Here is a 72,089-nt window from a genome sequence, read left to right on the forward strand (position 1 = left end):
CTTGTTTGGTTGCTTGTTTCTGTTACATTCTGAATGATGAAAGGATGGAGAAAACGGAGGAAATGGTTTGATGTTAGGTTAAGCTTGAACTTGAGTAAGTTAGGCAGATTTAGAATACCTACCCCTGTTTATGGCTTCTGTTTAGTACTTAAGTTGGATAATTGAATAACGGAGTTCTAGGATTGCCTATGGCATTCTCAGGACCGTATTTCTTATACGCGTGGCACTTTTACCATGCTGAGAACCTCCGGTTCTCATTCCATATTGTATTGTTATTTTTCAGATGCAGGTCGAGAGGCTCCTCGCTAGGCGTCTGGATTCTGGAAAGCGAAGTAGTCCTTGGGTATATTTTGGTTTCTATTTGTATATATGTATGTATATGTGTAGCTTACTCTCCAAGTAACTTATGTATGCTGCTCCTCTTAGAGGTTGAGGGAGAGATAGGAGTTTACTTTGGTATTTTGGTATATTTTGGGGACACTTATGTATGTTTATATGTATATATGTATCCTTCGGCCAGCCTTAGCTTCGCAGGCTGAGTCAGAGGCTAGTTATGCTGTTCCTTGGCTTTTCTTTATCCCTTCGTTTATTGTTTTATCATGTTCCTATTAGGTTTCTTAGCACGCAAGTAATCCTATTCCTTGAGCGTTGCGCTTTTTATTTTGCGATTTTTGTTTACCCGCTCTGTTTCAAGGCTCCTAGTATATTATTTCTTTCAGTATTATATGTATATCCTTACTATTAAAGGTCTGTAATACCACACTACCTCTGTTCTATGACTTAAGCATAAAACACTGTGTAGTAGGGTGTTACAGATAGTGTCTTAAAGAATTATTTATTATCCCAAATAAAAATTTTAGTAAAGAGGCTATTTGTCCCGATCTAATATTTGAGTACGTAACACGTTCATTAAATTGTCATTTTCTAATTGTAAAAAATAAACTATTGTCCTTTTGTAAAATAGACCAAGATATTATTCTGAGATAATATTCAATTTAGTCTCTCAACTTGTAAGCGAACCTCAATTTAGTCCCTGAAATTTAAATTACCTCTATTTAGTCCTTAAACTTTGTGAATGTAACTCACGTTAGTCCCTAGACTAATTTTCAACGCACAAATGGTAAGGATGTCATCCATTCGTGCTGTGTTTGGATTAGCAGCGTCTCTTGATCTGGAGATTGAGCAAATGGATGTGAAGACAGCTTTTCTTCATAGTGATTTAGACAAGGAGATCTACATGGAGAAACCAGAGGGCTTTGTTGTTAAAGGAAAGGAAGATTTTGTGTGCAAGCTTAAGAAGAGTCTTTATGGGTTGAAGTAAGCTCCAAGACAGTGGTACAAGAAGTTTGAATCTGTTATGGGGGAGCATGGTTATCGTAAGACAACTTCAGATTATTGTGTATTTGTGCAAAAATTTTCTGATGGTGATTTTATCATTCTTTTGCTTTATGTGGATGATATTTTGATTGTGGGCAAGAATGCTTTGAAGATTAATAAGTTGAAGAAACAGTTGAGCAAGTTCTTTACTATGAAGGACTTGGGTCCTGCCAAATAGATTTTGGACATGACTATTACTCGTTATAGAGATTCCAAGAAGCTTTATTTGTAACAGGAGAAGTACATAAAGAAGGTGCTTCAAAGGTTTGGCATGAACGATGCCAAATGTGTTGCTAGTTCTTTTGCTCCTCATTTTAAGTTGAGCACCAACCAGTGTCCAACCACTGATGAAGAGAAACAAGCAATGGATGAAATTCCTTATGCCTTAGCTGTTAGAAGCTTGATGCATGCTATGGTGTGTACTAGACCAGACATTGCTCATGCGGTTGGTACTGTGAGTCGTTTTCTCTCTAATCTAGGTAAAGAACATTGGAATGCTGTTAAATAGATTATGAGATATCTCAAAAGTACAACTAACTTGAGTTTGAGTTTTGGTGGTGAGAAACCTTTGCTAGTTGGCTTTACTGATGCAGACATGGCAGGAGATATTGATTCTCGAAAGTCTACTTCAGGTTATTTGGTCAAGTTTGCAGGGAGAGCTATTTCATGGCAGTCAAGGCTATAGAAGTGTGTTGCACTTTCTACCATAGAGGCAGAGTTTATTGCAGCAATTGAAGCATGTAAAGAGTTGTTGTGAATGAAGAAGTTTCTTGTAGCACTTGGTTTCAAGCAAGACCATTATGTGTTATTGTGTGATAGTCAAAGTGCTATTCATCTTGCCAAGAATTCTACTTTTCATGCAAGACCTAAACATATTAATGTTAGGTATCACTGAATACGGGATGTATTAGATTCCAAGTTGTTGAAACTTGAGAAAGTTCACACTGATGATAATGGTGCTAATATGATGATAAAAGTATTGTCAAGAGATAAGCTTGAAACATGTTGTTTGATCGCCGGAATGGCGAGGGCCTCCACCTAGTCGAGAAGGGGGAGATTTGTTGGGTTTTTCTCTCCTTTGTGAGGTCCAAACCTAACTTTTTGTGGGTGTATTCTTGCACCCTAGTGTCTCTACCCTAATAAGATTTTGGGGTCATTGAGAGTATGAGAGAGTAGCCACCAAAGAGAGAGAGAAGAGGAAAAACAGAATTTCCATTTTTATACAAAGCAGTAAATTTCAAATGACAGTTTCTCATTCGTTCATTGTTGGATCGATTTGAAATTTGAACTATGTATTCCTCTCATCTTGTTCGTCATTCTGGACGGTGGAGATGTTGATTGAAAGTTTGAAGTGGGAGAAATTGGTTTTGCAAAAGAGAAAATAGGTTTTCTGTTTTTACATAGAGTAGCAATCTTTGAACAGCAGTTTCTCATTCTTTCACCGTTGGATCGACGTGAAATTTGGACTGCAGATTTTTTTCTCATCTTGTTCTTCATTCTGAACGGTGAAGATTTTAATTGGAGGTCTGCAGAAGGAGAAATAGGCTTCGAACAGTAGCTCTATTTTTTGGATATTTTTATCTTCTTGCTTCTCATTTGTAAGCTTTGGTGCTTTGATGTTTTGGCTGATTATATGCACGTTTTTGTGCTTTTTTTGAGACTCTCTTGTACTTCATTTGATTATAATGGAGCTATTTCATTGGTCTGGACGACTCGTGGTTTTTACCTCTTATATTGAGGGGTTTTCCACGTTAAAATATCGATGTGTTCTTGTTATTACTTTACTTGCTATATTTGCTTGTTCATAGTTGCTGCCATATTGTGTTGTGAGTGCTTCCATATTGTTCTTGTGTTGGATATTTGTGTTGTTTCTACTGCTAGGCTCTTTCAAACGGCACGCTGACGTGGACAGCCAAATGTCACGTTAGAGTCTGTAAAATGAGGTCGTTTTTATTTTGGCACTCCAATAGTCTAAAAAAATCATTGTAAGTTGTATTTATTGAAACGTTTTCTCCCAAAACAAGTGTTCTAGCGTTGTTTTTGGACTATTTAAACGCCAAAACCAAAATGGCATCGTTGTACAAGTTATAGTATAACATTTAGTTGTCTATGTCAGCGTTTTATTAACGTTTTTGTGCCGAAAAGTATTTCAGGGACTAATATAAGTCACGTTTACAAAATTTGGGGACCAAAAAAAGACAATTAAAAATTTTCTAACTTTTAGTACAATTATACCGTTAGAATACTAAAAAAACATTATAATATATTTAAAACCAATCACAAATGAGGTGTTTTTCGTTGTTTTAAATTTAGAAAATTCAAAATTTAAATTTCTGACAAAAATTAACAACCTTGATCTTAAAAAGAGTATTTCAATTTATTTAAAATTAATTAAAACATTATTTTAATCTTTTAAAATGAAATTCAAAATTTTTCTTTTTAAATCCAAAATGAGAATTTTAGATTTAAAAATTAATATTAAAAAAATTCTAGAAGATTATTAAAATTTATTATTTTTTACTATTAATCAGTTATTAATATTTAAAAATATAGAATAAAATATATTATGAAATTATTAGACTAAAAGAATTGAATTAATAACTAAGTAATGACCAAAAATAATAAATTATAATGATCATGTAGCCTTTTTCTTAATATTAAACACGGTATTTTAATCTTGTAAAATTTATTAAATCAGCGTTTCAGTCATTTTAAATCAAATTTAAATTCTTGCTTTCTAATCCATTTAAACAACGTTAGTTTAAAAGGGAATTTTAATCTTTTAAAATAAATCATGAAAATTATATTTTATTCTCAAAAATTAAATACATCTTTCTAATTTCTGATAGAATATAATTAAACAATAAAAAGACATTTTAGTTTTTTTTTTTAAATTAAATTAAATTTTTTTATTTCTAATAAAAATTAAACAACATTAATTATGGAGGAATTTTTTGCTTTTTTTAAAATAAATAATCATAAACGATTGTTTTTGTTTTTTAAAAATTAAATAAATTTTGTAAACCTTTTTCTAATCGAATTCTAAATCTAATTTCTAACACAATTAAAAATTTTAATCCTAAAATGTGTATTTTAGTCTTTTTAAAATAAATGAAAAGAGTATATTAATATCTTTAAAATTAAATTCAAATTTCATTTATAATACAAGTAAAAAAAAATTAATCCTAAAAGTTATCCTAGTCCTTTAATAATCAATGTTTAAAGAGTTATTTTTTTAGTTTTTTTAAATTAGTTCTTACAGAAGTATTTTACCCATTTTAGTTATTTTAAATCAAATTTTTTATTCGTAATATAATTAGATAGAATTAAACTTAAATCAGTACATATTAATTTTTTATTGTATGAGAGAAAATATTTTAAGATTTTTAATGATAAAGTTTCTTATTCTTTTGTATTGGAATGATGGTTCTAAAAATCGGATCGGATTGACCGGTCAAACCAGTTCAATTGGGATCTAGCAAAGAAAATAATCCGATTTGTTATCTATAACCGTCTCTCTGTATAAGATTAGTGGCACTGCTTTCATGGAACTTGCTTGCAACCAACTCCTATATATGTATTGTGCAATAGGCATTCTCTTTGGTACATTGTTTTATTTGTGATATATATATATATATATATATATGCTTTGGATCGGATTTTTAGGCAGGATGTTCATGGATCATATCTGATCCGCATATCCGTGGTGTTTATCCGAATCCGATTCAAAAATTGCGGATAGGGATCCGATCTGCAAGACTTTTGGATCGGATCGGATCGGATCTGCACGCTAACCGGATCGGATTGCGGATTTTGTGTTGGTATCCGCATATCCGTGTATCCACAAAAATAAAGAAATAAATAAGTAAATATTCTTTTTATATTTTGTTTCAACTAATAATTATCATATATGTTGTATTATTTTAATTTATTATTTAAGAAAAATATGTTTAATATTATTTTAAGAGTAAACATATTTAAAAGAATAGAAAAATGAATTTTATTGATATTATTTTAATAAAAATAAACTTTTAAAAATAGTTTTGCGGATATATCCGATATCCGATCCGACCTGATCCGCAAATGTGCGGATCGGATCCAACCTTAAAAACTGCGGATATTGGATCCGATCCAATCCGTCCGATAATTTTAGTGCGGATCGGATCAAAATTTTTTGGCCATATCCGAACCGATCCCATCCGCGTTCACCCCTAGATTCGTATACATTCAAAAGGGAATAAAGTAAACTGCTTGTCAATCTGTTTGTCTGTTAGTGATAATGCTAATTTTCCTACTAATTGGACCAAAATTTGTGAATCGATTAATGGAAAGGAAATCATTATTCAAATTTTGTGTTGCTACTCATTGATTTTGTGTTGTTGCTGTGTTTTTAATTTATGAAAGTTTTGTTGAAATTTGGTTGCTGCTGCTAAACATGGAAATCAAATAATTATTGAAAATTTTGTGTTTTTGCTCATTGATTTTGTGCTGTTGCTGTTTTTTCAATTTCTAAAATTTTTGTTGAAATTTTCTTACTGTTGCAAAAAATAGAAATAAAATCATTATTGAAATTTTTATTTTTGTTTATCTTTATTGATTTCAGGTTTAGTGTGGTTACTTTATGCTCTGTTTAGTCTCTTGTTAATGATGTTTTTGATTGGGTTTATCCTTTGAGAGCTGCTGTTAGTGTGGTCTTTCAACAAGTTTTTGCGGATTTTGATAATTGATAAATTTTTATGTTGGCATTTAAAATTTGGTATTTCTTTTTACTATTTAACTTGAGTTTGTATTTTGATAAGATCATATGGATTTGGCTAAGGACATTTTATATAGTGTTTTAAATTTGAAAAATATTTTAATATTTTTTTTGAATGAATGAGCTCAACACAACAAGTGGAGCAAAGAGAACAAACAAGAAGAAAAACCACCAGACTAAGGCATAAACCATACATCACAATTATATGATACCCACTGTCATCTTCGGCATTGCCATCAACAACGGAAGGGATCCACACATAACCACTCCTTAAAGTTCTTGAAGACTAGGTGAATTATTTCATCAACCCCTTTTCCATTATTCTGAAAAATCCTTCTATTCCTTTCAAGCCATATATTCCAGATAATAGCACAGAAAGATACCATCTACCTTTTGCGTTCCTGCTTCCTAGTTGATAACTCAGTCCAACTCTGAAAATATTCCTTTAGCGACCCTGGACATGACCATTGCCTTCCAACAAAAGATAGCCATGCACACTAAACCTGCCAAGAAAATTCACAAGCAAGAAACAAGTGGTGACCAAATTCAACACCTTTATTACACAACACACAGGCCACATCCTCTTGGTTAACTACTCCCAAACGATTCAACCTCTCCTTTGTATTGACCCTTCCAGTCAAGACAAACCAGATAAACAATTCAACTCTTGGTGGCACTAGACTCTTCCAAATTGTCCTAGTAAAGCTGAAGCTCGCTATATCCTCCGGGAGCAATTCCACCTGCAATTCCTGCACAAAGGAGTTAGTAGAAAATACACCATGTTTATCAAATTTCCACACCACTCTATACTCTCTGTCATATACAAGATTAACCAGCCTTAATGTTTCATGCAGTTGGTGCACTAGGTCCAACTCCTATTGGAATAGCTCTCGCCTCCATTGGAAATTCCACCTCCACTCTAACCCGTCCCAGAACCCACAATCCCCTATGACGGATCCTCTTTGGTTTGAAACTGAAAAGAGTCTCGGGAAAACATCTTTCAAGGGCCCACCATGCAGCCAGACATCCTCCTAGAACCGAGTTCTTCTCCCATCACCAATCTCCATGGACAACCCATTAATCATATTCTGTCTTACTCGTTGATCCTTGAACTGTATTTAGCAAATATCCTTCCATGGCCTCCCGAGTGGGTAATACTTGGGATGATAACATCACACTAGGATTTAGATTGTTGCAAGAGCACACCACCTTCTTCCATAAGGGACAGTCCTCCTTCGAAAATTGCCACCACCACTTAAATAGGAGGGCTGTGTTACGCACCATGGCATCTCGGACACCTAACCCACCTAGCTTCTTGGGAGCCTGTACCACCTCCCACCTGATCATGGCCATACCAAGCTTACCATCTTCCTTACTCCATAGAAACCTTCTCTGTAGGGAAATTAATTTCTCTGCAACAGCCTTTGGCATTTTATACAAACTCAAATAATAGACAGGCAGGCTGTTCAAAACAGATTTAATAAGCACAACTTACCGGCCTTATTGAGTACCTAAGTTTTCCAGATGCTCAGCTTCTCCTCCACTTTTTCTATGATGGGCTTCCAAGTCTTCACCAACCTCGGATTCGCTCCTAATTGGATCCCCAATTATTTTACCGGAAGAGATGCTTCCTTACAGCCTAGTACACTGCACATACGCTGTACCCACTGAGCATCACAGTTAATAGGAATCAAGCTAGACTTATCATAATTAATACTCAGCCCCGACATAAGCTCAAAGCAGCGAAGGATCCTCTTGTAATTCTTTATGGTCTCTTCCTCCAGGGGGTAGAACAGAACAGTATCATCCACAAACTGAAAATGTGACAACTCGACATGGTCTCTACCCACCAGTAACGGCAGTAATCTCCCATTTCTCACCACCTCTCCAAACATCCTATGTAGAACGTCAACCACAAGTTCAAAGAGAAATGGAGACAGCGGATCCCCCTGTCGCAATCCTTTTTCCATCTTAAAAGGCTTAGATGGCGATCCGTTTATCAGCACTGACATGGAACTCGTACCTACACACTCCATAACCCAACTCCTCCATCTATGTCCAAGGCCCATCTTCTGCAACACAAGGTCTACGAAACTCCACTTGACTCTATCATATGCTTTCTGGAAATCTAACTTTATTATTACCGTCTCCTTCTTCCTCTCTTTTATCCATTGAACAGTTTCGCAAGCGATAAGAGCCCATCATGAATCTTTCGTCCCTTGACAAAGGCGCTCTGTGTCTCACCTACCAGTCGTGGCATGATTGCTCGCATCCTCCTAACCAGTATTTTTGAAATGACTTTATACACACAACCTACCATGATGATCGGTCTCAGGTCTTTGATTTCTTTTGCACTAGTGAACTTAGGGGCCAATGCCACCCAAGTGAGATTCGCATTCGCTGGCATCTTGGACGTAAGGAAGAAATCCATCACCGCTGCCGTAAAATCAGATCCAATTTCAGCCCAGCACCTCTTTATAAAGTTCATGTTATACCCATCACTTCCTGGTGCCTTGCAAGATTCACAATCTCAGACTGCTTCTTTAATCTCTTGAGGATTCGGCTGTACTTCCAGAGCCAAAGCATCATCTTCATCAATCATTTCTACCAATCCGTCCCTGAACCCCACCAAAGGAGACTCTTCCTGATGATACAAATTCTTGTAGAAGTCCCTAACCGCAATCTTAATCCGAGCTTGGTTCCTTATCAATCTTCCATTAATGAGCAACTCATCAATCCTGTTGTTTCTCCTTCTCGCAGAAGCTAAATTATGGAAGTATCTCGTATTTTTATCAATGTCCTTCGTATGTCTAGATCGCGACATTTGCTTCCAATGTAGCTCCTTTCTTACATACCATTTCTCACAGCAAGTCACCAGCGCCTTTCTTCTAGCCTCCATTGTTCCATCATAGACACCATCACCCACCATTTCATCAATCTTCTTGATCTCTTTCTCAAACTTCATGATTGTCTTGTCCATATTCCCAAAGTTATTTTTATGCCATCTTCCCAAAGGAACTGTCAAAGCCTTCAATTTATCTGTGAATGGTGCTTCTCCTAAGCCTCTCCATTCCTCCTTGACCAATCTCAAAAAATCTTCATGGGTAAACCACGAATCAAGACTTCTGAACGGCCTCGGCCCATCGCTTCGCCTCCTTTCTTCCACTATGATAGGACAATGGTCAGACAAACCCCTAGGACCACCTCGCATCCGAGTCTCTGAAAAATTTTCAAGCCATTCCAGACTAACCAGAACCCTATCAATACGGCTGCATGATCGACCTTTGAACCATGTAAACTTGCGATTAGTAATCAGCAAGTCTACCACACCCATGTCATGTACCCAATTCTTGAAGTCCTCAGCTGTCAAAGGTAATGTATCTGCGCCCCGTCTTTCTTCTACCTGTACAATCTCATTAAAGTCCCCCATGAAGCAACAGGGAACCTGACATAAGCCAACTATGTAGCTCAACTCCTCCCAAACAACAAGTTTCTCATCTCTTGTATGCGCACCATACACCAGAATAAAAGCACAATTAAAATTATACTTCAATATCTCCCCTTCAACACACAACCATCTCTCCCCTTTGGGCTATTTCTTATTTAAAAAAATTCATCATCCCAAATTAATAACAACCCACCAGAAACACCATTGGATTTAACAAAATCCCAACTCGCACCACTATTCCCCAAATATTTTTTACATTAAAATTAGTCACTAACTGTCTCTTAGTCTCTACCAGGCCTAACATGTTTAGCCTAAAAATTCTTCTCAGGTTCTTTATCATCATGAGCTTTTCATCCTCCCTCATATTAAAATATTTTAATATATATATTAAATTATAATTATATTTTAAGATGTTTATTTATAATTTATTTATTATTTTATTCTAAAATAGTTCTTCTAGTTGAATTACCGATTAGACCGATTAGACTAATAAACCAATAAATTAGTAACTAAAATGATTTAATGACTGATTTGATTTTCAAAACCTTGATTTGAAATATAGAATCGGTAACCTAAAAAATAAGTATTAAAGGCCATTAAACATTAAAGAAAATGAATTGATTAAATTAAAATCATTAAAAAGGATTAAATTAACTAAGCTAAGATTTATTTCAAAACAAAGGATCACATATGTTTTGAGAAAGACAACTCAATCCGGGTAGACATTGTCTCTTCAAAGTTAGCATTTCATCGCCACGCATCTTCAAGCGCAATTGCCGGCTCCGCCACCGCCCAACTAAGAGACCAAGTCAATCCTTCCATCGTCACTCTTGCAACGTGTAGCCCGATTTGGTAATCACTGCCGCCAAACTGAACTCGACATGCATGGCCTGGCACTACCATGTTGCTAGCTGGACTTTTATCAACTAACTATGAACCCGTGCTAAGCACGGGAATTAAAAATTACATTATGTCTTTCTAATATCATGTGCATTATAATCCAAATAAATTATACATACATAATATAATATTTGTCATTAATCGAATTAATTAAAAATAAACAAATTTTTAGTGAAAATTAGAAAAATGAAATCATTTGTTGCATGTTAATTATTAATATTAAGAGACTTCTAAATATCATATTATATCACAAAAAATAGTTACTCATTTCACTGTACATAAAATTAAAACACATGTTCATCAGCAATCACAAAAATACATGGTTGAATATACGCAAATATTTCGAACTTGTAATTTGTAAGAAAAGCAAAATTCTTCCATCCAAAACTAAATTTAAACTCATTTTTTCCTATCAGAACTATTAAAAATTTGGAAGTAGAATCTTATATTAAAAGAAAGATTTAAAAAGTTTGCATGGAAACGAAAATAATAAAATAATGATTTTAAAACAATATAATTAAATTTTTAAAAAGTTATAAATAATAAATTTTATTAATAATTTGAAATTAGATAGTAAATATGAAAATGATAACGTCGTACCATAAAAAGTTTTTCTATTAATTTTATATTATTTACATAATAATTTGGAATGTTATATAGAGACGGGACAAAATAAATATTAAGTATGTTATATTTGCCTAATAGACAATAAAATTACTGATAAATAAATATTTTCTAATATATTTTATTCTTCATATATATTACATCATTCTAGTATTTTAATAAACTAAAGACTTGGTGTATTAATTTAGAAAATCTAAAAAATATATGATATTTTATAGATCTCCAATCAACGGATAATTTTTGGACAGAGTTGTGTTAAAATAACTTCATACATTATTAAATATCTCTCTATATATAATATTTAAAGTATATCTATTGGAGATTGAATCATTGTTCTGTATTAATACTCTCAGCCCATTTATTAATTTCACCCTTGATAATATAATGCAACATATAATTGTCCATGTGTAAACATCGATTTTGGCAGAAAAAGTCTAACTATGTTAAGTGTTTGACCCTGCGATTTGTTAATTGTCATAACAAAAGACACAATCAAAGGAAATTATCTCCGTTAAAACTTAAATGGAAGTGTCTCATTATTTGAAATAATGTTCATCCTAAGAATGAAAACAACTTGGCCAGCTGTGTCACCTGTCAATATAATGCATTCAATAACATAATTACCTAACCGTCTTACTTGCAATCTAGTTCCATTGCAAAAACCCTTAGATTGATCAATGTTTCGTAATAGCATAACAGGTACACCTACTTTGAGTTTCAACTGGTGGGTAGGCAATTCAGAACAATTAATTGAGTTCAAAACATCAGTGGTGATGGTATTCAATTCAGATTCCATGTTTCCTTCTTCAATGCATAATGAGTCGGAACTAATATAAACCTTTTGTTCTCTAGCAAGATAACCCATCATTGTATTGTTTACATCATGCACAACCTCAAGTGTTGGAGCGAGAATTGTGCGCTCCTTGAAATATATAGAATTGTTGATATTAAGCAATAAGTCCGGATAAACAAAGCTTACCAGTTTTTCAAAATCACTGGTGTTATCATCAATGAGTATTTCTTCAGGAATAATGACCTCAGATTCACCGTCAGTTGAATCACTAGCCAACCCGTCTCCAATTTTGATTAGCCATTTTGCAAAAAACTTTAATTTCTCATTTTCAGGTAAGCTATCTCCTTCTGTAAGTCTCATATTTTTTGTTAGCCGAATAACTTCGCAAGATGGCCAGAGATATGATGAATTTATTGAAGCTTGTACAATGTCCTGGCGTGAGCTGATGGGTGCGAAAATTGACTAGTTAAGAATTCAAAATATGGAATACGTTGCAAGTACAGTTCTCAACCAGCTAAGATCCGCCTTCTCAATTTAAAAAGGATTGTCACAAAAATTAGAATTAAAAATACTGGGAGTATGAGTCCCAGGTCGTCTCCCAACGAGTTGCAGGAAAGAGTGCTAATTTATTAATCAGAAATTTTCCCGAAGGTTTGAGTTGGATAATGAGTGATTAAAATAACCGTAAATTAAAGCAATAAAACTAAGAATTATTATTAATATAAAAAGTCTTGATTGGGGAATTGATTAATTGGAAGTTCTATCCTTGTTGGAATCTTCTCAAGTGGAGTGTAAAGAGGTTGTTGTTTTCACTTAGTTAACCTTTAATAAATAAAGGGAGGTCAAGTGATTGAACTAACTCTTATCCGCAAATCCTAGTCCTCTCCTTTGGGAAAGTCTAGTGTTAATAGATACAGAATTAGCCAACGATATCCAATTTAACTAAGCACTTGAGTATTCCGACTCAAGTGTCTCCTCTTAATCAACCCCCATGTCAAGTAGAAAATCTACTCCATTGACATGGATTTAATATTCATAAAAATATAAGAAGACATAATCAAATAAAATAAAATAAAAATTTAAAATTAATTAAAAGTAAAAGCAATTCTATGTATTAATAAATCCAAAATGCAACATACTTATTTGAATAGGGTGTGGATGCCTATGGGTGTGTCGAAGCGTGTTGAGTCTCTTCACGTTCCCTCGCTTTAATCTGTGTTCTGGGCCGAAAACTGAGTTAAAATGTGGCCTGAAATTGTCCCCAGCGTATTCTGTCATTTTTGCAGATCGCGCAGGTGACACGTACGCGTCGTCCATGCGTTCGCGTCATTCAGCGATTTTTCTTGTCACGCGTTCGCGTCGTCCATGCGTTCGCGTCGTTCGTGCAGACTTCAATCCACGCGTATGCGTCAGGCATGCGCTCACGTTGCTGCGATTTTCTTCATTCCGCGCGTTCGCATGGGGCACGCGCTCGCGTCAGTGTTCGCCGGTCATCTCCTTAGTTTCTTGTGTTCCTTCCATTTTTGCAAGCTTCCTCTCCATTCTCTAAGCCATTCCTGCCCTATAAGGCCTGAAACACTTAACACACGGGTCACGACATCGAATGGGATAAAGGAAAATTAAAATGTACTAATTTAAGCTTTTTAGGAAGCAAGTTTTCAACCATAAACAATACTAGGAAGGAATTATAAAATCATGCTAATCATATGAATAAGTGGGTAAAGACTTGAAAAAAACCACTCAATTAAAGACAATATAAATCATAAAATAATGGTTTATCAACCTCCCCACACTTAAACATTAGCATGTCCTCATGCTTAGCTTAAGGAGATAAAGTAAATGAGTAGGGAAATGTAAGACTCATGCAATACAATGCAACCTATATATATAAATGCAACTATATGATTCTTGTCTACTTGGTTAAAAGTAAATAAGTTCTTCAAGACAAATATAAATTAAATTCCTACTAATTCAAATTATATAGTAAAAACAGGTAACATTGTAAGAAGATAGCTTATGAAAGCAGGGAACATAGAATTAAGCATTGAACCCTCACTGATGGTGTATGTGCACTCTAGTCTCTCTAGTGTATAGGGTAATCACTCTATCCTTCTCTAACCATGCTTTCTAAACCTTGTTCTTCACCTAACCAATCAACAATATTTAATGTACTAATGCAAAACATCATGAGGTCTTTTTAAGGTTGTAATGTGGCTAAGGTAAGGGTAAGGGTATACATATGGCTAAGTGAGCTATAAATTGAATCTTTGACTAACCTAGGCTCTCATCTAACATACATACACTCTATATAACTCTAGAATCATGCCTAACTACCCAGAATTTTCACTTTTGCATTACATACTCATGTATTTACTTTTTCTCTTAACTTGTATCACATATGCATTGATTTTTTTCATTAACTTAACATTGGGGTAATTTTGTCCCCTTATTTAATTACTTAATTATTATTATTATTTTTGGATTTTTTTTCAGCATAAAAATAAACATAACATTATCAATGCACATAGATTTTTAATTTCTCTAGTTTCACATGAGTAGGTACCCAAATTTCCATTATTTTATCATGACACATTCCCTTATTAACCAATGTTCCCACAATTTCCTATACTCAATTGATACACACTTTCTATCTTAAGCTAACCAAAGATTTAGTTTGGGGTATTACTTGTTTTTCCGCTTAAGGCTAGTAATGTGGTAAAATATAGAATAATTGGGATTAAAAGGCTCAAAGTGGCTAACAAAGGTAAATGGAAGGGTAGGCTATTTGGGGTAAGTGAGTTAAAACAATTGATGGCCTCAATCATATGTATGCATAGAACACATTAAATGTTGGATATATAGGATGAAACAAAATAAAGATTATAATCATAGAGAAGCAAACACACAAGAATAATATTTATGGTTAAATAATATAATCATGTCATTAGGCTCAAGTCTCACAGGTTGTGTGTTCTTAGCTTTTTAAACTATGTTCCAATTTACAATCTTTAAACAAGTTTTAACACAAAAATTTGATTTAAATTAATGGAAATTCATCAAAATTAGGGTCTTAAAAAGAAACTTATTGTTTTTCAATCAAGTAGAACATGCATGCAATTAACTTATTTCTATGTAATCTATCCTATTCTACAAGTGAAAAATTAACTAAATATCCTATTTTATTGGTGTTTTAAGGAAAAGAAATTACCTCCGGAAGTCAGGTACTGACCGACCTCCCCACACTTAAAGTTTTACACCGTCCTCGATGCCATCTGTCAGGAACAAAGGGGGGCTGGTAGCAGCATCTCTACCATCGGGACCGTCATGGCTCCCTGTGCTGGTAAATGAAGTGGAGTCCGGGGTGTCTGGGTCTTCTTTAGGTGGGTGGTTATCAACAAGTAGCTCCTTAAGGTATGTAAATCTGCACTTTTTACGGTGCTCTTTTTGCTTTCCTTTCCAGTCAAGCCGGTCTAGCCTCTCAAGTATCTGATGGAGCAGTTGGTTTGTTGAAGGTGCTTGTGATATGGAAGAAGAAGGGATATCTTCTGCTGGTTCTATGCTCCGGTTGATAGTGGCTGCTGGAGGTCTGATATACTTCCCGTTAGGGACGTATTGATCATCTCGTGGAATCATGGCCTTGGTGTCCCCAGCTCTGTAGGAGACTCCGACTGCTGAGACTAGATCTAAAACCAAGGCAGGGAAAGGTAAGTTGCCCGCAATTTGTACGTGTCCCATAGTATGCCGAATGTGTCTTGGTAAATTGAGGTGCTGGTCTGTACGGATACACCAGAGTAAAACAGCCATGTCTGCAGTGAAGGAGGACTCGTGAGTGCTCGGAAAGACGTAATGGGACATGATCTGTGCCCATACCCGAGCCTCCAAGGTGAGTGCTGAAGCCAATATGCCCTTAGGTCGGGACCGATGGTATTCGTAGATCCATATGCTGCCAGGTTGTGTGATAACTCTGAGAACGGTGTCTCAGTCAAATTGGTATGTCTGGCGCTTGAGTGATGCTTCTTGAAAAATGTCCAATCCTTCTGGAGCAGGGGGAAGAACTAAAGCTCGCTGAATGGCTTCTTCTGTTATAGGGACTTGCTTCTGACGGACATAGACAGACTGCATGATTGGCATGTGAAAATTGGAGTAGAATTCGACTACCCATGATAGATTAACCTGCCGTGGCTGTCTCTGTAGGAATTTCCATTGTCTTCGCTCAATGCGGGGCTCAACAATTTCAGCAATGTTGGTCGGGAAGATAAGAAGGTACTCATTGTTATAATTCCTCTCTGCCAGGATGGGGAATATTTGCTCACAGTAGCGGTTAGGGAACCGCGCAGTGTCCTTCGCTGGAAAGGCTTTCTCTTTTTCATCGACCTTGATGATCCTCTTGATGCATTTTGTTGAGGGTTTCATCGCTGTTGAAGGTGGCTCTGCCACTGATGTTCTTTTTGTTCCTCTCCTTGCTGGTGGTTTAGGAGTAGCTTTCTCCTTACATTTCTTGGTGGCCATCATGAAAAAGGAAAAAGAAAGTAATATGTAAAGCTAAGGGTTCGAGCAAGGGAGCGAATATTATGGGTGATAATCAATGCACAGTAAAGAAGGATGTCGTTAACACATGGTCTAGACTACATGTGAAAAGTTCATCAAAGGTAATATAGCAAGTGCATGTGATGGCAATTAACTACAAGATGTTTATTGGCATGCCGGCAAAGGCATGAGTAGTATAGATCAAGCATTCAATGTCCAAGTTAGATTACCAACCCTTTCAAACTAACAACCTGTTTGTATTGACAATTATATTTAATTAATAAAATATAAAAGGTGTTTTGTGAAAAATAGGCATTAAAGGAGTAGAATAGAAAAATTTAGTGTGCAATGCCATACGGACTTTTTCACAAACACATAGCATGCATGATAAAGATGTTATGGAAAGTATTAAATTGAACATGCAAGCAACCCTTTAAAAAGTAATATTAATTGTCAAACAATTTCCATAATAATTCACAATCAAAATATAAAAGAAAATAATCACCTAATTAGATTTCTAACACCAATTAAAGGAATAAAAAAAATAAAAGAAAAAGAAAAATAGATAATGAAAGTGAAAATTAAAAGAAGAAGAAAACATAAATAAAAGTAATAATAATAATTGAAAAGTAAAAAGAAAAGAAGAAAATAAAATAACCTTGATGATGATGTGAAAAGTAGAAAATAAAAAGTAAGAAAGAATAGAGAAGGAAGAAAGAGGAAGAAAGAAATAAGAAGGGAGAAGAAAAATTAGGATTTGGAGAAGAAAAGATAAGATATCTTGGCTGATCTGGATAAACTGTGCGCTGCATGTGACACGGACGTGTGAGTCACGCGGTCGCGTAGTGTGCGATTTTTTCAAGTGACGCAGACGCGTGGGTCACGCGATCGCGTGACTTGATTTGTGCTAGTGGCGCGAGTGCAGCCTCGCATTCGCGCAACTCTCTGTCTAAAACTTATTTTGCCAAAATTTAGGGTGACGCATTCACGTGGGTGACGCGATCGTGTGAATGGATATATTTGCAAAACGACGCGGCCGCATGGGTCACGCGGTCGCGTGGTAGAGCTAGTGCTTCCAGCATCATCCCAGCCCAGCTCCATCATTACTTATTGCCATATACCTCTTTTACGTCAGTTTTTAGGGGCACGCGTTCGCGTGGGTGACGCGGATGCGTGGGAGGCTGGTTTTTCAAAATGACGTGGATGCGTCAGTGACGCGTTTGCGTGGACATGTTTGTGCCTAAGGCACGCCTCCAGCCACGCTTTCGCGTGACTTTCTGTTCAATTCTCTTTTCTTCCAAATGCAACTATGACACGGACGTGCCAGCGACGCTTACGCGTCGCGTGCGTTTTTTTTTATGCAGAATGCAAATGCAATCGTAAACTATATGCAGCTATATGTAGAGATTATGAGAAGAGTCATCATCATAAATGAAAATGGAATAAGGTAAAATAAAACTAAGACTGAAATTGAACGATCATACCATGGTGGGTTGTCTCCCACCTAGCACTTTGCTTTTATGTCCTTAAGTTGGATGCTCGTTAGGTTCATTATGCTTCTGTTGGTGGGTCTTCCAAGAGAAAAACCTCTAGTTCTTTGTTATTCTTCATCTTCTCACCATGATAAAGCTTTAGTCGATGTCCATTGACCTTTAAGAATTTGGAGCTAGAAGGATGATGTAGGTGGAAAACTCCGTATGGCTTTGCCTTTTCTACTCTATATGGACCTTCCCATCTTGATCTCAGTTTGCCTGGCATAAGCCTCAGTCTGGATTTATAAAGTAGAACTAACTCTCCTGGTCTGAATTCTCTCCTTTTTATGTGCTTGTCATGGACAGCCTTCATCTTTTCTTTGTATCTCCTGGAGTTGTCATATACTTCTAGGCGAAGGTTCTCCAGTTCTGCTAGTTGCAGCTTTCTTTCAGCACCAGCTTTTTCAAGATTCATGTTGCACTCCCTCACAGCCCAGAAAGCCTTGTGTTCCACCTCTACTGGAAGGTGGCAAGCCTTTCCGTATACTAAGCGGAAGGGGCTCATCCTAATGGGTGTCTTGTATGCTGTTCTATATGCTCAGAGTGCATCTTGTAGCCTAGCACTCCAGTTCTTCCTATTAGGTTTTACAATCTTCTCCAGAATACGCTTTATCTCTCTGTTAGAGACTTCTGCTTGCCCATTGGTATGGGGATGGTAAGCTGTTGCTACTTTGTGAATTATCCCATGCCTCTTAAGTAATCCTGTTAGTCTCCTGTTACAAAAATGAGTGCCTTGATCGCTCACGATTGCTTGTGGTGATCCAAAACGACAAATAATATGGCTTCTAACAAAGGAAACAATAGTGTTAGCATCATCATTATGGGTAGGAATTGCTTCCACCCATTTAGAAACATAATCTACAGCTAACAATATATAAAAGTAACCATTAGAATTTGAAAATGGACCCATGAAGTCAATGCCCCAAACATAAAAAATTTCATAGAAAAGCATAATCTGTTGTGGCATCTCATCCCTCTTGGATATATTACCAAACCTTTGGCAAGGGGAACAAGATTTACAAAATTTAGCAGCGTCTTTAAAAAGAGTAGGCCACCAGAATCCACCGTCTAGAATTTTTCTAGCTGTTCTTTGAGGGCCAAAATGTCCTCTACTCTCAGATGAGTGGCAGGCCTCTAAAATGGACTGGAATTCTGATTGAGGCACACACCGTCTAATTACCTGGTCAGCACCATACCTCTACAAATATGGATCATCCCATATAAAATATTTAGACTCACTTTTCAGCTTGTCTCTTTGATGCTTAGTGAAATTTGGAGGAAAAGTGTGGCTAACTAGATAATTAGCTACATGTGCATACCAAGGAATTACTTCAGATACTCCATGTAAGCTGTCAAATGGGAAAGTATCATTTATAGGAGTTGAATCATCCTTAATGTGCTCAAGACGACTCAAGTGGTCTGCCACTAGATTCTGGTTACTACTCCTATCCTTAATTTCTAAATTAAATTCTTACAGCAGCAGTATCCAACGTATTAGCCTTGGTTTGGACTCCTTTTTAGCTAATAAATATTTTAGAGCTGCATGGTCTGAGTATACTACTACCTTAGTACCAAGTAAATAGGCTCAGAATTTATCCAGAGCAAAAACAATAGCAAGAAGCTCTTTTTCAGTAGTAGTGTAATTAGATTGAGCAGCATCTAAAGTCTTAGATGCATAAGCAATTACAAAAGGATCCTTACCTTCGCACTGAGCCAGCGCCGCTCCTACTGCATAGTTGGAAGCATCACACATAATTTCAAATGGCTGGTTCCAGTCTGGTCCTCTCACAATTGGGGCTTGAGTCAGGGCGATCTTTAGCGTATCAAACGCTTGCATGCAATCCTTACTGAACTCGAACTCAATATCTTTCTGCAGCAATCTGGATAAAGGCAACGCTACCTTACTAAAGTCCTTAATGAATCTCCTATAAAAACCTGCATGGCCAAGGAACGAACGGACTTCCCTCACGGAGGAGGGGTAAGGTAAACTAGAAATGACGTCCACCTTTGTTGGATCTATAGAAATACCAGTATTAGACACAACATGTCCTAGTACAATTCCTTGTTTTACCATAAAGTGACATTTCTCAAAATTTAACACAAGGTTTGTACTAACACACCTGTCTAATACTCTAGATAAACTATCCAAGCAAAGGCTAAATGAATCACCATATATGCTAAAATCATCCATAAAAATTTCCATACAGTTCTCAATAAGATCTAAAAAGATACTCATAATACATCTTTGGAAAGTAGCAGGTGCATTACACAAGCCAAAAGGTATTCTTTTATAAGCATACGTTCCAAAGGGACATGTAAAAGTGGTCTTCTCCTGATCTTCAGGAGCTATATGAATTTGAAAATATCCTGTATAACCATCTAAAAAACAATAATGAGATTTACCTGACAGGCGATCAAGAATCTGATCAATAAATGGCAACGGGTAATGATCCTTGCAAGTGGCTTGGTTGAGACGCCTATAGTTAATGCAAACTCTCCATGAATTCTGCACTCTAGTTGTTAGGAGCTCTCCGTGCTCATTCTTAATTGTTGTGACTCCAGACTTCTTGGGCACTACTTGTACTGGACTGACCCATTCATTGTCTGAGATGGGGTAAATGATATCTGCTTCAAGTAGCCTGGTCACTTTCTTCTTGACAACTTCTAAGATGGTGGGATTCAATCTTCTTTGAGGCTGACGGATAGGCTTTGCTCCCTCTTCTAAGAATATTCTATGCTCATAAACTTGTGGACTGATGCCTACTATATCCGCCAAACTCCATCCAATTGCTTTCTTATGTTTTCTCAGCACACTGAGCAGTTGCTCTTCTTGTTGAGAGGTAAGTTCTCTTGCAATGATAACTGGAAATTTCTGATTATCCTCAAGGTAAGCATACTTGAGGTGTGGAGGATGGGGCTTTAATTCTAATTTCTGCTCATAGCTAGGCTCTGGATCATTCGGAGCTAGTGATAATGGTAAAGTATCCTCATTGTGTTCAGAAGGTGTCCCCACACTTGGACCTTGCTCCATGTGCTTTTCTTCTATTTCTTCTTGTTGAACTTCAGCTACAGTTTCATCAATAATGTCGCACTGGAAGATAGAATGATCTTCAGCTACAGTTCCAGGATATAGAAGTCAATAGAAAATGTGAGCCCCTTAATGCTCACTAATACATCTTCAGTAATTCTAACTACTGTAATAATGCTTTTATCTGCTCAAAGTATCATATATAGACAATGGCATTATACTAACACACGCTTCTAAATCACATATGCAGTCAGAAAATATTACACCTCCTATGGTACAGTTAACCATACATGGACCTGGATCACTACATTTTCAGGTATACCCCCCATTAAAGCAGATATAGAACTACCTAAAGTAATAGTTTCTAATTCATTAATTTTATCTTTATGTATGCACAAATCTTTTAGAAACTTTGCGTATTTAGGTACCTGCTGAATGACATCAAAAAGGGGAACATTTACCTCAACCTTTTTGAATATTTCTACCATTTTGGGATCAAGTTCCATCTGCTTCCTGGATTTCTTTGCAAGATGTGGAAATGGGATAGGAATGGCGTTACTTGCAGCCTTTGCATCCTTTGGTGCTTCATTCTGTGGTTGAACTGCTTCTTCTTCAACTATGTCTTGTACGTCCTCTTCCTCTTCAGCATCTTCCACTTCCACTACATTCTCAGTTGAGGCGTGTTCTGGTGGGCTTGTCTCCTCATGGTTCCTCTTTTGTAGTGTGGTTCTAGACCTCAAAGTGATGGCATTGATGCCTGATGCGGGCAGAAATTAGCGAATTAAAAATTGTTGATTTATATGCGTTGCAAGTATAGTTCTTAACTCGCCAAAAATCTGCCTATCAATTTAAAAAGGTGTCACAGAAAATTGAAATTAAAATACTGGGAGTATGAGTCCCAAGTCGTCTCCCAACGAGTTGCAGAAAAGTGTGCTATTTTATTAATCAGATGTTTTCAAAAAGGTTTGAATTGAGTAAACAGGAAATTAAATTGGTGAATTTGAATAATGTAAATAAAAGCCTTGACTGGGAGTTGATTAGTTGGACTCCCTATTATTGTTGGAATACTCTCAAGATTAATTGACAATTAAAGGTTGTCCTGTCTAGTTATCCTTTACTAGGTAAGGGAAAGTCAAACAAGTTGGAATGCTACGTCTGTTCACAAGTTGCAATCCACTTAATTAAAAGAGATTAGTGTTAGTGACTAGAAGGCAATCCAACCATAAACCCAATTACAATTTTTCTTTTAGGCTTTCCAACCCAAGGGTTCCTTTCAATCAACTCCCCATCAAGTTAGGAAACTACTCGCTCATTGTGAATATAAAATTCATAGCATATGAAAGGGAATTAAAGAAAGACATTGTAATTAAAAATTGGAATAGTCAATTAAAAATAAAAGTGATCCTTGTATTAAATAATCCTAAAAATATTCCAATAGTAAAATTAAACAAAGCAAGGAACATGGAAGAGTAAAATCAAGTAAAGAAAACGAACTAGGATGACGAAATCTTGATGAGGTGATAACTCTTCTCAGTGTTCCAATGCTAAAAAGTAAGAGAAAATTAAATCCTAAGAACTATGAATGTGTAGAGAGAAAACCTAGAGGAGGAGTAAACTAGATCTAAAACTAAAACTGTGTAGAATGAATGTTCTCCCTGGTTTCTGTATGTTCTCTGGCTCTAGTCTGCTGTTCTGGGCCGAAAACTGGGTCAAAATAGGGTCCAAAATCGCCCCCAGTGAATTCTGCAGATTATGCAGATCGCGCATGTCACGCGATCGCGTCATCCATGCGGACGCGTCATTTGCGTTTTCCCCTGCCACGCGTTCGCGTCATCCACGCCTCCGCGTCGCTTGTGCTTTTCCATTCCGCGCGGTCGCGTGGGCCATGCGGTCGCATCACTGCGATTTCTCCTCTTCCACACGGTCGCGTGAGCCATGCGACCGCGTCACTTCTCGCTGGTTATCTCCTCAATTTCTTGTGTTTCTTCCATTTTTGCTATCTTCCTTTCCAATCTCCAACTCATTCATGCCCTATAAAGCCTGAAATGCTTAACACACAGATCACGGCATCGAATGGAATAAAGGAGAATTAAAATGCATAATTAAAAGTCTCTAGGAAGCAGTTTTCAATCATGCAATAATTTCAGGAAGGAAATACAAATGCATGCTATTTTAATGAATAAGTGGGTAAGGATCATGATAAAACTATACAATTAAACATAATATAAACCATAAAATAGTGGTTTATCAATGCCACCTTTGGGATTAGGTAGGGGTTGAGAAGGAATTCCACTGGAGTTTAAAGGTTGATTAATGAGATTGGGTAGTGAATCTATCCTGGAGGCAAGAGCTTGTAAAGTGGCATTCAGACCATTTAAAGTAGAGTTTAGCTGTGTCTGTATATCTTGTTGTCCTTGTGCAAGAGACGAAGCATCTCGTCATTTGATGAGGAATTAGGATAGGTGATCTGGGGAACTTGTTGTTGGTTATGCTGGGATCCTTGAGATTGTCTCAGGTGAGGTGCTCTGTACAGTTGATTCTGATTTTGCTGTCTGTTGTTGTTATTCTACCTTTGGTTTCCATTATAATATCTGCCTCCTCTGTTATAGTTGTCCCTCCAACCTTGGTTGGAGTTGTCTTGCCATCCTTAGTTATAGTTTCCACCTTGGTTGTAGTTGTGATGAACGAGATTTTTGACGGTTTAGAATTCACAAATGAAAGCTCGTTGCAATATAGTTTCTAAACCAACACTAATCCTTTCATATAAAAATTTGGTTGTCACAAGTAACAAACCCCTAAAATTATAAACCAAAGTATTCAAACCTCGGGTCATTCTCCCTAGGAATTGCAAACAAATGTTCTTGTTATTGGTTATGGATTGTTTTGGGATTTTTGAGATATTAGACATAAAATGTAAATGGCAAAAAAAAATAAACTAACAACTAGAAAAGCTCTTGACAAGGAATGAGAATTAGAAGTCCTATCCTAGTTATCCTCCTCAATTGTGACCATAAATTGTCCATTGCTACCACTTAGTTAACCTCTACCATGGAGGAAAGTCAAGTGGATGAATCAACTTGATTCCACAAGTCCTAGCCAACTCCCAAGGAAAAGACTAGCTTTAGTGGTATCCAAATCAATTAGCAACTTCTAATTATCAATCAACAAAGGAATTAGATAACTCAAGCGTCACTAATTACTCTACCTAGGCCAAGAGGAACAAAATCTATACTAAAATCCAACCAAGCATTTCATCAAACACTTGGAAGGCATAAAAGAAAAGCATAGTAAATCTACAACAAGAGCAAAATCTAACAACAACTAATTGCAAAGAATCAACAACAACAATTAAAGAAAATAAGATCTACATGAATTACCTCAAATTGAATTAAAAGAAAATAGGAGAAGAAAGAGTGAATCAACAACAAAGTAAGTAATTACAAGAATGAAATACAAAATTAGAGAGAGGAAGATTAGAGGAACAAGAAATTGTAAGGGAAAAGTAAATCAAAACATGAATTAAATCTAGATCTAAGAACTAAACCTAATCCTAATTCTAATCCTAGAGAGAAGTGAGAGCTTCTCTCTCTAAAACTAACTAAAACTAATTCTAAAACTTAAACTATGACTAGTGATCAAAAGTGTGTTAATTTCCCTTCAATCATTGGCTAAAATAGCATAAAAAATGAGTTGGATTGGGCCCACAAGGCTTTTAAAATCGCTGGCCACGAGTTGCATTAAGTGAATCATGTGCAACCATCGGCATGTACACGTACCGTGCATGTGCGTGCCCCTATCCACAATGCAACTATGGCAAATCTTATATCATTTTGAAGCCCCGGATGTTAGCTTTCCAACACAACTAAAACAGCATCATTTAGACTTCTATAGCTCAAGTTATGATCAATTAAGTGCGAAGAGGTCGGCTTGACAGCTTTTGCGATTCCTTCATTTCCTCATGAGTTCTCCATTTTGCATGCTTTCCTCTTCACTCCTTTGATTCATTCCTAGCCTTTTCAACCTGAAATCACTTAACAAACAAATCAAGACATCTAGTGGAATCAAAGGTGAATTAAATTTAGCTAATTAAAGATCTAGAAAGCATGTTTTCACACTTAAGCACAACTTAGGAGATAATCATGAAACCATGCTATTTCATTGAATAAATGTGGGTAAAAGGTTATAAAATCTCCTAAATCAAGCACAAGATAAACCCTACAAATGGGGTTTATCAAGTTGCCACCTTGTTGATTATATCCTTGAATTGGGCGGTCATAGAAGTTATGAGTGGCTGCCACAGTGTTGTCTTCCTGTTGGAGCTGCGGACATTCATCAGTATAATGACTATAATCAGCACAGATCCTGCATACTCTTTATGGAACCAACTGTTGGCTTTGTTGTGGTGGGGGAGGCTGAGCTTTATGTGCTTGTTGTTGATTTAACTGCATCTGTTTCAGTAGGTTGGTCATTTCACATATACTCTGGGTAAGAGCAGTAGTTTCAACGCTAGAGGAGATCTCTGTAATAGCTTTTGAATGGCTGCGCCTCGGCTTGTGATTCCTAGTGGACTCAGCTAAGTCACTGATCAGTTGCCATGCTTCATTTGCGGTCCTGTACTTTTTCATAGACCTATTACTAGCACCATCCAGTGTAGTCTTATCCTGGGGGTTCATGCCTTGAGTGAAGTAGCTGATTAATACTAGTCTATCAATCATGTGATGGGGGCATGCGTCTAGAAGGTTCTTAAAACGCTCTCAGTACTCATAGAGAGTCTCCGATTCACCTTGAATAATGCAGAAGATTTCTTTTCTCAGTCTATCTGTGACTTCAGATGGAAAGTATTTTTTCAAAAATTCTCTCCTAAGCGTATCCCAGTTGGTAACAGTCACTTCAGGTTGGGAGTAGTACCACTCCCTTGCTTTTCCTTCAAGAGAAAATGGGAAGGCAGTTAACAGAATATAAGTTTCATCTGCACCATTACGCCTAACAGTAGAATAGGCTATCTGGAAATTCCTAAGGTGCTTAATAGGCTCTTGAGTAGGTAAGCCATGAAACTTGGGCATCAAGTTGATTAGTACAATCTTTAGTTCAAAATCTGCAGCTAGAGTTGGGTGATGCATTTGGTAAGGTTGCAGTGTAAAATCTGGGGCTCCAGCTTCCTGGAGAGCAATCCTCCTAGGTGTTGCCATGTTACCTGCACGTGAATCAACTGAATCAATAGTAAAGGAGCTTGTCTCGCTCTCAGATGGCGGTTCAGATTTACCCTCAGATGAGACTGGTGAATCGATAATAATCACTTCACCACCCTCAGAGGCTAACCAACGTCGAGCTCGCCTAATACGTGAAAGAGTTCTTTCAATTTCAGGATAAAAAGCGGCTAAGCTCAGGCAATGAACGCGTCATTCAATGAGAAAGACATATAGCTCATGGTAACAAAAATAAAAATAAAATATGCAATTAAATGAAAATATGTACACTAATTAATAATCTAGTACACTATTGCAACTCCCCGGCAACGGCGCCAAAAATTGATGGGTGCGGAAATTGACCAGTTAAGAATTCAAAATACAGAATATGTTGCAAGTACAGTTCTCAACAAGCTAGGATCTGCCTTCTCAATTTAAAAAGGATTGTCACAAAATTAGAATTAAAAATACTGGGAGTATGAGTCCCAGGTCGTCTCCCAACGAGTTGCAGGAAAGAGTGCTAATTTATTAATCAGAAATTTTCCCGAAGGTTTGAGTTGGATAATGAGTGATTAAAATAATCGTAAATTAAAGCAATAAAACTAAGAATTATTATTAATATAAAAAGTGTTGACTGGGGAATTGATTAATTGGAAGTTCTATCCTTGTTGGAATTTTCTCAAGTGTAGTGTAAAGAGGTTGTTGTTTTCACTTAGTTAACCCTTAATAAATAAAGGGAGGTCAAGTGATTGAACTAACTCTTATTCGCAATTCTTAGTCCTCTTCTTTGAGAAAGTCTAGCGTTAGTAGATATAGAATTAGCCAACGATGTCCAATTTAACTAAGCACTTGAGTATTCCGACTCAAGTGTCTTCTCTTAATCAACCCCCATGTCAAGTAGAAAATCTACTCCATTGACATGGATTTAATATTCATAAAAATATAAGAAGACATAATAAAATAAAATAAAATAAAAAAAATTGAAATTTAAAATTAATTAAAAGTAAAAGCAATTCTATGTATTAATAAATCCAAAATGCAACATACTTATTTGAATAGGGTCAATGATCAACTGAAAAGAACAAAGGAATAAGGAAACAAACTAAAGTAATTGTAACACCCTAACTACCAAAGCTCACACTTCCGGCTGCGCGACTCTGATAGCTCGGACATTACGACGACAATTATACTATTTAATACTAAAATATGAGCCTGTTTAAATTTTTAAACCGCAATACCGCTCCCAAAGATACTTTCGTTCGATAACGTACATCCATAAATACCATTCAACTTACAACAACTCATAAAGAGTACATCCATATATATACATAAATATATATAAATAATATTACAAACAATAATCAATACAATTCCTATCCCTCTTACAGATTATATCAAGATAAAGGCGAGGGTGCAGTAAATCATAACTAAAACAATACAGAGCATCACAACAACAATTAAATAAGCTCTTCGTAACTTCTGCGCCCATATCCTGAAAGGGAAAAAATGTGGGGGGGTGAGAACATCATCCTCGAAAGGGTTCTCAGTAGAGGGTTTTTGGGAATTACTGTAATAGGATACATGAAGATAACCGCACCAGTGATTCATAACCGTCTTATGCCTCTTTTCAAAAACAACGGTTTACAATGAAAGTAAAGTCGGAAATCTTTTCGGAAAGAAGAACCGTTCAATTCTCAAAAACTCAAAAGCCTTTCAAAACGGTTTATCTATGCAGAACCAAAATAGCCTTTCATAATTTTATTCCAAACCAGGAACACAAAACTGAAATCAACCATCAGTTCATCTCTTTCCAACCATGGCCCTAGGCCCAAGCAATCCAACCAACAACCAATCACCGCAATCAAACAGAGTCCCAGATGCAAGCACAGATAGGAAGTTCAAGCACAAACAAACAGTTATTACAAGTAGAACAGTTAGCAATTAATCACATAGGCAAACCAAGTATAATATGCACACCCAACCAATGTCACACAAATGCATATGATGCATGCCTGTCCCTAGTGGCTGATGATATCATCTGTCGGTTATAGAGCCAACCCGACAAGTCCTGGTAGCTAACCATTGGACTGTCCCTCTGTCGTGCATTCCTAACTCGAGTTATACTCATCATAAACTTGATCATAATCATGATCCATATCCATCACCCTCACTGGTGAATATTTATCCATCACCATCACTGGTGAATATTTATGGGGGCGAGCTCATCCGGGCCTTTCACAGTGCCCGGCCACACTTACGACATTGGGTTAACAGAGCTTCGAGTCTCAACCTGGAGCACATGGTGGCTAGCCATTGCTACTACCCAGGGAAACCCTCATCTCCAATAGTGGAAGTGAAAAAATCACAATTATCAATAATTCAGCATATACATGCATTCATTCTCATCCATGGATCAACATCCATCTCAGCCATCCGGCTTACGGTTCAGTCCAGAACCAGCCAATATTGATAATCACACACAGCCATTCCGGCTCACGGTTCAATCCAGAACCAGTCAATATTCATAATCATGCATAGCCATTCCGGCTCATAATAAAACAACACTTCCACCATTCAAAATCATCATATTTATGAAATCGGCATTTAAGCCATAAATCATTTTCTCAATTCATTTCACTTTGAAATCAAGTTTCAACTCTTTTCAGCCTTGGCTTTAAAGATCTCATTTCTCAAATCATCTCAGGCTCATAAGCCACTTTTACTCAAGGTAAATTCCCTTTTTAAAACATTGCCACTCTCGGCATCCTCTTTTCAAAACTTCCATAATCATGGCAAGTTAAAAGCCTCTTTGAGATATTCAAAATCACCCATCCAACAATGGGATTTTATAACAAAAGTTTCTCGGCAGAGTCCCAAGTCTTTAGGGGAGAATAGCATAACTCATTTCGCCGAATTCATTTAAAATCATTAAAACCTTGGCTTTCCGATTTGAGTAATAAAATAGGATCTAAGCCGAACCGAGTCACGTAATCATTTACTTCTTTCAAAGCCATTTCCATTACTTAGGCAAAACCAGCTTCAACCCCCATGATAAATTCTAAAGCGTTTCAACTGTTCAAAATTGTTTTAGTCTTGCAAAAGTTCAGAGTTCAAAGTGTACTTAAAACCTTTCTCAAAACATTTCAAAATAAAACTTGTCAATAGACATTCAGGTTCTTTCAAAGTCATTGAAACTTCTTTAATTGAAACCCCCAAGTCAAATTCAAAGGCATAAACCCTTTTCACATTCAAATAGCTTTAAAACACAAGTTTCATCTAAATAACTTTCTCCTGAAAGAGATAGAATGCCTTTCTTAAGAAGCAAGACTAAATCACAATTTTCTCTTTAATAATTCATTTCAAAAGTATGAATCATCCTTTTCTTGATAATTCAAATAAAATAGTAGAAGTCTTTAACTCATCATTTTTCCAGACAACATTCAATAAAGACTCGGATTTTATAGAAATTTCGGCAGCACCTCCCCTAAAACTTGGACTTTTGCCACCCGGTTCGGGTCCCAACTAAACCGTTTCTCATTCCTTTTCAACAGTTCCAAACCAGAAATCAATTCAAAAGCAAGCTAAATCCAACAGTCGCCTTAGTGGCATATCTCAAGGAAACCATTTCAGAAATCAACTCAATATCAACCGATTTAACTCATTTCTAAAGCTTTAAAGAATCGGTTCAGCAATAAATCATTTATTAAAACCAAATCAGTTAAAGCAACCCAGGCTGAATTTCAAGAGTATTCTATCTTTCACATCATCAAAATAATTGACTCAATTCAAACCAATCCTCGACGGATTAAACTTATTTCAAATCTTTAAAGAATCAACTTCAAGCATTACATTTCATAAGCCACACAACAATTCAGCTAAACCAACATCCATAGTCATTCGAGTCAATCAAATAATACATAAGGCAGATACAATCACCAAATACACAATATCTCACATCAGTACCCATATGTAATAATTCCAATAATAAACTCTAGTTTTCGGAAAGCGCCCCTACCTCAAAACGCAAAATTTCATAATCCAAACGTCTCACAGAGTCCTTTTCGCCTCAACCCGAAGTCAAAGGCAGCTTCAAAGCACAGCCCCACACATTTCCGCAGCAGCACAAACAGCTCTAATTTACGACAAGCAACCTCAGTTACTAAATCTTAAGAACATTAATATCGTAAAGGCTTTAACACACGTACGTGACACTAACGCAGGATTTCAAAACATAATTACTCACGGAAACAACAAAATGAAGCAGCTGCGATTCCGGACCGACCCGGCAACAGCTCCGGTAGCGGCCAAAAGCTCCGGTGGGTCAACTATAATAACCACGCAGCATCAAAATCTTCTCGAAACCCAAAATGACAGAAACCACACATTTAACACCCTTACCGAAAAGTCGAAACTTGCAGAAATCACTGAACATAGCAGCTCCATCAACGGCAGCTCGTACCGCAGCAACCCAGGCAGCGGCATCAGCTGAACAGCAGCTCCGATGATGCTATTCCAGTGAGTTTCCTTACTTTGGCAGTGACACGGCGACTCAGAATCAGCATAGCCGCTCGCAATCATCAACGGCGACTCCATTAGCAACCACCATGGTACCCTAGCCTCAGCAGCGGCTTCCAATGGCAACGGCGGCGTGCTCAACCCGGATCCCAAATGGAGCAACGGTAAGAACGGCAGCCATGGGTGACAGCGACGCGGCTCCACCACCAGTGACCAAGAAGCATGGCAGAGGCGTTTACCTCACTCAACGGCGTTCTCTCCCTGAACTGGCCTTCCTCCACCCATGAGCTCCTCTCTTGACGGACCAGAGAAGCAGAAACGGAGCTCCATCGTGACTCTCTCTGCCTTGGACGGCGACGGACAGCAGTGAGACCTGGCGGCGGCGGCGCTATGGCTCAGCAACGGTGGCGTAAACGGCAACGCGAACAGCTCGCCTCTCACCTCGCGCCACACCACCTCTGCCTCCCTCAAACCCAGCGTCGTTCTCCCCTGCTCCTTCGAGCTCGACGGCAAGGGACCCACGGCGGCACAGCGGGTCGTGCTCCTCCAGCATCGCGCCTTCTCCCTCCTCCTCTTAGTGACAGAGGCGCGACTCATGGTTCCATGGACGGGCGACGATGGCGGCGCGGATTGGGCAGCGACCTCCTTCCCCCTTTCTTTCCATTTTCGTTCTTTCTCTTCCCCTGGTTCAGGGAACTGTGAGTGTGTTTAGGATAGGGCTGCGCATCAAATTGGATAGAGGGGGAAGATTTGCTGCTGCTGGCTGAGTGTGGGTAAAAGGGAACCGGGTCGGGTAACGGGTCACTGGGTTAGGGTTTCATTTTCAAAAGTTAGGGTTAGGGACATTTTTATAATTTCAAATGAAATTGGGGAGAGTATAGTAATTTGAAACTCAAATTAAATCCAACACTAATTGCATATAGAAAAATACTATTTGCTCATCAATCTTACAAATTATTTTCCATAAAATGCCCAAATCAAAATAATTAGAAATAATATAATTAAACCCTTTATTTTCCAAAATAACAATATTAATATTTAAAATATTACTTATTTAATCCAAATCATATAAAAATCTTTATTATTTCACAACTACCAACTTTATAATATAATTATAGAAAATAATCTAATAATTATCAAATTGGATAATAATCATAACTTGTCTCAAATTCAATAAATCACAACTTGCCTTAATTATCCTTAATAAAATAATTTCTGAAATTAAGGCTATAAATAACCATATGATTTAAGACTTGATCATAATAAGACTTTTCAAAGATTCTGGGTCTTACAGTAATAACTTCGATGGAGGTGATGATTCTTCAACATCCAAAATCCAAAGCAAAAGCGTAAACTATCAATGTAAGCGAATCTAGATTCAGATCTAAAACTAAAAGTAATCCTAATATCAATGTATCTCAATGTGTGTGGATGCCTATGGGTGTGTCGAAGCGTGTTGAGTCTCTTCACATTCCCTCGCTTTAATATGTGTTTCTGGGCCGAAAACTGGGTTAAAATGCGGCCCGAAATCGCCCCAGCGTTTTCTGTTATTTTTGCAGATCGCGTAGGTCACGTGTACGCGTCGTCCACGCATTCGCGTGATTCAGCGATTTTCCTTGTCACACGTTCGTGTCATCCATGCGTTCGCGTTATTCGTGCAGACTTCAATCCATGCGTACGCGTCAGGCACGCGCTCATGTCGCTGTGATTTTCTTCATTCCACGCGTTCGCGTCAGTGTTCGCTGGTCATCTCCTTAGTTTTTTGTGTTTCTTCCATTTTTGCAAGCTTCCTCTCCATTCTCTAAGCCATTCCTGCCCTATGAGGCCTGAAACACTTAACACACGGGTCACAACATCGAATGGAATAAAGGAGAATTAAAATGTACTAATTTAAGGTTTTTAGGAAGCAAGTTTTCAACCATAAACAATACTAGGAAGGAATTATAAAATCATGCTAATCATATGAATAAGTGGGTAAAGACTTGATAAAAACCACTCAATTAAACACAATATAAATCATAAAATAATAGTTTATCACGAGCCCATTAGTATTACAGGTAGAAGTTGTCTGAAATCACCTCCTAATACAACAACTTTACTAGCAAAGGGTAAATCAGGATTAAAATAAGATTCATTGTACAAATATCTTTGAAACATTTGTCAAGAGCTTCAAAGCAATGCTTGTTCAACATAGGTGCCTCATCCCATATAATAAGCTTGGCCTTACAAACCAATCTAGCTAGTGAGGATTCTTGTTTTATATGGCATACAGAATCCTCATTTATGCTGAGTGGAATCTTAAATCTAGAATGAGCAGTACGTCCATTTGAAAGAAGAAGAGCAGCAATACCACTAGAAGCAACATTGAGGACAATTTGACCACTGCTTCTAAAAGCAGTAGAAAGAGTTCTCTATAGAAAAGTCTTTCCAGTACCACCATAACTATACACGAAGAAGAACCCACAAATTCCACTATTAACAGCATTTAAAATCTTATCAAATGCATTTTGTTGTTCATCTGTTATGGTTTGTAAGCATCTTTGAAGCTCGAGTTTGAGAGATATTCGATCAAAGTTTAACTCATCCATTATGATGTGGTCATCAAGACCATCAATGACTTCATCAGATGGATATGGCGTGTTATTAAACTCTTTAAGAGATCTGCCATTCGCTTGCATCTTCTCTTCAATCTTCGCGAGAGTTAAGTTCGCTATTTGTTCATCAGTTAACTGCATATCTAAAATACACATAATAAAGTAAGTTACTGATATTAATTGATATAAACAACATAATAAATATATACAAAAGTAAATTTTTCCATGTATTTACTTGGAGATCGATGAAGTCGGCATTGAGAAGACAAAATATCTTCAGAAAATTGATTGAAACATTTTTCCCATACTAATTCTGGGCATGAAATATTATAAGAGATGAGTAAAACAACAAAGAGATCACGAACATAATTAGTAGATAACCATGTGCTTGCTTTAATTATAGCATCAATAAACTCTTTGTCATCTTGTAGTAATCCAAGTGCATAATATGCCTCCTTGTATGTGCTATATAGAACACCTTCAAGAATACGTAAATCATTAAAACTTCTGCATCTTTTTTGAATATTAAGTAGCAGACGCAAGTAGTAATCCTCAGAATTCATACGTGGAACATGAGTTAACCTCCCAATAGAGAATCCTTGTTTTCTAGGAGACCACATTGAAATATCATCCTTCCAAACAAATTTTGTTGGAAACTCAGTATATGTCAGTGAATTAGCATAAGGGTATTGCCTGTTTGCAATCATCCATGCTTGTAGTTTTGTGAGCTTTCCATTCGTGCGCCTAGTTACATCCTCAATGTTCTCCGAGTCAGAAAAAATAATAGGATTCTCTTCAGGTAAGTGAAACGGAAGCCTAATAACAGTAGGTTCCTTAACTTGTATATCATAGCCAAATAATCTCCAAGCTGCCTCACTTGAAGATATATATCTACAATCATAATAGTTTTGAATCTCATCAACAATTGGGGTAGTGTTACCATCCTCTGAAGTCTGGTAAAAAGAAGCAGTAACTCGGTCATTGCCCTTATAAACATATTTGAAGAGGTATTTGATTGCAGATGTTTGGCAAGTATGCTCAACATTAATGTGACAACCATATTTTAATAAAAGTGATGGGTTGTATGGAACAATGTAGGAATTATCAAGGATGACATTCTTCTTCCTTATTGTTCTGCCATTATCAAGCCGCCTATACTTTGGAAAACCTGCTTCGTCAATTATGGTTCTAGCTCTAAATGGTTTTGGAAAATATTTGGAACATATACCATTTAGCATGCATGGACTCTTGTTGTTATACTTACCACATGGGCCATGAACCTTGAATTTCTCCACTGTTGCATATAACTTTGGTCTTCTTCTCTTGTCAGGTATCTTAGCAGATATCAACTTGTCAATATCATCTACAGATTTAGGTTTAGAAATAGGATGCATGAACAATAAAATATGTGCATGTGGAAGACCTCTTTTCTGAAATTCAATAGTGCAAACATCTGCCAAATATGATAAAAATAATCAAATAAGGTATAAGTTGTAGCTTAAGAAAAATACTTATTTATTAGATCATTTATTTTAACTTACATGTAGATAGTTTGCCAAAAATTGAACCATCTTTAAAGTCTCTGATTAACTGGTTGAGCTTTATCTTAAAGACTCGAGAGATAATGTCAGGCCGGTCTTTGGCGCGTAGACCAGTTTCTTTTAATAACTTCTTTATCTCATTCCATTCAGGATTGCACGTCACAGTAACAAAAAAACTCGGGAAACCAAAATACTTACAAATTACAAAGGCATCCTTGCAATTATTAAACATGTATCGTGGACCACCAGTAAAAGTACTTGGAAGTATAATTTGCTATCCAGTTGCAACGGCATTTGCTTCACCTCTAACCAATGATTCATGTAATAACTTGTACTTCTCCACCCTTAGTTTCGGTTGGTTGAATCGAAAATAATTCAGGCGATCAACCTCAACCATAGTATAAGCATCAACCAAAAACTGTTGAAAAAGCCTACGCGAACTTAGCAAAATTGGGGATTCTTGATGCCTCATTTGTAAACGAAAAGCAAAGAATTCTCTCATGCTAATTATAGTTCGTTTCTTGGAACCATCAGTGTTGTATCGAGCTGCAGTTTCAATACCAATCCTATATCCATCTTCACCATAAGGAAAGATTAAAGGATATTGCAAAGCAATGTACAAAGGATGTGTTACATCTATCCTTTTCAAGTGATTTGATTTGGTCTCAATGATTATATCTCTCTCCATCAAGGACTCGTCTAGATCACCGACAACTAAAATTACAACCTCTGATGCTGTTGGTAGGTTATATCTCCTGCCATCCCTATCCCTGCGTCTAATCAACTTTAACTTAATATAACCAGAATTAGACTCCTTGAATCTATCCCTTGCAAAACGGAATGACTTAGCTAGATGATTGTTGTTATCTAGCATATCTTTTAACATGTTTACAATCTCAAATTCAATTGGAGACATTGACTCCATAGACCTGCATAAAACATGTAAAAAATTATTCCATACAAAAACAAATGATAAATTACAACATTGCCATTTATTTACTAATAGTATAGTTGAGCATTTAAGTAAACGTAAATATTTACCTGACAGCATTGATCCTATTATTGATCTCATTATCTGTATCATATATATACAACTGGACAAATTTTGGTTTCTCATGTTCCTGAGGAATTAAACTACCAATAGAGTGATAATTCTGGCCACTTAATACAAATGATGGTGGAGCAGTGTCGTTGTTGATCTGATGGTTAATCTTACCAGCCATAGATGTGAAAGAGAACATTGAATTAAACATTGTGATATGTTTTCTAAAGTGCCTTCCTCTTTCATCATCGTGAAAATGCAATTCAGTTAGTATTTGGGGTGGAGAATCAAGCAGAGATAGTTGAACTTTACCATCCATACAACATAACCCAAAGTGGAGAGTAGTGCTATTGTTCAATTTAGAAAGTCTCTCACAGTCCCACATAAAAGTACCACAAAATACACATTCAATTGATGGATTTCCAGAGTCTCAGGTGTCTACAACAAAATAATATATAAATACATAAATGATAAATAATACAAAAATGATACAGTAAACCTAAATGCTTAATTGCAAAGTGAAAAATACCTTCCTCAACATATATATGTTCTATTTGATTAGTAAATATGACATCATCATCTAGCATTAATCAATGAAAATTTTAAACAGACATCAGTTAAATAAAATTATAAGGATATAAAAAATTGAAGAAATTATTCTAAAGGACCGTTAAGGAGATTTAATTATTAAAAAAAAATTATTATAAAAAATTATTAAAAAAGATTAATTCATGTAATGTTTAGAGGGAAGGACAAAATTTTAAAAAAAAAGAGACAAACATACCTTTAGATTTTTTTATTTTTTTTGTAAATACATTTTCTTTTTAATTGTCTATCATACACAAATATTTATTCATATACTTTCATTTATAACAAAATTTTATCCCATTATTATTTTACTTTATTGCAGTTGATATTCTCTTGAAAATAAATTAATTAATTAATATACAGTGCATTATAAGAGATAAAATTTGTACTCTATGCATGAAGCTTTGAAAATTATCATGAACAAATTTTTTAATAGAAAGAATTATATTTAGCTGTACTCAAATATTAAGAAGATCTATAGCTGTAAATTAAATAGGATATAATAGATTTGGATGTTGATACTAAGTAACCATCTTTTATAAATATTAGTATTCAAGGAAATTATCATTGACCGGAGTTGTTTATTTGTTCCTCTTGCATTTCATTAATATTAGTTCTTTTTGAATTCTTATTATTTTGTTGTTGTTGTACTTAGCATGGGGTGTTAATGAAATAGTGAGGTTATTAAAGATACAAATTTAAAGTCTACATCAAAGTAAGATTTAGAAATTAAGTTGACAGAAAAAACAATGTTAAAAGAACAAATAAAGAAAACAAAAAGGAAATATAAAAGAAAAAAAAGTTAATAGTGGAAGAATTTTAAATTATGGAGGTCATATATTTTATCACAATAATAATAAAAAAATTTCATTAAAATTAAAAAAATGCTTATTACTAAAAAATTGATGATTAACAACAATAAATTTATGTTATAGATAAAGTGCATTAATAAGGATGTCAGTGTGATAAAAATTTAAAAAAATATTTACAAAAAAATAAATAAAAAAATAACATATGAGTATATTTACTTCTCTATAATAAAGATTTGGTCTTTCTTCTTAAACATTACAAAAATTAATTTTTCTTAATAATTTTTTGTACTAAGAATCCTTTTTGATAATTAAATCTCCCTAATAGTTTTTTAGAGTAATTCTTTCTAAAAAACTTTATAAAAATATAACAATGTAAAAATTACCACAATCATAATCTACAAATATATCTGGTATGAACTCAGTGGTGCACGAAATTGTGATCATCAATGGCGCCAACAACTTGGTACGCACAATTGTAATCTCAACTCTTTATCACAACTTCGCACAACTAACCAGCAAGTGCACTGGGTTGTCCAAGTAATAAACCTTACGTGAGTAAGGGTCAATCCCACGGAGATTGTCGGCCTGAAGCAAGCTATGGTCACCTTGTAAATCTCAGTCAGGCGGATTCAAATGGTTATGGTGAATTGATAATAAAAAGATAAATAAAACGTAAAATAAAGATAGAGGTACTTATGTAATTCCTTGGTGAGAATTTCAGATAAGCGTATAGAGATGCTTTCGTTCCTCTGAACCTCTGCTTTCCTACTGTCTTCATCCAATCATTCATACTCCGTTCTATGGCAAGCTTTATGTAGGGCATCACCGTTGTCAATGGCTACATCCCATCCTCTCTGTGAAAATGGTCCAATGCGCTGTCACTGCATGGCTAATCATCTGTCGGTTCTCGATCATACTGGAATAGGATTTACTATCCTTTTGCGTCTGTCACTACGCCCAGCACTCGCGAGTTTGAAGCTCGTCACAGCCATCCCTTCCCAAATCCTACTCGGAATACCACAGAGAAGGTTTAGACTTTCCGGATCTTAGGAATGGCCGTCTATGGGTTCTAACTTATACCACAAAGATTCTAATATCTCGGACTCGGTCCTCTGTATTAGATATCTAAGAGATATTCATTCTAGCTTGTTTGCATGTAGAACGGAAGTGTTTGTCAGGCACGCGTTCATAAGTGAGAATGATGATGAGCGTCACATAATCATCACATTCATCATGTTCTTGGGTGCGAATGGATATCTTAGAATATGAATAAGCTTGAATTGAATAGAAAAACAATAGTACTTTGCATTAATTCATGAGGAACAGCAGAGCTCCACACCTTAATCTATGGTGTGTAGAAACTCTACCGTTGAAAATACATAAGTGATGAAGGTCCAGGCATGGCCGAATGGCCAGCCCCCATAAAGGTCTAAGATAGCATAAAACTGATCAAAATGTAAATACAATAGTAAAAAGTCCTATTTATACTAAACTAGTTACTAGGGTTTACAGAAATAAGTAATTGATGCAGAAATCCACTTCTGGGGCCCACTTGGTGTGTGCTTGGGCTGAGCATTGAGCTTTACACCTGTAGAGGCTTCTCTTGGAGTTGAACGCCAGTTTGTAACCTGTTTCTGGTGTTTAACTCCACTTTGCAACCTGTTTCTGGCGTTTAACTCCAGAATGCAGCATGGAACTGGCGTTGAACGCCAGTTTGCGTTGTCTAAACTCGGGAAAAGTCTGAACTATTATATATTGCTGGAAAGCCCTGGATGTCTACTTTCCAACGCAATTGAGAGCGCACCATTTGGAGTTCTATAGCTCCAGAAAATCCACTTTGAGTGCAGGAAGGTCAGAATCCAACAGCATCTGCAGTCCTTCTTCAACCTCTGAATCTGATTTTTGCTCAAGTCCCTCAATTTCAGCCAGAAAATACCTGAAATCATAGAAAAACACACAAACTCATAGTAAAGTCCAGAAATGTTAATTTTAATTAAAAACTAATAAAAATATACTAAAAACTAATTAAATTATACTGAAAACTGTGTAAAAACAATGCCAAAAAGCGTATAAATTATCCGCTCATCACAACACCAAACTTAAATTGTTGCTTGTCCCCAAGCAACTAAAAATCAAATAGGATAAAAAGAAGAGAATATACTATAAATTCCAAAATATCAATGAAACTTAGCTCTAATCGGATGAGCGGGACTTGTAGCTTTTTGCCTCTTGAATAGTTTTGGTATCTCACTTTATCCATTGAAGTTCATAATGATTGGCATCTATAGGAACTTAGAATTCAGATAGTGTTATTGATTCTCCTAGTTCAGTATGTTGATTCTTGAACACAGCTACTTTATGAGTCTTGGCCGTTGCCCTAAGTACTTTGTTTTCCAGTATTACCACCGGATACATAAATGCCACAGACACATAATTGGGTGAACCTTTTCAGATTGTGACTCAGCTTTGCTAAAGTTCCCAATTAGAGGTGTCCAAGGTTCTTAAGCACACTCTTCTTTTTGCTTTGGACCTTGACTTTAACCGCTCAGTCTCAAGTTTTCACTTGACACCTTCACGCCACAAGCACATGGTTAGGGACAGCTTGGTTTAGCCGCTTAGGCCAGGATTTTATTCCTTTAGGCCCTCCTATCCATTGATGCTCAAAGCCTTGGATCCTTTTTATTACCCTTGCTTTTTGGTTTTAAGGGCTATTGGCTTTTTGCTCTTGCCTTTTGGTTTAAAGAGCTTTTGGCTTTTTCTGCTTGCTTTTTCTTTTTCTTTTTCCTTTTTTTGTCATTTTTTTCTTTTCTCTCTTTTTTTTCTGCAAGTTTTTGTATTCACTGCTTTTTCTTGCTTCAAGAATCATTTTTATGATTTTTCAGATCATCAAATAACATTTCTCCTTTTCATCATTCTTTCAAGAGCCAACATATTTAACATTCATAAACATCAACTTCAAAAGACATATGCACTGTTCAAGCATTCATTTAGAAAATAAAAAGTATTGTCACCACATCAAAATAATTAAACTAGTTTCAAGGATGAATTCGAAACCATGTACTTCTTGTTCTTTTGTAATTAAAACATTTTTCATTTAAGAAAGGTGATGGATTCATATTCATAACTTTAAGGCATAGACACTCAGACACTAATGATCATATAGTAAAGACACAAACATAGATAAACATGAAGCATAATAAACGAAAAAAACAAAAAAATAAGAACAAGGAGATTAAGGAATGAGTCCACCTTAGTGAGGGTGGCGTCTTCCTCTTCTTGAAGAACCAATGGTGCTCTTGAGCTCCTCTATGTCTCTTCCTTGTCTTTGTTGCTCCTCCCTCATAGCTCTTTGATCTTCTCTAATTTCATGGAGGATGATGGAGTGCTCTTGGTGCTCCACCCTTAGTTGTCCCATGTTGGAACTTAATTCTCCTAGGGAAGTGTTGATTTGCTCCCAATAATTTTGTGGGGGAAAGTGCATCCCCTGAGGCATCCCAGGGATTTCATGGTGGGGAATTTCCTCATGCTCTTGCTGAGGTCCATGATCTCTTATTTGCTCCATCCTTTTCTTAGTGATGGGCTTGTCCTCTTCAATGAGGATGTCTCCCTCTATGTCAATTTCAGCCGAATTGCAGAGGTGGCAAATGAGTTGAGGAAAGGCTAACCTTGCCAAAGTAGAGGACTTGTCAGCCACCTTGTAGAGTTCTTGAGGTATAATCTCATGAACTTCTACCTCTTCTCCAATCATGATACTATGGATCATGATGGCCCGGTCTATAGTAACTTCAGACCAGTTGCTAGTAAGAATGATTGAGCGTTGAATGAACTCTAACCATCCTCTAGCCACTGGTTTGAGGTCAAGCCTTCTTAGTTGAACCGGCTTGCCTCTTGAGTCAATTCTCCATTGAGCTCCTTCCTCACATATGTCTATGAGGACTTGGTCCAACCTTTGATCAAAGTTGACCCTTCTTGTGTAGGGGCGTGCGTTCTCTTCCATCATTGGCAAGTTGAACGCCAGCCTTACATTTTCCGGATTGAAATCTAAGTATTTCCCCCGAACCATGGTAAGCCAATGCTTTGGATTCGGGTTCACACTTTGATCATGGTTCCTAGTGATCCATGCGTTTGCATAGAACTCTTGAACCATTAGGATCCTGACTTGTTGAATGGGGTTGGTGAGAACTTCCCAATTTCTCCTTTGGATCTCAAGTCGGATCTCCGGATACTCATTCTTTTTGAGCTTGAAATGAACCTCAGGGATCACTTTCTTCTTGGCCACAACTTCATAGAAGTGGTCTTGATGGACCTTTGAGATGAATCACTCCATCTCCCATGACTCAGAGGTGGAAGCAATTGCCTTTCCTTTCCTCTTTCTAGAGGTTTCTCTGGTCTTAGGTGCCATTAATGGTTATGGAAAAACAAAAAGCTATGCTTTTACCACACCAAACTTAAAATGTTTGCTCGTCCCCGAGCAAAAGAAGAAAGAAAGTAGTAGAAGAAGAAGAAAATGGAGGAGATGGGGGAAGAAGATGTATTCGGCCAAGGAGAAGAAGAGAGGGTTGTGTTGTGTGAAAATGAAGAAGGAGTGAGGGGTTTATATAGGAGTTGGGGGGGGGTGTAGGGTTGGGTTTGGGAGGAAAATTAGTTTGAATTTTGAAGGTAGGTGGGGTTTATGGGGAAGATAGGGTGGATGTGAGTGGTGAAGAGGTGATGAGAAAGAGTGATTGAGGTGATTGGTGAGGGGTATTTAGGGAAGAGTGTTATGAAAAGGTGTGAAGAGGAGAGAAGAAAATGTAGGGGTCCTGTGGAGCCACAGATCCTGAGGGGATCCTGTGGGGTCCACAGATCAAGTGGGGTTAAGGACTTAACATCCCTGCTCCAATTAGGCGTGTAAAACGCCCTTGCTGTGCAATCCTGGCGTTTAACGCCAGACTGCTGCCTGTTTCTGGCGTTAAACGCCCAAATGTAGCTTGTTTCTGGCGTTTAACGCCAGGTAGATGCTTGTTTCTGGCGTTAAACGCCAGCTTGGTGCCTGTTTCTGGCGTTAAACGCCAGACAGATGCTTGTTTCTGGCATTTAAACGCCAGATTGCTTTCCTCCAGCGTGTGCTGTTTTTAATGTTATTTTTCATTCTGTTTTTTATTTTTCAGTAGTTTTTATGACTTCACATGATCATCAACCTAATAAAACATGAAATAACAAAGAGAAAATAAAATAGATATGATTAAATAACATTGGGTTGCCTCCCAACAAGCGCTTCTTTAATGTCAATAGCTTGACAGTGAGCTCCCATGGAGCCTCACAGATAATCAGAGCAAGGTTGGAACCTTCCAACACCAAACTTAAAGTTTGAATGTGGGGGTTCAACACCAAACTTAGAGTTTGGTTGTGGCCTCCTAACACCAAACTTAGAGTTTGAATGTGGGGCTTTGATTGACTCTGCAGTGAGAGAAGCTTTTCATGCTTCCTCTCCATGGTTACAGAAGGAGATCCTTGAGTTTTAAACACAAAGTTGTCCTCGTTCAGTTGAAGGACTAGTTCTTCTCTATCCACATCAATCACAGCTCTTGCTGTGGCTAGGAAGGGTCTTCCAAGGATGATGGATTCATCCTCATCCTTCCCACTGTCTAGGGTTATGAAATCAGCAGGGATGTAAAGGCCTTCAACCTTTACTAACACGTCCTTTATTAGTCCATAAGCCTGTTTTCTTGAGTTGTCTGCCATTTCTAATGAGATTCTAGCAACTTTCACCTCAAAGATCCCAAGTTTCTCCATTACAGAGAGTGGCATTAAGTTTATTCCTGACCCCAGGTCACACAGAGCTTTCTCAAAGTTCATGGTGCCTATGTTACAGGGAATTAGGAATTCACCAGGATCCTATTTCTTTTGAGGTAATTTCTGCCTATCCAATGCATTCAGTTCATTGGTGAGCAAGGGAGGTTCATCTTCCCAAGTCTCATTACCAAATAATTTAGCATTCAGCTTCATGATTGCACCAATGTACTTGGCAACTTGCTCTTCAGTAATGTCTTCATTCTCTTCAGAAGAAGAGTACTCATCAGAGCTCATGAAGGGCAGAAGAAGGTTCAATGGAATCTCTATGGTCTCTAGATGAGCCTCAGATTCCTTTGGTTCCTCTAAGGGAAACTCCTTATTGATCACTGAACTTCCCAGGAGGTCTTCCTCACTAGGATTCATGTCCTCTCCCTCCCTTGTAGGTTCGGCATGATGGTTAAATCTATGGCCTTGCACTCTCTCTTTGGATTCTCTTCTGTATTGCTTGGGAGAGTACTAGGAGGGATTTTAGTGACTCTTTTACTCAGCTGGCCCACTTGTGCCTCCAAATTTCTAATGGAGGACCTTGTTTCATTCATGAAACTCAAAGTGGCCTTAGATAGATCAGAGACTATATTTGCCAAGCTAGATGGATTCTGCTCAGAATTCTCTGTCTGTTGCTGAGTGGATGATGGAAAAGGTTTACTATTGTTAAACCTGTTTCTTCCACCATTATTAAAGCCTTGTTGAGGCTTTTGTTGATCCTTCCATGAGAAATTTGGATGATTTCTCCATGAGGAGTTATAGGTGTTTCCATAAGGTTCACCCATGTAATTCACCTCTGCTATTGCAGGGTTCTCAGGATCATAAGCTTCTTCTTCAGAAGATACCTCTTGAGTACTGTTGGATGCAGCTTGCATTCTATTCAGACTCTGAGAAATCATATTGACTTGCTGAGTTAAAGTTTTGTTCTGAGCCAATATGGCATTCAGAGCATCAATTTCAAGAACTCCCTTCTTCATAGGCGTCCCATTATTCACAGGATTCCTTTCAGAAGTGTACATGAACTGGTTATTTGCAACCATGTCAATAAGTTCTTGAGTTTCTGCAGGCGTTTTCTTTAGGTGAATGGATCCACCTGCAGAATGGTCCAGTGACATCTTTGATAGCTCAGACAGACCATCATAGAATATATCTAGGATGGTCCAATCTGAAAGTATGTCAGAAGGACACTTTTTGGTCAGTTCTTTGTATCTCTCCCAAGCTTCATAGAGGAATTCACCTTTCTTTTGTTTGAAGGTTTGAACATCCACTCTAAGCTTACTAAGCTTTTGAGGAGGAAAGAACTTGGCTAAGAAAGCCGTGACCAGTTTATCCCAAGAGTTCAGGCTATCTTTAGGTTGAGAGTCCAACCATATTCTAGCTCTGTCTCTTGTAGCAAATGGGAAAAGCATAAGCCTGTAGACCTCGGGATCAACCCATTGATCTTAACAGTATCACAGATCTGCAAGAATTCAGTTAAGAACTGAAAGGGATCTTCGGATGGAAGTCCATAAAACTTGCAATTCTGTTGCATCAGAGAAACTAATTGAGGTTTCAGCTCAAAATTGTTTGCTCCAATGGCAGGGATTGAGATGATTCTTCCATGTAAATTGGAATTAGGTGCAGTAAAGTCACCAAGCATCTTCCTTGCATTGTTATTATTTTCGGCCATGTCTCCTTCTTTTTCAAAAATTTCTATAAGATTTTCTCCAGAGAGTTGAGCTTTAGCTTCCCTTAGCTTCCTCTTCAGAGTCCTTTCAGGTTCAGGATCGGCTTCAACAAGAATGTTCTTATCCTTGTTCCTGCTCATATGAAAAAGAAGAGAACACAAAAGAAAATATAGAATCCTCTATGTCACAGTATAGAGATTCCTTATGCAAGTATAAGAAGAGAAGAATGTAAGAAGGAGAAGAGGAAAAATTCGAACACAGAGAGGGGGATGGGGTTCAAATTTTTGGGTGGAGGAGAAGTGTTAGTAGATGAATAAATAAATAGAAGGGGGTGAGAAAGAGAAGAATTCGAAAATTTAAATAAAATAAAATAAAAATATTTTAAAATTAAAGTTAAAATTCAAAATTAAAATTGAAATCAAATTAAATTGAAATAAAAACAATTAGTTAATTAAAAAGGAAATTTGAAAAAGAGGGAAGGGATTTCCGAAAATTAGAGAGGGAGTTAGTTAGGTAGTTTTGAAAAAGATAATAATCAAATAAAAAGTAAAGTGGTTAATTGAAAAAGATTTGAAAATCAAATTTGAAAAGATAAAAAGTTAGAAAAGATTTTGAAATTAAATTTTGAAAAAAAGATGTGATTGAAATTTAATTTGAAAAAGATTTGAAAAAGAATTTTAAAAAGATTTGATTTTGAAAATTAAAGTTGATTACTTGACTAACAAGAAAAAAAAAGATTTGATTTTAAAATTTAAAGATTGAACCTTTCTTATTAGGCAAGTAACAAACTTAATATTTTTGAATCAATCACATTAATTGTTAGCATTGAATTCGAAAATATGGAATAAAAATAAGAAAAAGATTTTGAAAATTAATTTGAAATTTTTGAAAAAGAATTGAAAAAGATAGGATTTTTAAATTGAAAATTTGACTTGACTCATAAGAAACAACTAAATTTTAAAAAGTTTTGAAAATGTCAACTCAAATTTTCGAAAATTTATGAGTGAAAAAGGGCAAGATATTTTTTTGATTTTTAAATTTTAATAAAGAAAGAGAAAAACATTAAAAAGACTCAATGCATGAAAATTTTGGATCAAAACACATGATGCATGCAAGAACACTATGAATGTCAAGATGAACACCAAGAACACTTTGAATGTCAAGATGAACACCAAGAACTTATTTTTGAAAATTTTGAAGAAGAGAAAAACATGCAAGACACCAAACTTAAAGATTTTTAATTTTTAGACACTAACAAATTAAAAATGCATATGAAAAACAAGAAAAGACACAAAACAAGAAATTTTAAAGATCAAACAAGAAGACTTACCAAGAACAACTTGAAGATCATGAAGAACACATGCATGAGTTTTCGAAAAATACACAAATTTTAAAAACATGCAATTGACACCAAACTTAAAATTTGACTCAAGACTCAAACAAGAAACATCAAATTTTTTTGGTTTTTATGATTTTATTAATTTTTTTGGATTTTTCGAAAATTCTTTTGAAAAGGAAAATAAGGATTTCAAAATTTTTAATAGGAATTCCAGAAATCTTGCAATATTAGTCTAAAGCTCCAGTCCAGGAATTAGACATGGCTTTACAGCTAGCCAAGCTTTCAGTGAAAGCTCCGGTCCAAAACACTAGACATGGCCAATGGCCAGCCAAGCTTCAGCAGATACAAATCAGACATACAACAGCTGATACTTCATCCAACTTCATATGCTGATAAGTGGAAGCCTCGGTCCAAATGAATTAGACATGGCTTTACAGCCAGCCAGGCTTCAACGTGCTTCATGAAACTCTAGAATTCATTCTTAAAAATTCTGAAGAACATAGAATAAAATCTTTTTTTGAAAAAATTTCGAAAATAAAAGAACAAAAACAAAAAGCTTGAAATTAAAATAAAATTACCTAATCTGAGCAACAAGATGAACCGTCAGTTGTCCAAACTCGAACAATCCCCGGCAACGGCGCCAAAAACTTGGTGCACAAAATTGTGATCATCAATGGCACCAACAACTTGGTACGCACAATTGTAATCTCAACTCTTTATCACAACTTCGCACAACTAACCAGCAAGTGCACTGGGTCGTCCAAGTAATAAACCTTACGTGAGTAAGGGTCGATCCCACGAAGATTGTCGGCCTGAAGCAAGCTATGGTCACCTTGTAAATCTCAGTCAGGCGGATTCAAATGGTTATGGTGAATTGATAATAAAAAGATAAATAAAATGTAAAATAAAGATAGAGGTACTTATGTAATTCCTTGGTGAGAATTTCAGATAAGCGTATAGAGACGCTTTCGTTCCTCTGAACCTCTGCTTTCCTACTGTCTTCATCCAATCATTCATACTCCGTTCTATGGCAAGCTTTATGTAGGGCATCACCGTTGTCAATGGCTACATCCCATCCTCTCTGTGAAAATAGTCCAATGCGCTGTCACTGCATGGCTAATCATCTGTCGGTTCTCGATCATACTGGAATAGGATTTACTATCCTTTTGCGTCTGTCACTACGCCCAGCACTCGCGAGTTTGAAGCTCGTCACAGCCATCCCTTCCCAAATCCTACTCGGAATACCACAGAGAAGGTTTAGACTTTCCGGATCTTAGGAATGGCCGTCCATGGGTTCTAACTTATACCACGAAGATTCTAATATCTCGGACTCGGTCCTCTGTATTAGATATCTAAGAGATATTCATTCTAGCTTATTTGCATGTAGAACGGAAGTGTTTGTCAGGCACGCGTTCATAAGTGAGAATGATGATGAGCGTCACATAATCATCACATTCATCATGTTCTTGGGTGCGAATGGATATCATAGAATAGGAATACGCTTGAATTGAATAGAAAAATAATAGTACTTTGCATTAATTCATGAGGAACAGCAGAGCTCCACACCTTAATCTATGGTGTGTAGAAACTCTACCGTTGAAAATACATAAGTGATGAAGGTCCAGGCATGGCCGAATGGCCAGCCCCCATAAAGGTCTAAGATAGCATAAAACCTATCAAGATGTAAATACAATAGTAAAAAGTCCTATTTCTACTAAACTAGTTACTAGGGTTTACAGAAATAAGTAATTGATGCAGAAATCCACTTCTGGGGCCCACTTGGTGTGTGCTTGGGGTGAGCATTGAGCTTTACATGTGTAGAGGCTTCTCTTGGAGTTGAACGCCAGTTTGTAACCTGTTTCTGGCGTTTAACTCCACTTTGCAACTTGTTTCTGGCGTTTAACTCCAGAATGCAGCATGGAACTGGCGTTGAACGCCAGTTTGCGTCATCTAAACTCGGGCAAAGTCTGGACTATTATATATTGCTGGAAAGCCTTAGATGTCTACTTTCTAACTCAATGGAGAGCGCGCCATTTGGAGTTCTGTAGCTCCAGAAAATCTACTTTGAGTGCAGGGAGGTCAGAATCCAATAGCATCTGCAGTCCTTCTTCAACCTCTGAATCTGATTTTTGCTCAAGTCCCTCAATTTCAGCCAGAAAATACTTGAAATCACAGAAAAACACAAAAACTCATAGTAAAGTCCAGAAATGTGAATTTTAATTAAAAACTAATAAAAATATACTAAAAACTAATTAAATTATACTGAAAACTGTGTAAAAACAATGCCGAAAAGCGTATAAATTATCTGCTCATCACTCAGCATCAATATTTATGTCATCAAAACCATCAACAGCTACATTGACATGAGATTTATAATATTAATTGATGATAACATAAAAGGTAATTTTCTACAACCAATAAGTCTACCTTAAAACTATAACAATAAGTGTACTTTCAAAATCATCAGATCTAATGGCATTGTCTCTCTAGTGGATTTGTTGGTATTGAGTTGAATAATCACAATTATTTAGCATTACATTATTAAAAAGTGATGAACCACCCCTCCTTACAGATAGAATTATTTCATTTGATTGTTGTATTAATGACTTATGATTGCTGGTGATCCTCAATAAATTTCAATAATTAAAATATTTACATAAGAAAAAGTACTCTTATACATAAAATTAATTAAAATTATAAAATATCAAGGAGAGAAAATTGATTAATAACCTCTTCATGTAAGAAGAATCTCCTCTATGATGGTCTTTGTCTGTATTGGTATTGTTTGAAGAAAGAATAATATTTGAAGAAATACTTGATCTCCTGGTTTTGTATGAATTGTTATAATTTATTATTGATGAATTTATCGGCCGATGAACTTAATGAAACTGTGCTGAACTATTTGATGAGTTGCGTATGTTATGTAAAACTGTCCCAAATTTTTTTGAACTATATAAGAATTAATAAAAAAAGAGATCTGTATAATAAATTCATATATATTTCATAAAATGAATAAAAAATAACTAAACAAAATTTTTGAACCGTATAAGAATTAAAGAAACAAAAGAAGAAATTTGTATAATAAATTCATATATGTTTCCTAAAATGAACAAAAACTAACTAAATAGGAACTAACCATTAGATATGTTGGAAAGTGGAGTCCTTATAACATTGGGATGAAAAATAGATGATGAATTATGTTTTGTGAAACTTGAAACATGTGAGTAACTATCTGCTATAACTATCCTCTTTCCCTTGAAAATATCACTAACAGTTTCCTGGCCTCCATCACTACTATTTTTTAGTTGAAGCTGAGAAGTATTGCTTGATCCAACAAATAAAACATTGTGAACTGCATAAACATATAAATAGACATGTAGTTTAGGCGAAAGAAAAAAATACTGAAGAAACATAAATATTATCTAATTTTAAAGAAGACAGGAAGAAAATTTTGATGAGGAATGCTGGCCTTGTTTATATTCAATAAAATTGTGCACTAACCATTAGGTGTCATGGAATTATGTAAATTGAAACAGTTATTATGCTGACTGCTTGAAGCCTTCTCCACACTAATAAAATGTTCTTTTGATGGATGAAAATGAGAACCAGCTGATATAGAATTAGCATAAGTGGATCCAAGTTCACTTAAAAGTGTAGCTGAGGTTGTAAACTGTGAATACAGGGTTGATGAATCTCTCTTATATGGTAGCAAGTTGACTGCATTTAGTAATTGAAACATGTACAAAAAAGAAAAACAGTATGAAAATGATCTGAATAAATATAAATACTAATTTAAAAAATAACTAAATTAGATATATAAGATTTACTAAACCGAATCATCCCATTGCATACGACCTCTTAATCTCTTCTATCTGATAATACTCATCCTTTTTCAAATTATAGTCATCGCCGAACATTGGTAATAACTACCAATTAATAGAAAAAGGATTCCCTGCATATAAGGGTCTTTGATTAACTATATGAATGTGAGGTGAATATGGAAGTAACTACTAATAAATAGTAGTCAATGATGACCATGACACTCAATTAAAAAAATACTCCAAAATGGGTTGGTCTTATGATATTAAATTCATAAAATTTGATTAAACAAATAGAAAAGGGTAAAATAGAAACACAGCAAAGGGAACTACCAAATGCGTCTGAACAGCATGAAGGCATTGCTTGAGAAGACAAATAATTGAGAAACCCAATGTGTCATTGTAGCTGGAAAAACAACCAAAATACTAAAAAATTATTATTATATAAAGTGTCATTGAACTTTAGTAAACTAATAGTATTATAAATTAATTGGTCACATGATATAAAAATGATAGAAAGTGCATTATGACTAAAGAAGAATGATAGATAAAGCGGTTATCTAGCGTAGTTATTGGGAAAAAATATTCAATAAAATTGAAATGTTGTATGTTAAAATAGTAGTCCTAATTGTACTTGTAAAATTCTAAAGCTAAAGTTAAAGCCAAACAAAAAGAACTAATATATCTAATGCCATAAAAAAACTAATATATATATATATATATATATATATATATATATACACACAAAAAAACACATCTTATGCAGTTAAGAAGAAAGATATATTAGTGTTAGGAATATAGAATAGATAAGTTTAATATTTAAACAAAATGTACTAATAGTTGAAAAGCATATTGACCATAAACTTTATGGAAGACAATTTATAATAAAAATAGAATTAATTTAACAGTATATAAAATAGAATAATTGTGATGAAGAGGTTCTTAATTGTTGTTTATAATAATTTAATTGGAAATGGTATCCAAGTATAATGATTACACAAACTAAATTGATATTTTTAAAGGCAAATTTGCGTAAATTGATATATTTAGTGAAATGTGACATGGAAATATATTACAAAAATATCATTCTTTTTACTCTGCAATTTTTATATAGGAACATGAAAATGGTCATTTTTGTAGTATTTTAACGTACATTGTTGTCTCATCATTTGAGTAAACAAAAAATTCTAAAACAGTTCTACTTTTAATGTCATTGTCCTCTCTAAATGCCCTTCATCCTGCGGTACTATTAACTTATTGAAATAAACTATCTTTTCTCCAGCATAATCCTATCCTGTATCCATAACCAGTAGTGTGGACCATGCAAACTGCATCATACTTTGATGAAAATGCTTTCAATGCAAATTCAATGGGTAATTCCTGCACGTATTTTTTTATGGTTAGTTTTGTGCAGAGTACATTATGCTAATAAATAAAGTAAAAAATAAAATGTGTATTTACCAATGATGAAGAGCAAATGTCTTGGCTGTTGATTCGACAAATAACTGATATCAGATATGGGGAATTATTTGGGATGGCATGTTTAAAATGAGATATGTTAGGAGAATTACATGGAAAGATAGATAGAGGTAGTGTGTTAATGTTTGAAATTTGGTGAGATAAATTTAGAAGGTAAACCATGAATGATTTTCTTAGAATGAATAGATTTAAAAGGTGAACTATGAATAATTTTCTTAGCATGAACATGACTGCATGGGACAGGTAATTTAACAGGTTGGGAAGCTGAGCTTTCATATTTAAGTGGATTGATGCTATCGCCTTCAGAAAACATATCATCGATTGGAATAACATTGAGATCAAATGAATGCTTAGGCACTTTACCATGACCAGCGTAAGCTTGATGGATATAATTATCTACCAAATTCAAAGTTGTAGATAAATGACCTGTTGCTATAATTTTGGGAGGGATAGCAGAAGAACATGATGGAGACTCCTTATTGTATACTTGCTTCAATTTCTCATTCATAGATATTATTTCAAACTCAACAACTTGCATTTTACCTTTGTAAAGTATGTTGTCATCCAGCAATAACTTAACTGAATGATAAATTGAGCACCTTTTATTCATATTATGGTCGAACACTCTGATGATATGAAAGTAGTCTTTTGTGACGTAAAGCAACTTGATTGTGCCACCACGATTAATACTGTAAAAGTTGATAAGGTTTTCTAAACCTCTAGTAATATGATCGGTACTGTAACCTTTGAGAATCCTCAGCTCAACATGATTGTGATTATCATCTGTTATAATCATGGTGTTGCTAAGACAATTCTTGAACTTACTATAAAATATAGAAGGTAGCTGATCATGTTTCTGCATTAAAAAAATAAAATTTGTGATACAAATGATTAACATAAAAAAATTGTGCTTAGTATATATGATAATACTTAAAGTATGAACATGGTGTTGAGAGAGAACTAAAAATGGAGTGTACTGAGGTGCAATCAATGTCCAAATAAAAAACTCGGCAACCATTTAACTTCATCGATGAATGCTATTTAGAATCCATGAAAACTGAAATATGAAAGAAGAAAAATAAAACAAAAGCAATGAATAATTCTATGCATTATAAAGTTTGTTGTAGTAATAAGAATATATTCAAATTACACTGGAAATAATTAGTTAACTAAGAAAGAAAGTAAGAAATAGCAGTAAAAACGACCTAAGTGGATAAGAAATATAAGTTTAGTGATTTTCCTTTTGGTATGCCATCTCATTTGGATGATAGCTTGGGGTATAAATAAACTAATGAAAGCATGAAGATTAGATGGTGTGGTGGAGAAGGCCATAAACCAAATAGACTTTTGGACTACCTCTAATTATTTTTAAAAAAGAAAAGATATTTATAAAAATTAAAAAATATAATTCTTAATATATATTGGAATAGACCTAATCATTGCATTGCAAATATTATATAATGGAAAAAAAAATAAAGGAGTAGAGTAGTAAATGTAGGATAGGTAATAGGATCGATTTCCTAAGTATATTAGATGAGAAGCTTCTGAATAAAAAATTAGTTTACTCAAACTGGTTTTAGAGGTAGTTTTACTGATATGTGCACCACAACCTTAAATGATATACAACTCATGCAGAAGCTAAGTAAAGGGATTGAGGGAGGATTTTTGTATTAGAAAATTTCAGAGCATAGAAAGGCAAGGGACATAATGGATTTATTAGATGAGACTTTCAAAAGAAAAATATAATGCATTTGTACTCCTAAAAAGTCATAATATCATCCTAACATGTACTTAGCAGTGTACAAATTCCATAAAAATTTTAATTAATATATATTAATATAAAAAAATCAGTGACAATGTCTTAACTCATCTTAGCATAGCGAGCAAAGGAAACTAAACAGAATTGCGACGTGTTCGGATTAAATTATCAAAATTGAAAATTATATAAATGCATATAGGAATAACTGGTGGCAAGAAAGATTAAAATATATAGTAATTAAAAGCTAATACCACAATGTGTGTTTCTTCTATATTTCTTACAACTCATCATAATTAAACTGGTGGAAGAACTACTACAATGTAAAAATGGCAGCATAATTAATGGATGAGATTTTTTTTAAAATTTGGTAATTGTTAAAATTGTTGAGACTAAATAGCTAATATACAACTTATAATGTTCTGTTCTATTAAATTAAACATGTTTAATCTGAAAATGGTGTTGATCTAAATAGGAAGTACAGATAGATAAATAAACTTTTAGTAGCAAGTAAGGCTACTTAAATAACTCTGCTTGCACAACTATAATATTTGAAGTAAAAATGAACCTAGATATTATGCTTTAATTATGAAAAGAATGCATAAGCATAATGTAATTATAACTGTTATTTTAAAAATTTACTTGTATTGTTTTGATGGTATGTATCTAATATAGAATATACTTTAGTTTATTGTAAAGAACAAATCAAAATTTACTTATATAGGGTGCTCATCGAAATTCACTACTTGAATATTAACTTATATTTCTGCAAAAACTTGCATATGAAGTGTTAGCCATAGTTAGAAGCGACTTTAAGTAAGGATGTATTACATACTAAGTTATTGATGGTGAATAAACTTAAAGAGTACAGAGTAACAAAAGTTCAGAAATACAATTTAGAATACCAAAAATATTACATACTAAGTTAGGAGTACATAGTTATTGATGGTGAACAAACTTAAAGTTCTAACTGATGCAATTTCTTTAAAATAGAAGAGATTAACAGTGAAATTTAAAACTTTACAAACTCATAATCTTGAGGTACATCACACTTTCATCACCTAAAAATACACCAAATTTAATAATGGTACCCTTCTTGAAACCATTAACCTTAGCAAATTCTCTCCAACCCCTTGTCAAGAACAGTTGGATCCTTCTTGATATGTGCCAGTGTAGAGTCATTTGAAAACCAATAGTGTTATGCATCTTGATTAGGATAGAATCAGGTCGGTTTGGAAATGCCTTTCTAGCAAACTTGGTGGGAATCATCTGATACATATTTAAAATAACAACTAATATGATTTCAAATTCTCTAATATATAACAAATAGATTTTGTTAAGAGGACAATTTTTACTTACCACATAACTATTGGTAGATTGGTTGAGAGAAAGAACCTTATGGCATGTTATAAAACTAGTTGCAGAGAAGTTTATGTCGTTTGTAAAAAACTCTAATATAATAGAATCTTTTTTACACCCAACTTGGTTCATAACAAGAGTTGAAAAATATGGTGTGTTAGAAACACTCACAGAACCTTACAGTTTGTTATAGACTGGATCAGAACAAATAAAAGATGTAGAACGATTGATATTGCAATGAGTAGTGTTAGATAAAGTTAAAGAAAATAAGGGCTGTTTTGAATAATGGTGATTTTGTGAACAATTAGCAAAATTAGTTGAGTTAACAGCGAAAATTTCTTGCTTTTTATGGATTTGAGACTTTGATGAAAACATATTTGTATTGAGTGATGAAGTGAAACAATTGCTTAAACTTGAATTGTCGGAACATGGAAGGACATGGTTCATATAAGAAGGATAAAAATTAATATAATGATGGGATTCAGTCTTAATATTGGATGGCCTAATATAAGAAGGACAACTATTTGAATTATTTATATATATATTGGTAATTTAGGTTGGAGAAACAGTTTTGTTAGATATTTTAGAAAATTCAAAGATCTCATTGTAGGATCTTTCACCTTGAGGATGATAAAAATATCTTCTCCAACATATAGAACCTTCAACCAACCACCATCTGTGAAGCCATATAAATTAACCAAATTATCAAAACCTTCAAGTATATAACCACATGAGTGACCTCTGGTGATTGTTACTTGAACTTTATTTTGGTGGATATCCACAAAAAACATTATTTGACTTAGTAGATCCTTGTACTTTTTGTAGAAAACTGATGGAAACTCATGAAGTGCCTGCAAGAAATAAATAGGAACTTAAATACCAGACTAACCAATAACTCATTGCATGATTAATGCTATTAAAAAACAATTAACCATTGAAGGATTGATCTGTAAGTAAAATAGTTGATCATGTTGAAAGTCCTCAGGCAAGTATAACTTATATTTGACAACTGAAAAAAATAAACAATTGTGTTAATAACAAATTAAGACGGGAAGAAACTTGTTGATCTATTAGAAAAAAAATCTTTACAAATTAAATGAAGCATACCAAATTTCTTTGATACCACTTCCATGAAGTACTCCACGTTAAGAAATATAGGTTGGAGGAATTAATGAGGACTTAAGGTATTTATAGAGAAGGACTATAGAAAATGACTATTAACATTTAACTAAAAGCTAATGTAACTGAGGTCCATTCTTAAAAGGTGAGAATGGTGAGCTTCAATTAAAAATTGGCAGCTGTGGAGAATACAAATAAAATATAAAATTGACATTTTATGTAAGAAAAAAAAATAACATTTAAAGTGTTTGAATGATGACAACAACATTGGGAACATAATATTTTATTATTAACAAAGAGGATTTAAAGTTACACAGAAAATCCTTATAATTAAAATTTGTTATCCTTTTGAATTATCCTTTTAAATTGTTACTGTACTATACCAAATAGATAACTGATTTTGTTTAATAAAAAAATAATGTATCAGCTAGTCTTGTTAAGAGATCATTACAGAAGTGTTTGAGTAAACTTGTGTTTATATGAACTCTATACTGAAATACACTAAATATAGCACTTACTAACTAAAAAAAATAAATAATTGTATTGGAAATTAATATTACTTATTGAACTAATCAATATAAATCCACCCCAAATATTAACTAACACGTTGAAAGGCAAAAAAAAAAAATTGACATGGCTAAAAAAAAATACTAATTTAATTGGTAGAATTGATATTAGATATTTTGTAATAACTGATAATTGAGTTAGAATTAAATAAAACAAAATATGTGAACCATAGATGCAAATTAAATCATAGATATAAATTAACTAATCCATTGAAACATAGCTGACATGATAAGCAAATAACATAATAATTTATCACCAATTGCTACATAATCATAGACACTGGGTAAGGAAACAAAAGCAACAACGACATGGCTATACTATACACAGTATAACCATTACTTATTTAATGGAAAGATCATATTGTTTAAACATAACAGCCCAGACCATCCGCTAGCACGATATTGTCCGCTTTGGCACACAAAGCCTTACGGTTTTGCCTTTAACAATAGGGATGATAGCCGAAACCCCCCACACTCACTCGTCAAAATGCGTCCTGCTAGGGAGAGGTATCCACACCCTTATAAGGTATGCTTCGTTCCCCTCCCCAACCGATGTGGGACCTTACAAGATGAACCTGTCCTAGAATCTGGAAAACATCTAGGAGCTTCTTGGACCAACCAGTTGTTATGAGAGTCCTTTTAGGTGTGACAAAATCATCATTGCTGTAACACCCTAATTAGGCTAAGCCTTACCTCGCATTATAAAGCAAAGGTTAACCAGAGAGTACGACAGTTCTACAGCTCATACGTATAATATAGAAGAATAATATAATATCTAGAAGCCCGATGAAAGATATAGCTCAAATATTGGATTTGAAAAGCGCAAGGCGTATAGTGCACGAAATTGTGATCATCAATGGCGCCAACATCATGGTACGCACAATTGTAATCTCAACTCTTTGTCACAACTCTGCAACACTAACCAGCAAGTGCACTGGGTCATCCAAGTAATAAACCTTACGTGAGTAAGGGTCGATCCCATGGAGATTGTCGGCTTGAAGCAAGCTATGGTCATCTTGTAAATCTCAGTCAGGCGGATCCAAATGGTTATGGAGAATTGATAATTAAAATATGAATAAAACATAAAATAAGATAGAGATACTTATGTAATTTATTGGTAGGAATTTCAAATAAGCGTATGAAGATGCTTTGTTCCTTCTGAACCTCTGCTTTCCTATTGCCTTCTTCCAATCATTCATACTCCTTTCCATGGCAAGCTTTATGTTGGGCATCACCGTTGTAAATGGCTACTTCCCGTCCTCTCAGTGAAAATGTTCCAAATGCGCTGTCACCGCACGGCTAATCATCTGTCGGTTCTTGATCATGTTGGAATAGGATCCATTGATCCTTTTGTGTCTATCACTATGCCCAACACTCGTGAGTTTGAAGCTCGTCACAGTCATCCCTTCCCAGATCCTACTCGGAATACCACAGAAAAGGTTTAGACTTTCCGGATCTCAGGAATGGCCGCCAATAATTCTAGCCTATACCACGAAGGTTCTAATCTTAGATTAGAAACCCAAGAGATACACATTCAAGCTTGATTGCATGTAGAACGGAAGTGGTTGTCAGGCACGCGTTCATAGGTGAGAATGGTGATGAGTGTCACGGATCATCACATTCATCAAGTTGAAGAATGAGTGTATATCTTAGAGAAGAAGTAGGTGTGAATTGAATAGAAAAACAGTAGTACTTTGCATTAATTCATGAAGAACAGCAGAGCTCCACACCTTAATCTATGGTGTGTAGAAACTCCACCGTTGAGAATACATAAGTGAAAATAATCTAAGCATGACCGAATGGCCAGCCTCCAAGGTCTAAGGACTAAACATCCAAAGATTCTCTAAATACAATAGTAAAAGGTCCTATTTGTAGAAAACTAGTAACCTAGGGTTTACATAAATGAGTAAATGATGCAGAATCCACTTCCGGGCCCACTTGGTGTGTGCTTGGGCTGAGTATTGAAGCTTTCACATGTAGAGACTTTTCTTGGAGTTAAACGCCAGCTTTTGTGCCAGTTTGGGGGTTTAACTCCAGCTTTTATGCCAGTTCTGGCGTTTTGACGCCAGAATTTCTATGCTGACTTGGAACGCCGATTTGGGCCATCAAATCTCGGGCAAAGTATAGACTATTATATATTGCTAGAAATCCCAGAATGTCTACTTTCCAACGCAATTGAGAGCGTGCCAATTGGGATTTTGTAGCTCCAGAAAATCCACTTCGAGTGCAGGGAGGTTAGAATCCAACAGCATCTGCAGTCCTTTTTCAGCCTCTGAATCAGATTTTTGCTTAGGTCCCTCAATTTCAGCCAGAAAATACCTGAAATCACAGAAAAACACACAAAATCATAGTAAAGTCCAGAAATGTGATTTTTATTTAAAACTAATAAAAACATAATAAAAACTAACTAAAACATACTAAAAACAATGCCAAAAGGCGTATAAATTATCCGCTCATCACAACACCAAACTTAAATTGTTGCTTGTCCCCAAGCAACTGAAAATCAAATAGGATAAAAAGAATAGAATATACAATGAATTCCAAAAATATCTTTGAAGATCAGTCTTAATTAGATGAGCGGGGCTATTAGCTTTTTGCTTCTGAACAGTTTTGGCATCTCACTTTATCCTTTGAAGTTCAGAATGATTGGCGTCTATAGGAACTCAGAATTCAGATAGTGTTATTGATTCTTCTAGTTCAGTATGTTGATTCTTGAACACAGCTACTTTATGAGTCTTGGCCGTGACCCTAAGCATTTTATTTTCCAGTATTACCACCGGATACATAAATGCCACAGACACATAACTGGGTAAACCTTTTCAGATTGTGACTTAGCTTTGCTAGAGTCCCCAATTAGAGGTGTCCAGAGCTCTTAAGCACACTCTTTTTGCTTTGGACCACGACTTTAACCGCTCAGTCTCAAGTTTTCACTTGACACCTTCACGCCACAAGCACATGGTTAGGGACAACTTGGTTTAGCCGCTTAGGCCAGGATTTTATTCCTGTGGGCCCTCCTATCCACTGATGCTCAAAGCCTTGGATCCTTTTTATTTTACCCTTGCCTTTTGGTTTAAAGGGCTATTGGCTTTTTCTGCTTGCTTTTTCTTTTTTCTTTCTTTCTCTCTTTTTTTTCTTTTTTTTTTCTTTTCACTGCTTTTTCTTGCTTCAAGAATCATTTTTATGATTTTTCAGATCATCAATAACATTTCTCCTTTTCCATCATTCTTTCAAGAGCCAACATTTTTAACATTCATAAACAACAATATAAAAAATATGCACTGTTCAAGCATTCATTCAGAAAACAAAAAATATTGCCACCACATCAAAATAATTAAACTATTTTAAAATTCAAAATTCATGTACTTCTTTTTCTTTTTGCAATTAAAAACATTTTTCATTTAAGAAAGGTGATGGATTCATAGGACATTCATAACTTTAAGACATAAACTCTAAGACACTAATGATCATGTAATAAAGACACAAACATAGATAAACATAAAGCATAAAAATTCGAAAAACAGAAAAATAAGGAACAAGGAAATTAAAGAACGAGTCCACCTTAGTGATGGCGACTAGTTCTTCCTCTTGAAGATCTTATGGAGTGCTTGAGCTCCTCAATGTCTCTTCCTTGCCTTTGTTGCTCCTTTCTCATGACTCTTTGATCTTCTCTAATTTCATGAAGGAGGATGGAATGCTCTTGGTGCTCCACCCTTAGTTGTCCCATATTGGAACTTAATTCTCCTAGGGAGGTGTTAATTTGCTCCCAATAGTTTTGTGGAGGAAAATGCATCCCTTGAGGCATCTCAGGGATTTCATGATGAGGAATTTCCTCCAGTTCTTGTCCATGAGTGAGATATCTTGTTTGCTCCATCCTTTTCTTAGTAATGGACTTGTCCTCATTAATGAGGATGTCTTCCTCTATGTCAATTCCAACTGAATTGCAGAGATGACAAATGAGATGAGGGAAGGCTAACCTTGCCAAAGTAGAAGACTTGTCCGCCACTTTATAGAGTTCTAGGGATATAACCTCATGAACTTCTACTTCCTCTCCAATCATGATGCTATGGATCATGATAGCCTGGTCTATAGTCACTTCAGACCGGTTGCTAGTGAGAATGATTGAGCGTTGGATAAACTCCAACCATCCCCTAGCCACGGGCTTGAGGTCATGCCTTCTTAGTTGGACCGGCTTCCCTCTTGAATCTCTTTTCCATTGAGCGCCCTCTTCACAAATGTCTATGAGGACTTGGTCCAACCTTTGATCAAAGTTGACCCTTCCAGTGTAGGGGTGTGCATCTCCTTGCATCATTGGCAAGTTGAATGCCAACCTTACATTTTCCGGACTGAAATCTAAGTATTTGCCCCAAACCATTGTAAGCCAATTCTTTGGGTCTAGGTTCACACTTTGATCATGGTTCTTGGTGATCCATGCATTGGCATAGAACTTTTGAACCATTAAGATTTCGACTTGTTGAATGGGGTTGGTGAGAACTTCCCAACCTCTTCTTCGAATCTCATGTCGGATCTTCGGATATTCACCCTTTTTGAGCTTGAAAGGGACCTCGAGAATCACTTTCTTCTTGGCCACAACTTCATAGAAGTGGTCTTGATGCACCTTTGAGATGAATCTCTCCATCTCCCATGACTCGGAGGCGGAAGCTTTTGCCTTCCCTTTCCTCTTTCTAGAGGTTTCTCCGGCCTTTGGTGCCATAAATGGTTATGAAAAAACAAAAAGCAACGCTTTTACCACACCAAACTTAGAAGGTTTTCTTGTCCTCGAGCAAAAGAAGAAGGAAGAGAGTGGAAGAAGAAGAAATAGAGGAGATGGAGGGGGGGTTAGTGTTTCGGCCAAGGGGGAGAAGTAGTGTTTAAGATGTGTGAAAATGAAAGAGTGAAGATGGGTTTATATAGGAGTGGAGAGGGGGGCTTGGGTTCGGCCATGTATGGGTGGGTTTGGAAGGGAAAGTGGTTTGAATTTGAATGGTGAGGTAGGTGGGGTTTTATGATGGATGGATGTGGATTGGTGAAGGGTTTATGGAGAAGAGGGTAGGATTTGATAGGTGAGGGTTTTTGGGAAAGAGGTATTGAGTTGATTGGTGAAGGGTATTTGGGGAAAGGCATTATAAAAATGTGTGAAGAAGAGAGAGAGAGTGAGTTGAGGTTGGTGGAGATCCTGTGGGGTCCACAGATCTTGAGGTGTCAAGGATTTCTCATCCCTGCACCAATTAGGCGTGCAAAATGCCTTCTGCTGCCAATCCTGGCGTTAAACACCAGGTTGCTGCCCATTTCTGGCGTTTAACGCCAGCTTCTTGCCCTTTTTTGGCGTTAAACACCAGTCTGGTGCCCGTTTCTGGTGTTAAATGCCCAGAATGGTGCCAGACTGGGCGTTTAACGCCCATTCTGCTGCCCTTATTGGCGTTTAAACGCCAGTAGGCTTCTCCTTCAGGGTGTGCTATTTTTCATTCTGTTTTTCAGTTTGTTTTTGCTTTTTCAATTGTTTTTGTGACTTCACATGATCATCAACCTATAAAAAACATAAAATAACAATGGAAAATAGAAATTTAACATAGATAAGTAAAATTAGGTTGTCTCCCAACAAGCGCTTCTTTAATGTCAGTAGCTTGACAGTGGGCTCTCATGGAGCCTCACAGATACTCAGAGCATGATGATGGCCTCTCAACACCAAACTTAGAGTTTGGTTGTGGCCTTTCAACACCAAACTTAGAGTTTGAATGTGGGGATTTTGTTTGACTCTGCATTGAGAGAAGCTTTTCATGCTTCTTCTCCATGGTTACAGAGGGAGATCCTTGAGCTTTAAACACAAGGGAGTCCTCATTCACTTGAAGGACCAATTCTCCTCTGTCAACATCAATTACAGCTCTTGCTGTGGCTAGGAAGGGTCTGCCAAGGATGATAGATTCATCTATACACTTCCTAGTGTCTAGGATTATAAAATCAGCAGGGATGTAGTGGCCTTCAACCTTTACCAAGACATCCTTTACAAGTGCATAAGCCTGTTTTCTTGAATTGTCTGCCATCTCTAGTAAGATTCTTGCAGCTTGTACCTCAAGAATTCCTAGCTTCTCCATTACAGAGAGAGGCATGAGGTTTATGCTTGACCCTAGGTCACACAGAGCCTTCTCAAGGGTCATGGTGCCTATGGTACAAGGTATTGAGAAATTTCCAGGATCCTGTCTCTTCAGAGGTAATTTCTGCCTAGTCAGGTCATCCAATTCTTTGGGGAGCAAGGGAGGTTCATCCTCCCAAGTCTCATTACCAAATAGCTTGGCATTTAGCTTCAGAATTGCTCCAAGGTACTTAGCAACTTGTTCTTCAGTAACATCTTCATCCTCTTCAGAGGAAGAATACTCATCAGAGCTCATGAATGGCAAAAGTAAATTCAATGGAATCTCTATGGTCTCAGTGTGAGCCTCAGATTCCCATGGTTCCTCATTAGGGAACTCCTTGGAGGCCAGTGGACGTCCATTGAGGTCTTCCTCAGTGGAGATCACTGCCTCTTCCTCCTCTCTAGGTTCGGCTGTGTAGGTTATGTTGATGGCCTTGCACTCTCCTTTTGGATTCTCTTCTGTATTGCTTGGAAGAGTACTAGGAGGGAGTTCAGTAACTTTCTTACTCAGCTGACCCACTTGTGCCTCCAAATTTCTAATGGAAGACCTTGTTTCAGTCATGAAACTTTGAGTGGTTTTAATTAGATTAGAGACTACAGTTGCTAAGTCAGAGTGGCTCTGCTTAGAATTCTCTGTCTGTTGCTGAGAAGATGATGGAAAAGGCTTGCTATTGCTAAACCTATTTCTTCCACCATTATTGTTATTGAAGCCTTGTTGAGGCCTCTGTTGATCCTTCCATGAGAGGTTTGGATGATTTCTCCATGAAGGATTATAGGTGCTTCCATAGGGTTCTCCCATGTAATTCACCTCTTCCATTGCTGGGTTCTCAGGATCATAAGCTTCTTCTTCAGATGAAGCTTCTTTGGTACTGCCTGTTGCTGCTTGCATTCCAGACAGACTCTGAGAAATCATATTGACTTGTTGAGTCAATATTTTGTTCTAAGCTAATATGGCATTCAGATTATTAATCTCAAGAACTTCTTTCTTCTGATTTGTCCCATTATTCACAGGATTCCTTTCAGAGGTGTACATGAATTGGTTATTTGCAACCATGTCAATGAGTTCCTGAGCTTCTGCAGGCGTCTTCTTCAGATGAAGAGATCTTCCAGCAGAGCTGTCCAATGACACCTTGGACAATTCAGACAAACCATCATAAAAGATACCTATGATAATCCATTCTGAAAGCATGTCAGAAGGACACCTTCCGATCAATTGCTTGTATCTTTCCCAAGCTTCATAGAGGGATTCACCTTCCTTCTGTCTGAAGGTTTGGACTTCCACTCTAAGCTTGCTTAATTTTTGAGGTGGAAAGAATTTTGCCAAGAAGGCATTGACTAGCTTTCCCCAAGAGTTCAGGCTTTCTTTAGGTTGTAAATCCAACCATGTTCTAGCTCTGTCTCTTACAGCAAAGGGAAAAAGCATAAGCTTGTAGACCTCGGGATAAACCCCATTGGTCTTAACAGTGTCACAGATTTGCAAGAATTCAGCTAAGAACTGATGAGGATCTTCCAATGGAAGTCCATGAAACTTGCAATTCTGTTGCATCAGAGAAACTAATTGAGGCTTAAGCTCAAAGTTGTTTGCTCCAATGGCAGGGATTGAGATGCTTCTCCCATAGAAGTCGGGAGTAGGTGCAGTAAAGTCACCAAGCACATTCCTTGCATTGTTGGCATTGTTGTTGTTTTCGGCTGCCATGGCTTCTTCTTGTTTGAAAGTTTCTGTTAGGTCCTCTATAGAGAGTTGTACTTTAGCTTCTTTTAGCTTTCTCTTCAAGGTCCTTTCAGGTTCAGGATCAGCTTCAACAAGAATGCCTTTGTCCTTGTTCCTGCTCATATGAAAAGAGAGGAGAAGAAAATAGGGAATCCTCTATGTCACAGTATAGAGATTCCTTGAGGTGTCAGAGGAAAATAAAAATAGAAGGATGAGGTAGAGAAGAGAGAATTCAAACTTATCAAGAGGGACAGAGTTCGAATTGCTGATAATGGAGAAGTGTTAGTCCTTTAAATAGAAGGATTTGGGAAGAGAGGAAGAATTTTCAATAAAAAGATTTTGAAATAATTAAAAGAAATTTTGAAAATTTGGTAAATGATTTTTGAAAACTAAGATTGGGAAAGAAATTAAGTGATTTTTGGAAAAGATTTTGAAATTAGAAATAAAAAAGATATGATTGAAAATTAATTTTGAAAAAAGATGTGATTGAAAAGATATGATTGAGAAGATATGATTGAGAATCAAATTAAAAAGAGAAATTTTTAAAGTTAAAGTTGATTACTTGACTAACAGGAAATTAAAAGATATGATTCTAGAATTAAAATTTGATCCTTTCTTAATAGGCAAGTAACAACTTAAAAATTTTGAGTTAAATCATTAATTGTAGCAAGGATTTTCGAAAATAATAATAATTTAAAAAAATGGAAAGAAATTGATTTTGAAAAGATATGATTGAAGAGATATGATTTGAAAAAAATTTGATTTTGAAAAATTATGAAAATTTGAAAAAGATTTGAATTAAAAACAAAATCTTCCCTCTAGTGTCCTCCTGGCGTTAAACGCCCAGAATGGCATCCATTCTGGCGTTTAACGCCTAAAATGCTACCTTTTTGGGTGTTTAACGCCCAGCCAGGCACCCTGGCTGGCGTTTAAATGCCAGTTTTCCTTCTTCACTGGGTGTTTTGAACGCCCAGCTTTTTCTATGTAATTCCCCTGCTGAATGTTCTGAATCTTTAATTCTCTGTGTTATTGACTTGAAAAGACACAATTTTAAAAAAATTTTGAATTTTTAATGAGAAACAATAAAAAATGCAACTAAGATCAAATAAACAATGCATGCAAGACACCAAACTCAGAAGTTTGTATACTAAGGACTATAACAATTTAAAAATGCATGTAAGAAACAACAAAAGATACAAAACAAGAGAATTTAAAGATCAGAGTAAGGGAATCATCAAGAATAACATGAAGATCAATGAAGAACATAATGCACATATTTGAAAAAATGCAAGAAAAATAAAGACATGCAGGACACCGAACTTAAAATTAGACACTAGACACAAACAAAAAACATAAAATATTTTTGGTTTTATGATTTTATAAAATATTTTTTTTGTAATTTTTCGAAAATTATTTGGAAAAGAAAGTAAAGAGATTCAAAATTTTTAATAAGAATTCCAGGAATCATGCAATGTTAGTCTAAAACTCCGGTCCAAGAATTAGACATGGCTTACTAGCCAGCCAAGCTTTCAGTGAAAGCTTCGGTCCAAAACACTAGACATGGCCAATGGCCAGCCAAGCTTTAGCAGATCATTACTTTCAACAGCAAGATTGATAGAAATCAACAAGCTCTTGTGATGATAAGTTGAAACCTCGGTCCAAAAGTTTAGACATGGTTTCACAACCAGCCAGACTTCAACAAATCATCATGAAACTCTAGAATTCATTCTTAAAAGTTCTGAAGAACAAAATAGAAATACAAATTTTTTTTTGAAATTTTTCGAAAATTAAAAGGTAAAAAGCTTAAACATAAAATAAAATTACCTAATCTGAGCAACAAGATGAACCGTCAGTTGTCCAAACTCGAACAATCCCCGGCAACGGTGCAAAAAACTTGGTACACGAAATTGTGATCATCAATGGTGCCAACATCATGGTACGCACAATTGTAATCTCAGCTCTTTGTCACAACTCCGCACAACTAACCAGCAAGTGCAATGGGTCGTCCAAGTAATAAACCTTACGTGAGTAAGGGTCGATCCTACGGAGATTGTCGGCTTGAAGCAAGCTATGGTCATCTTGTAAATCTCAGTCTGGCGGATCCAAATGGTTAAGGAGAATTGATAATTAAAATATGAATAAAACATAAAATAAGATAGAGATACTTATGTAATTCATTGGTAGGAATTTCAAATAAGCGTATGAAGATGCTTTGTTCCTTCTGAACCTCTGCTTTCCTATTGCCTTCTTCCAATCATTCATACTCCTTTCCATGGCAAGCTTTATGTTGAGCATCACCGTTGTCAATGGCTACTTCCCGTCCTCTCAGTGAAAATGTTCCAAATGCGCTGTCACCGCACGGCTAATCATCTGTCGGTTCTCGATCATGTTGGAATAGGATCCATTGATCCTTTTGCGTCTGTCACTACGCCCAACACTCGCGAATTTGAAGCTCGTCACAGTCATCCCTTCCCAGATCCTACTCGGAATACCACAGACAAGGTTTAGACTTTCCGGATCTCAGGAATGGCCGCCAATAATTCTAGCCTATACCACGAAGGTTCTAATCTTAGATTAGAAACCCAAGAGATACACATTCAAGCTTGATTTCATGTAGAACGGAAGTGGTTGTCAGGCACACGTTCATAGGTGAGAATGGTGATGAGTGTCACGGATCATCACATTCATCAAGTTGAAGAACGAGTGTATATCTTAGAGAAGAAGTAGGCGTGAATTGAATAGAAAAACAGTAGTACTTTGCATTAATTCATGAAGAACAGCAGAGCTCCACACCTTAATCTATGGTGTGTAGAAACTCCACCGTTGAGAATACATAAGTGAAAATAGTCTAAGCATGGCCGAATGGCCAGCCTCCAAGGTCTAAGGACTAAACGTCCAAAGATTCTCTAAATACAATAGTAAAAGGTCCTATTTGTAGAAAACTAGTAACCTAGGGTTTACAGAAATGAGTAAATGATGCAGAATCCACTTCCGGGCCCACTTGGTGTGTGCTTAGGCTGAGTATTGAAGCTTTCACGTGTAGAGACTTTTCTTGGAGTTAAACGCCAGCTTTTGTGCCAGTTTGGGCGTTTAACTCCAGCTTTTATGCCAGTTCTGGCGTCATGACGCCAGAATTTCTATGCTAACTTGGAATGCCGGTTTGGGCCATCAAATCTCAGGAAAGTATAAACTATTATATATTTATGGGAAGCCCAGGATGTCTACTTTTCAACGCAATTGAGAGCGCGCCAATTGGGCTTCTGTAGCTCCAGAAAATCCACTTCGAGTGCAGGGAGGTCAGAATCCAACAGCATCTGCAGTCCTTTTTCAGCCTCTGAATCAGATTTTTGCTCAAGTCCCTCAATTTTAGCCAGAAAATACCTAAAATCACAGAAAAACACACAAACTCATAGTAAAGTCCAGAAATGTGATTTTTATTTAAAAACTAATAAAAATATAATAAAAACTAACTAAAACATACTAAAAACATACTAAAAACAATGCCAAAATACATATAAATTATCCGCTCATCAGCGTTCTATCATAAGGCATAAGAAACAGAAGTGATATAAACAAGGTAATAGCATAATAGTATAATGTCATAAGAAACTAGCCTCGACTCATGGAGTTTAAACCGGCTAGCCATATACAGATCATATAGAAACTTGACAGTCTAAAAAAATAGCTTATACAAGTTTTTCTCTCATGATACAAGCCTCTAGGCTAAACAAAATACAAAAGAGAGATGTATAAATAGATAACCAAAAAGACTCCAAAATAATCCATGATCTTCCGCTTCTGTCACCATCCAAAGCAACTCACCGAGGTGGGTTGCGACCTGCATTTGAAAAACGCAACAAAGATATGGTATGAGAACCAGAAGTTCTCAGTATGGTAACAGTTCCCAGTGATGTAGGATATAAGACCCCGGGACACCAAAGGCAATCCTAAGCTCCATATCCATCACAAGATTCAACTTAAAGCATACTAAAATAATTAAGCATGAATATGTCCACCTTAATTTAATAAATAGGGTAATCTATCTTAGGGATATCTAGTCTAACCAAACACCGCTGTCCCACAGCCTTCACCAACCGATCCTCCATGCGATCCCATCGCCACCACCTTCCGAACCTCCTCAATCCCAGTAGAAAGCACAAGTAATATACAATGCAAGTAAGTCACAAGTATAAGCATATAAAGCAATTAATTCAGATAGCAATTAGGCATGTTATTCAACTAGGCAAACCATTACAAGTAAACAAAGCATACAAACAGGTAGAAAACAATATTTCAATGGTTTTCAGAAAATATTTTCAGTATGCAGAGATCCATCGTCTCAATCCGAGTCCTCGACTCCTCTCAACCACTGTCCCTTTCATAACTCAATTTTCCAATGTCAAAGGTTCATTATTCCGTATCTCATATATCACTCATCCTCCACCCAACGTCAAATCATTCTCAGCACGCCAGAAACCTAAGCCTCCGTTTTCTAATTTATCATAAAATCGTGCTCTAAAACCTTAAGTTACATCCCCTATTCCAATACTCAAAGTTAAGCCCATAAGTTTTAAAATGGTGTCTTAGAAGCTTACAACCATGTTGAGAAGGTAGAATAGTTGAAAACAATTAAAATTTTGAGAAACAGGATGTGTGCGGCCGCACAAGGGTCTGTGCGTGCGCACACTCCTGAGGGTTTTGAAATGTGTGTGTACGCACAGGTGTAAATTTTAAAAGGATATGTGCACTCGCACAACCTATGCCAGCGCCCCAATAGACTGACCTTCCCGACGTGTGCGTCCGCACAGACCTGTGCGTCCGCACAGGTTGAAGTTTTTCCATAGATGTGTGTGCGCACAAGCTGTGCTAGCGCTGCGAATAGAATGCACTTCCCTGCCTGTTCGTGCACACAGGTGTGTGCGTCTACACAGGTCAACATACTGGCAGGGGTGTTGATGAGCGGATAATTTATACGCTTTTTGGCATTGCTTTTACATAGTTTTCAGTATAATTTAGTTAGTTTTTAGTATATTTTTATTAGTTTTTAAATAAAAATAAAATTTCTGGACTTTACTATGAGTTTGTATGTTTTTCTGTGATTTTAGGTATTTTTTGGCTGAAATTGAGGGACTTGAGCAAAAATCAGATTCAGAGGTTGAAGAAGGACTGCAGATGCTGTTGGATTCTGACCTCCCTGCACTCAAAGTGGATTTTCTGGAGCTACAGAACTCCAAATGGCGCGTTCTCAATTGCGTTGGAAAGTAGACATCCAGGGCTTTTCAGCAATATATAAAAGTTTATCATACAACCCACCTACACCCACCCACTCAAATTCAAACCATCACTCCTTCCTTTTCACACATCATAACCACCTAAAACCCCCTTGGCCGAACCACTCACACCTCTCCATCTCATCTTTTTTCTTCTTCTTCTACTCCCTCTTCTCTTCATTTGCTCGAGGAGGAGCAAACCTTCTAAGTTTGGTGTGGTAAAAGCGTTGCTTTTTAGTTTTTCATAACCATTTTAGACACCTAAGGCCAGAGAAACCTCTAGAAAGAGGAAAGGGAAGGCAAAAGCTTCCACCTCTGAGTCATGGGAGATGGAGAGATCCATCTCAAAAGCTAATCACTAAGAAAAGGATGGAGCAAATAAGAGATCATGGATCATGAGGAAATTCCCCACCATGAAATCCCTGAGATGCCTCAAGGGATGCACTTTCCTCCACAAAATTATTGGGAGCAAATCAACACCTCCCTAAGAGAATTAAGTTCCAATATGGGACAACTAAGGATGGAGCACCAAGAGCATTCCATCATCCTCCATGAAATTAGAGAAGATCAAAGAGCCATGAGAGAGGAGCAACAAAGGCAAGGAAGAGACATAGAGGAGCTCAAAAGCACCATTGGTTCTTCAAGAAGAAGAAGACGCCACCCTCACTAAGGTGGACTCATTCCTTAATCTTCTTGTCTATTTATTTTATTGTTTTTTGATTTTTGAGCCTTATGTTTTATTGATGTTTGTGTCTTTACTATATGATCATTAGTGTTTAAGTGTCTATATCTTAAAGCTATGAATGTCCTATGACTCCATCACCATTCTTAAATGAAAACTGTTTTAAAAAACAAAAGAACAAGAAGTACAGGGTTTCGAATTCATCCTTGAAATTAGTTTAATTATTTTGATGTGGTGACAATACTTTTTGTTTTCTAAATGAATGCTTGAACAGTGCATATGTCTTTTGAAGTTGATGTTTATGAATGTTAAATATGTTGGCTCTTGAAGAATAAGGAAAAAGGAGAAATGTTATTTGATAATCTGAAAAATCATAAAAATGATTTTTGAAGCAAGAAAAAGTAGTGAATAGAGAAGAGCTTGCGAAAAAAAAAGAGAGACAAGAAAAATGGCGAAAAAAATAGAAAAAAAAGCAAGCAGAAAAAGCCAAAAGCTCTTTAAACTAAAAGGCAAGAGAAAAAAGCCAATAGCCCTTAAAACCAAAAGGCAAGGGTAAATAAAAAGGATCCAATGCTTTGAGCATCAGTGGATAGGAGCGCCTAAAGGAATAAAATCCTGGCCTAAGCGGCTAAACCAAGCTGTCCCTAACCATGTGCTTGTGGCGTGAAGGTGTCAAGTGAAAACTTGAGACTGAGCGGTTAAAGTCGAGGTCCAAAGCAAAAACAAAGTGTGCTTAAGAACCCTAGACACCTCTAATTGGGGACTTTAGCAAAGCTGAGTCACAATCTGAAAAGGTTCACCCAGTTATGTGTGTGGCATTTATGTATCCGGTGGTAATACTGGAAAACAAAGTGCTTAGGGCCACGGCCAAGACTCATAAAGTAGATGTGTTCAAGAATCAACATACTGAACTAGGATAATCAATAACACTATCTAAACTCCGAGTTCCTATAGATGCCAATCATTCTGAACTTCAATGGATAAAGTGAGATGCCAAAACTATTCAAGAGGCAAAAAGCTACAAGTCCCGCTCATCTGATTGGAGCTAAGTTTCATTGATATTTTGGAATTTATAGTATATTCTCTTCTTTTTATCCTATTTAATTTTCAGTTGCTTGGGGACAAGCAACAATTTAAGTTTGGTGTTGTGATGAGCGGATAATTTATACGCTTTTTGGCATTGTTTTTACATAGTTTTCAGTATAATTTAGTTAGTTTTTAGTATATTTTTATTAGTTTTTAAATAAAAATCACATTTCTAGACTTTACTATGAGTTTGTGTGTTTTTCTGTGATTTCAGGTATTTTCTGGTTGAAATTGAGGGACTTGAGCAAAAATCAGATTCAGAGGTTGAAGAAGGACTGCAGATGCTGTTGGATTCTGACCTCCCTGCACTCAAAGTGGATTTCTGGAGCTACAGAACTCAAAATGGCGTGTTCTCAATTGTGTTGGAAAGTAGACATCCAGGGCTTTCCAGCAATATATAATAGTCCATACTTTGTTCGAGTTTAGACGACGCAAACTGGCGTTCAATGCCAGTTCCATGCTGCATTCTGGAGTTAAACGCCAGAAACAGTTTGCAAAGTGGAGTTAAACGCCAGAAACAGGTTACAAACTGGCGTTCAACTCCAAGAAAAGTCTCTACACGTGTAAATCTCAATGATCAGCCCAAGCACACACCAAGTGGGGCCCCAGAAGTGGATTTCTGCATCATTTACTCATTTCTGTAAACCCTAGTAACTAGTTTAGCATAAATAGGACTTTTTACTATTGTATTTACATCCTGAGTTTTATCTTCGGATCAATTTTAGTCTTGGTTACTCTGGTTCCCCTCTGGGGCCGAGACCAATGAACTCCATTATCACTTATGTATTTTCAATGGTAGAGTTTCTACACACCATAGATTAAGGTGTGGAGCTCTGCTGTTCCTCATGAATTAATACAAAGTACTATTGTTTTTCTATTCAATTAAAGCTTATTCCGATTCTAAGATATTCATTCGCACTTCAATATGAATGTGATGATCGTGACAGTCATCATCATTCCCAACCTATGAACGCGTGCCTGACAACCACTTCAGTTCTACCTTAGATTGAATGAGTATCTCTGGGAT

The 72,089-nt window shown here is 36.2% G+C and overlaps 4 protein-coding genes and 1 non-coding gene across 5 annotated transcripts; 1 reads left to right on the forward strand and 4 right to left on the reverse strand.

The window, feature by feature from the left end:
* Positions 1 to 6,630: 6,630 nt before the first annotated feature.
* On the reverse strand, positions 6,631 to 8,202 carry LOC148581408 (uncharacterized). Its single transcript, XM_088492371.1, has 2 exons — positions 7,750 to 8,202; positions 6,631 to 6,882 (listed from the first exon to the last, which is right to left on the reverse strand). Exons 1-2 carry the CDS (start codon positions 8,200 to 8,202, stop codon positions 6,631 to 6,633), a joined length of 705 nt encoding a protein of 234 aa, XP_088348497.1.
* Positions 8,203 to 8,663: 461 nt separating this feature from the next.
* LOC107621009 (uncharacterized) lies at positions 8,664 to 9,563 on the reverse strand. The gene has a single exon (XM_016323069.1). The coding sequence runs from the start codon at positions 9,561 to 9,563 to the stop codon at positions 8,664 to 8,666; it is 900 nt and encodes a 299-aa protein (XP_016178555.1).
* Positions 9,564 to 10,328: 765 nt separating this feature from the next.
* LOC107621008 (uncharacterized) lies at positions 10,329 to 12,258 on the reverse strand. Its single transcript, XM_016323068.1, has 2 exons — positions 11,743 to 12,258; positions 10,329 to 10,511 (listed from the first exon to the last, which is right to left on the reverse strand). Exons 1-2 carry the CDS (start codon positions 12,256 to 12,258, stop codon positions 10,329 to 10,331), a joined length of 699 nt encoding a protein of 232 aa, XP_016178554.1.
* An 18,668-nt stretch (positions 12,259 to 30,926) lies between these two features.
* LOC148581409 (uncharacterized) lies at positions 30,927 to 35,053 on the reverse strand. The gene is made up of 5 exons (XM_088492372.1): positions 34,822 to 35,053; positions 33,516 to 34,733; positions 33,135 to 33,423; positions 32,957 to 33,038; positions 30,927 to 31,382 (listed from the first exon to the last, which is right to left on the reverse strand). Exons 1-5 carry the CDS (start codon positions 35,051 to 35,053, stop codon positions 30,927 to 30,929), a joined length of 2,277 nt encoding a protein of 758 aa, XP_088348498.1.
* Positions 35,054 to 44,256: 9,203 nt separating this feature from the next.
* LOC148581410 (small nucleolar RNA R71) lies at positions 44,257 to 44,360 on the forward strand. Its single transcript, XR_015895528.1, has one exon. It is a non-coding gene; the product is annotated as a small nucleolar RNA R71 (small nucleolar RNA).
* The last annotated feature ends 27,729 nt before the right edge of the window (positions 44,361 to 72,089 follow it).

Source organism: Arachis ipaensis, chromosome B10, assembly GCF_059453495.1.
Source record: "Arachis ipaensis isolate K30076 ecotype BB chromosome B10, ASM5945349v1, whole genome shotgun sequence".
Taxonomy (NCBI): domain Eukaryota; kingdom Viridiplantae; phylum Streptophyta; class Magnoliopsida; order Fabales; family Fabaceae; genus Arachis; species Arachis ipaensis.

Bases quoted from the DNA above. Each gene is read 5' to 3' on its own strand.
- LOC107621009 (XM_016323069.1), bottom strand. From the start codon at position 9,563: ATGGGGGACTTTAATGAGATTGTACAGGTAGAAGAAAGACGGGGCGCA.
- LOC148581409 (XM_088492372.1), bottom strand. From the start codon at position 35,053: ATGTTTAATAATTGCAAGGATGCCTTTGTAATTTGTAAGTATTTTGGT. The intron at 33,424-33,515 runs GTAAATACATGG...TGTGTATTTTAG, and splicing joins CCGACTTCATCGATCTCCAA to ATATGCAGTTAACTGATGAA. The intron at 33,039-33,134 runs GTATAGTTATGG...TGTTGCTTCTAG, and splicing joins ATTTGTGGGTTCTTCTTCGT to TGGTATTGCTGCTCTTCTTC.
- LOC107621008 (XM_016323068.1), bottom strand. From the start codon at position 12,258: ATGAGACTTACAGAAGGAGATAGCTTACCTGAAAATGAGAAATTAAAG. The intron at 10,512-11,742 runs GTAAGACGGTTA...ACGGGTTCATAG, and splicing joins GCAATGGAACTAGATTGCAA to TTAGTTGATAAAAGTCCAGC.
- LOC148581408 (XM_088492371.1), bottom strand. From the start codon at position 8,202: ATGGGCCTTGGACATAGATGGAGGAGTTGGGTTATGGAGTGTGTAGGT. The intron at 6,883-7,749 runs GTAAAATAATTG...TCCTTTGTGCAG, and splicing joins GTAAGGAAGCATCTCTTCCG to GAATTGCAGGTGGAATTGCT.